Source organism: Bombus vancouverensis, unplaced genomic scaffold (genome assembly GCF_051014615.1).
Source record: "Bombus vancouverensis nearcticus unplaced genomic scaffold, iyBomVanc1_principal scaffold0024, whole genome shotgun sequence".
In the NCBI taxonomy this organism is placed as follows: domain Eukaryota; kingdom Metazoa; phylum Arthropoda; class Insecta; order Hymenoptera; family Apidae; genus Bombus; species Bombus vancouverensis.
This window is the reverse complement of record NW_027468915.1, coordinates 589,305-647,642: the sequence shown is the minus strand read 5'-3', so window position 1 is coordinate 647,642 and position 58,338 is coordinate 589,305. Positions and strand designations below refer to the sequence as shown.

Genomic DNA, 58,338 nt, shown 5'->3' with positions numbered 1-58,338 from the left:
ATCTGGTGTCCGTCTGGCCCGCGGTGTGTGACCTGGGCCAGGCAGAGAGTCGCCCGGCGTAACAATGAGGAATTTAGCCTTTTTACACCACGAGAGCCTCAACGTTTTCATTTTCACGCCTACGCTACGCTCGTTAAACACGTTCTAATGAGACCATGTGCTGACATTGCGAGTTTTATTATTTTCGCACAATAATTTATCATTTTAGATTTCAAATATTACATTCATACATTTTTCGTTGTAAATTTCTTTTTCTATTTAAACAATTTACCATTGTTGCTACAATAAATCAATTAATTAAATTAATTGATCAGTTTAAACTTAAAATATCATTTCACAAGTTTTCGTCACTTGAATCTAAAAACAACAGAAAACGGTATACCCGCATCATACATAGAAAGGAGATTAAAACGCTAGAGTGATCATATTCAACGATCATAAAACGATAATAGGACATTGTGTTTCTTCTGAAGGGCATGAAATTGTCAGGAGATTATGCCATAAATGAAATTGGAAGCTGGCTGGTCAAAGGGATTAAACTCGGTTAAACTCAATTGTGCTATATTGCACAAAGACTTGAGAACTGCTACCAAATATCTACTAGCTTAAAGGTGTGCTGATTACACCTTACAAATTGTAATTATATTTCAAATACAATCTCCTAAGTAATAAGTAAATTAAATTAATACTTTACCTAGAATCTGTGATACATTAATATAACAAAAATACATTTCTTAAATTATTCATTAATTTGCAATGTAATTAGAATATTATCTTTATTTTCTGGTGTCTTTATTATTCTTAAAAGATACGCTGCTTGTTTGCAAATTTAACACTACGTATGCTATTAATAAATCATTTTATATTTAATTTTGCAACCTTCATTCATTGTTAAAATTGATTGATAATACTGTTGGTTAATAGAAATTTGAAAATGCTCTCGTTTCCACTCGATTAAAAGGTAATTGCACAAACTGTCACAGTGTTGACTACAAATCACGTGTGTCGTTCTATTAAATTTATACACAATAGTATTTATTCTCGTTTTAATTTAAAATGAAATATGTTATTGTATGAATAGCAGAATGTTCAAATAATTGAAACAACTTTTTGTCCTCTAATTAATGATTCTCATTTAAAAAAATTTAAGAATTTTAATCAAGAAGATTTTGAAGTCTCGATCTAAAATGACCAAGGATTGAAACAGAGAATATTTTGATGCCAACAAATACATATTCTTCAGATATGAAACAAATGTGATAATAAAAATCGATGTACATGAATGAGTGTTGAAATATTGGAAAATTGTATAATTATATCCATTCTCTGTTGCGTTTAGATGTTTCAATTAATGTTTCATCAGAATTTTTATTGAATATTTTAGAGGTACTGGCTGTAAGGTTTTTTTTTAAATTAAAATTAAAATTAAATGTAAGAACAGATTCAAAGTATAACATTTAAAAATTTGTGGTTATAAAATTTACTTGTATGTCATAATTATGTAAGTGAATTAATCTCATAATTAATTAAATGAATTTATTCTATGTGAGTAAATTATATTTATCTATAATAAGTCTTAACTTATTATTAATAATCAGCTAACACTGCATAATACTAAGTAAAGTAACTGAAAATTCTCGACGTGAGAATTAATTATAATTTCAACAAGAAAATAAAAAAGAAAAGAAAAGAAAAGAAAAAAAAATTCTATGTAAGTGATTGTTCTATGTAAGTAATTCTATGTAAGTGATTTGGGGCTCGGCCAGTACCTTGCCCTTCTTTGGGATATTCCGAATTATCCGTCCTCTCCGAGCTGCAAATCTGATATCTCAGATGTTAGGGAAACCCCCTGGCCGGTAAGGCACGATAGACAGATGAGACTAAACGGCTGGTGGAGAGGGCAATTATCAACAGAGGGTCACACCGTGCGGATACAATACTGGGGTCTCAATAAAATCTTACAACCGTGGTGTTCAGAACATCAAACTCTGTTTGCATACACCCGGTGCACATAAAGTGTCAAATTACACTAACACTGGATTTATTGAACCTCTTTCACCTTGACCAGTGGCTCTTTAGTTTATGATTTGCAACAGAATCCCTGCATCAACGCAGATTCGCGAAACATACAACTTCATGCACCAAATATCGATTACAGTCAATCGACACTAACAATCAATAATTTGTCTGCGAGATGCTCCTCTGGAAGTTTTAACTATATATATTCCGGTTTTAACTATATATATTTAACTATATATATTAACTATATATTTTCCCTAGGAACAGTAAGATTTTAACGATACAACTTTATCAAGAGATCTTAATGTCATAAACGGTATCGAAACTTCGTAATTAATATTGTTAAGGAAGAAAATATTGGTAATCTCCTCGAACGACGAGCGCTTGATATTCACAATTAGAACTCGATATCTTAGCTTCTTATAATATCCTAATAAAATGTTATTTATCGATTACAATTGTCCTGTCGTATTTTATTGTGTTTGCTTTATAAATGTGAACTTTATTCAAAAAGAGTTCATCGATATAACGGTATTGAAGAGAACTACTCGAGAAACTATATCTAGCCCTTGGATGGAGGGATTGCTTGCTTCTTACAATCGAATAATTGGAGTGTAACTAGAAACACGAACGGTAGTTTAGCAATGGAGAAGAACTTTAGAACGACAGCAATTTTCTTCTTGTTTCTTTGAGAAAGGCACCGTTCATTTTATGTTTGACGAGAATGGGGTTGTTGGACGAATTTGATTAAAAAGGAAAGATCTTTAACAAATATTCTTCCCATTGATACATTCCTATATTTTTGATTTAATTATTTGAAAATGCAATTTTGCATATACCTATGTGCAATTATATACTATAATCGCAGGCGTTTCTTTAAAATGATGTACTATTGAAACAAGGCAAAGTATCGTCGAATTCTTCTAGATTCAGTTTCTCAAAAGAATGGCTCTATTGATTAACCAAACATAGTTCCCATAAGCATATACGTACTTCTCAGAAAAGATAGTTATATCTAGATCAATATTACTCCCCACAGTGACCTATATGTCAAAGAAAAAAAAGACACATCAAGTATTAAATCATACTACTATTACGTCCACTATCTCTACAAATCTTCCACTCTTGGAAAAGTCTATCTTATTCAAACGTAACGTAACTCAAATTAAATCTTTTCCATCATCATAAATACGAAACATTTATAAAATTATCATCTTCGATTATTTACTCAACATCTAGCTAACAAAATCTTCTCCATCGCCGTACCCCTTAATCCTGACTGCGTACAATTAACGTATGAATAGTTAATTTATTGAAATTTAAACGACCATTTTACGCTACTTGTACTCGAATGATTTTAGGATCTTGCTGTATCTCTTGCACAGTGTTATACTGACAGGCGAGAAACATAGAAACGTAACTTCCGATCCACTGATTTACCCTAAACAGACGATGATAGGTTATATGGTGGACGCAATACAGAAGCGTTTCCGATGCAATTCGAAGGTGAGTTGTTACAATGGAGTTCATCGATCCATAATGACTATTTCCCCGCCAACTACAGCCTGTAATAACGGAATAGCCAATAAAGTATATCCTGTCGATTTAATCGTTACCCCCACGGTGCACCGCGCGCACGGAGATCGGATCGGTGATTTTCACGTGATGTTTCGCAAATCGTGAGGCGCTCGCGTGATTCGCGCGTTTTAAGCGTTCCCGCTCTTCCCGTCCGATAGAAAGAGAAAGGGAACAGGGGTGGAAGGAAGAGGGAAGATACGTGATGCGGGTTCAACCTGCCGCGGGAACCTTTAAAGAAAGTCGGTGCAACGGGAGAGATGTAATTTTAATAAGTTGGAGAACAAGTCATTGTAAAAGATGGATATTCAGATGTTGGAGATGCAGCAGATTTACGACTCGCTGGAATTAAGTTAGTTAAGGTGTTGAAAACCTAACGTCTTTTCAAAGGCGTTTGCCGCGTTTCTTTTCAAATCAAAATACATACATACGATACGTACAATGTATGCGCCTAAAGTTTTAAAGTTAATTTCTATTCAAGGAATGGACTGTTTTATTATAGGTTTAGGAAATTGAAAAGAAGCAATTGCTTGTTTCTAAGAAAGAATCGCGAGAAGTACAGTTAGAAACTGTATTGTGAATCACTTTTCCTGGTTTCCGTAACGAGGAAGTGAAAAAGAAAAAAAAACGCAGACAAGTCAGCGTTTACCGTAGCTAAATGGAAGATACGCAGGTACGAGTCGTTACAGTTTTGTTGTTGCAACGATTCCCGCTGCGTAATTTGATAATGAACAGTTGAAAAATAGCAGCGTTGTGTCCGTACTCCTTAATATCCCATTATATGGAAGTTAACGACCGGAAAATACACCGCTCGACTACTTGAAGGAAGTAGCTCATGAGCAAGTCTTTTGTATCCTCGCAATGGTATAATTCCTGTAACGTCTCGTTCTCGGAGGATTTATTTCGTTGATTTGTACTTGTTTATTGCTTTTGTGTTTTCATGAATGGAGCATGTCGCATGCGAATCGTAATATGGTTTTAATGGCGTTTCGACTTCAATGATATCAGCGGCTGATTGCGCTTCCCGTAAGAAGCTTCCAATCTTTATGTATTTTAGAAACAACAAATAAGGAAATATCCTTAGATGGGTGGATGACGGGTGAAACGCGTGAAAAGAGTTCGTAAGGTTTAAGCTGGGTGAGAAAATACAGCTTTGAATTTCCTATAAATGAGAGTTTAACAACGACGTGTCAAACACGACGCATGGAGCATTTGTACTAAATTTCTTATTAAATCTTGTTAATTCACTAGCTAAAAAACCAACTATTACATCGAACATGATACGACCAATAAAAATAAAGAAATCGATACGAAGAATACGAAACGTAGATTCTTATGAATATGTGCGTTTCTTTAGGTGTATCGCTCCTCCAAACGACAATTCGCCGAAACACACATCAACTTTAACCAATGTATGAGAAATCGTCTCTAGCGCGTTTTTATGCCAAGATGAACGCTACTGTGACCCCGAAGGAACCGTGAAACTGAACGATTCGATCTGTCATTGAAAACGCCCATCGGTCGCGAAAGTCTTGTTCGTTTTTCATCGACGGCCCGGTTTAACGTTACACGCGTGTCTGGTTTCTGTTCACGGGCGGTTCTTCGTGCGTCAGAGCGTCCGATCATACGCGTGCACCCGTTCGTCTTTCCACCAGAAAGAGAGAAGAGGGCTCTCTATCGTGGCTGTTGGCATTCCACGCCTTCGAATCCGGCATTTCAAATTTTTTCACCGACACAGGGCACTACGGAACGGGAATAAATTTGGCGGGCCGTGACTGCGCCTTAATATTCCAACAAGCAGACAGAAAAATAGAGAAAGAAACGGGCACTCGCGTGTCTCAATGCTTGTAATTTATTTTTCGATTAATTCCCAATCACCAGCCGATAATTTTGATGTTTCCAGTTGACGATAAATCGAAAAAGTGAATAGAGGACTTCCAGTAGAATTTGCGTGATTCATTCTTGGCGTTGATTGGCGTGAATTGTTCGTCAAGACGTTATTTTTCCAAGGGTATAAAAATCTGTCAGTTAGGTGGAAACTATCAATTTGTATACGAAAGATACGATCGTATTTGAAGATTGTATCGTAGTCATCTGATTTATCGTGCAAATTTTGCACGTGACACTCTATATTAAGTTTGTTGTAGCATTAATTAATCACAGAATGTTACAAGAAAACAAATTTGGTTTGGCAAATATAATGGCCGATGTTATGTAGATATGTGTGGCGGATCGGTATCAATAGGACGCCGACAGGTCGAGCCGCGGGTACCAACCGCCAACACTAGAGGGCTACGACGACAACGAGTCTGTCTGTCTAACTCGCTAGTGGTCGAATATACGAGCGATTGATATAAATACCGCACCTAGCGAGACTCACTCTACGTCTAAGGCAGGGACTACCGAGCATAGCCTTACTGACGAGTCCACCGGTAGTCCCGGGACGAAACGCTCTCTCTCTCTCTTTTCATCCGCCTCATTGGTGACCACCGACGACGAACACGCACCTCTGGAGAAGGAGTCAGAAGGAGCCAGCCGCCTCGTCCCCCCCATGACGATCAGCCTTCCATCATCGACGACGGGCCATTCCCTCTATCTTGTATCGCGCTATATGGCTTCGAGGTCACGCTATAGCGCTAGGGGGAGGCTGTGTGGCGAATCGATATCAACAGGACGCTCACTGGACGAGGCATCAACGCGGCGCAACACCTCCCGGGCGATCCGCGGGTACCAACCGCCAACACCAGAGGGCTACGACGACAACGAGTCTATCTGTCTAACTCGCTAGCGGTCGAATATACGAGCGATTGATACAAATACCGCACCTAGCGAGACTCCCTCTACGTCTAAGGCAGGGACTACCGGGCATAGCCTTACTGACGAGTCCACCGGTAGTCCCGGGACGAAACGCTCTCTCTCTCTCTTTTCTTCCGTCACATATGTAATGTTCGAATTTGTAAACTATTAACTTTTTCGACAAGGAGGTATAAGGAACAAGTTAAAGTAGACGTCATGTTATGAATCATCTGCGAGATATAAAAGACTTCTTTTATGAGGGCTCAACACCTCGTGAAGTCAGATTTTATTTATAACATACTTTACGATTTTGATTTATTTGTTTGAGGTGGTATGTCGTGATAGGGTCGGAAGGAAAACTCAGATTTCTTGAACGATAAATGTTTATTCACTCTAATGTCAATGAGTACACTTGATACAGGATTCGCGATTGTATTCGGTTCGCGAATGCGCGGTTATAAGATAGAGCTTGGATAGCTACGATTCGAGATACGCTGCGAGTGCGGACAATGATTGCACGAGATGTCGAAAACTTAGATAATTATTCGGCTCGAACCGTGTAAGTATAACGATCGTGATATACTGCGGTAACTCGCGGTAATAGACTGACATTTTTGTCGCGATGCTGCTGCGGAGGAAGACTCGTTGGGATGTGTCTAAGGATGCGAAGGCATCGGATTCGTTGAGAAAAGCTTTGGTTCGGAAAGTGAGGGAAATGTACGTTAATGTTTATTGGCTAATTCGTGTTGGTCGTTGGAAAAGGATGCTAGCTGCCCTTGAGAGGGTGTTGCTAGCGGGCAGCGTCGTACGTGAGAGATAGCAGATTTCTCGTGTGTCCCCGTGGTAGGTGGTCGACTTCGAGACTGATAAACAAAGACTGTTTGTCTCTTTGGAGGACCTTAGCTAAAATAAATCCTAAGATTTATAGCGGTCCTTAGGCTAGCTGGAAATATTCGGTACGAATGTATCGACATCTGGCAATCATCTTGTCCGCAGGTATAGGGTCTTTGCGTCGTGCGTCACGCGACGTAAACTGTTGGGAAGTTTACTGTCAAGTGCCGCCACATGTTCAAGGAAAATGTATTTGCAGCCGGTTATAGCGGTAGTTACGTTACGGATGATCTATGGGAAGATTCACACGAACAAACCTTTATGGACTAACCAAATTTATTTTGTTATTAAAAACGATCTACAGAACCGATCGACGACTGGTGTTCAATTTAAAAATTGCTTCTCTATAAAAGCAAGAAATCTAATTTACATCGTGTTCTTCATCTGTCGCCTCCATATACATCCTGGTGGCAATAAAATTCTGAATTTACGAGAAATCCGTATTTCGACTTAAACTTATCGATGTTACCGACTGGACAAGGCCTTCGAGAGTTTAAATTAACCGATCGACCCTTCGTTGAAAGGACGAGCAAGTGCCAGGAAACTATCGCGGGAACGCTCGTAAAAGCGCGCAATGGTTCGGCGTGGTAACTAGGAAGAGGAACAGGTGCGACTGAATTGTAACGGTTGTCGTGACCCCTTTCAAACGATCCGTGGCCACCCTTCAGTTTCGGCGTCATTAACCCTTCCCTTCTTTCTTCCTGGTTCACTTAGAAACGAAGAAAATTCCGGAGGTAGTTTGCTCTTAGCAGCTGTCATTTTTTTTTCTTTGTTTAGTCGACACGAAGCATTTTGGAGAATTTCTGTGATTGCTTCGCGAAAGTACAGAGAATAAGAAAAAGCGCTCTTTGTTCGTTGACGACTTTCTGTCAATTAGAAATAAGAGTAAACGGCATAACAGTTTTCTTCTTTGCCACTGTATACGTAATTTTTGTTAGACTTTAACAACTCGTATTTTTCGTGAGCAAATACTGTCGAGTGGTTATACACTGTATATGTGAAGCTTCGTTTTCTTCGCGCGAAATATCCATGTTGTTCTTTCTATACTTGTGTTCATATATCATGACGTTCAGCCTACACGTGCCCGAGAATGCAATGTAACAAATAATTGGGTTCGAGCTGTAAATCTTTCATTTGCAGCATGACGCGAATCTAACAATACTTCTTTCCTTGTTCAGATCATGAATATTTTTGTCGCGTGCAGGTAGAATCATATGTCTAGAGTATCCACGGGTTTCGTGTTTACTTATTTCTTTAACTAACTTCGGTTTTAACCAACTTCCTATTAACCAGCAAATTAATCAAATACTTTCAGAATCAATGACAAGAATATGCCGAAAAGTGTCGAAAGAATTTTAAAGGTACAATCATTTTCCTAAAAGTTATCTTGAGACGTATTGTATCGTTAGTCTCATAGAGTTAACCACTTTTCTCTAGAATAATACTCGAACACAGCTGTAGCTTTCTATAAATTTCCTCGATATTCGATTGAATTTCCCGAGATCGTTTCCAATGACGAGATCGCAGCAGTTGTTACGAAGAATATCGGAAGAGCGAAGAACGCGTATGTGTGTCTGATCCATCATTCACGATAGTCTCTACGGTCCATGCGTATGATCCATCATCTGCGTAACCGTTTTACAATCCTCACCGTGGAAATGCCGATCCGCGATGCTATTCTCGCGCGCACTCGACCGCTTAAGAGTGTCGTGTAAAATTAAGGTAAAAAGTAAGGAACTTGTTAATTTCCGACAAGGAGATAAAGTTCTTTTTATTTTTTACTCAATTTATACAATTTTTTCGGTTCGCGATGATACACTTTCGATACTTGGATTAGTTAAGAATTTTTTTATTAGACTGACTGGATGATTTTGAAGGGAGCATTTATATTCTTCCATTCGTTGGAGTGGGAGAAGGTTTTGTTTATACTTAGTGTAAAATTCGGAGAACGGCTGGAGTGATCGAATGCCACTCAGGCGGCTGAGAACGGATGCTGACCGGACGGTCACACGCGATAAGGCGTTCGGAATTTCGGTTTGTTATATACAGCTGCTCGAATTTCGTCTGTGACAAGAGCATCGTCCAGAGACGTTTCCATCATACACAAATAACTTTGTTTTTCTTCTTGCAGTCGGAAGCGTGGAGAATTCGATGTTTCTGGCTGATCTGTTGTTTTATCATTTGCGCGGCATTTTTTCGCGGTTAGAAGAAAGATGAGATTAATATCTTTGTGGTATTTTGATACTTATCGATCTGCCGATAATGTCGGTGCTGGTAGCGTGGTTGAGAAGAAGCGCGCTTTTTCGATAAATTATGAATTATGGCTAACGGTAATTCACGCAATTTACATAATCTAGATGGAACAGATGCTTTTCAAGATCGCTTGTCGACTCATTTATGTTTATAATTTTCAGGAGAAGAAAATCTAAACCTTGAATATATTCAATTCGAATATATACTGTAGCTTAAATTCGGATCTTTTTTCGACTTTCAACGATATCGATTTTGTCTCGATTGACTTCCTGCCGGTTTACGTGCTTTTATTCTTCCTCCTCCTTCTTCTTCCGGTGTCCAATGATTCCTTTGAAAATCGACGCGGTTCGTACCGAAGCGTACGCTTCCGATGCGGAGAGTACGCGATCGAAGCGCGTGGCTTCTGACCGGAAGCGTAGCCTTGCAAACGCGATTAGATTGCATTAGCTACGAGACTGAAATTAAATCTCGAGTCGGAATTATATTTAATTTTCTTCGGGAAGTTCAATGCCGGAATCGAAAATTAGACGATTGAATAGGGATTCCTAGTTGATTTTAGACGTCCCTCTTCCTGTAACTCCCACCGAACTTGCATTGGGCGTTGTTCGTAGGCTTGTCGTGCGGCAAACCGTTTCGCAAGAGCTTATTTGCATTTCCTCTAACTGCGGTTCGCATAAGACGCGTCAAAGGAATATTGACTACTATCTATTAGGTCAGATTTTTTCACTATTTTCTGCTTCTCGTAGGATTGTAATGTTACAGTACCGGTAACACGAAGCTTGATCTACGGCAAATAATAAAATATCTTTGAGATTAAAAAATATAAAGATTTGAAAATTAGGACATTTGAAAGTTTGTACTTACTCGACTGAATTGCTATTAAGTGACGTTTAAAAATTTTAATCACAAGGTTGAAAGTAATGTAGTTAGTAATTCTAACGAACACCTATCCTCAGATAGATTGGTATACACATGCGAGTCGACCGTATTCTCCGGAAATGAAAACAACTACATCCCTGGAACCTGGAACACGTGATTTTCCGCATATCCATTAAAGCAACATCGGTCAGTGACTCGTCTACGGTGCAGTCGCTAGACTCAATTAATGACCACGTTCTGGTCGTAAATATAGAAAAGGCAGCGAGATATTTTAGTTTGTTGGCTAACTGGGCTGAGGTTGGGTCAATGTTTCTGTGGATTTCATTTACCTCTTCCGGCCTCCTTATATTTTCTGAATTCTTACAATTTCCGAGATACCAGTTCATAGCAAATTGATTCTTATTATGGCGTAGGATATAGTAAATCTTATTGTCTAAAAATACAGGAAAAGATTTCATTTTAGATGATTATTTCATTAAAAGATTATTATTTTTTTTAACATTTTATTCAAGCGTTTCTTAAGACATTTGTTCAAAGAGATGTCAGGTTATAAAAAATTGAATCAACCTTCCCAAAGCTCCTTAACCTCTTGTTATTTTTGATAAATCAATAGCATTACGCAATATATACCGTGTGATTTCCCTAGACGATCTAGTAGCACTCTTCTTTACAACCTTCTTTCAAAACGAGAAACAAGAAGAGGATTTACCAAATATCATTGTCATCGAAGCGCAGAGACGCTCCGGTGATTCTTATCTCCATTCATCTCTCCGAGTGAAACTATTTGACGTCGCCTTAAATAGACTCAGACAGTTTTGTCGGGGGTCCGTGTCGTCGCCTGTAGCCAGCTCGCACGATCGTGAATGGAAAGACTCGTATAAAATCAAAGGGCCGACAGACTCTTCCTGCTTAGACGAGATCAATGAGATCTCGTCCAATAGAGAAGTTACCTTCTCGACCGCCGGCGCCGTATTACCCTTCAAAGTCACCGGAAAGTCATATAAGCCAACCGATGCAGCCTAACCTTTATCCACAGATAAAATAGGTTTCTCTTATTCCATCTGAATTTCTAAAGAAACCAAGACTTGATTTCAGTCTGGTTAAAAGCTTCGCTCGATTAAAGCTGTTTTTCAAGCAATAACCTACTTTGTGAATTTCATGCACGCGAATCCAAGTATGTATGCGGCAGAAATGAAGCTTTCGTGCATGTCTAATTGTAAGTTGATGCGAAACAATGCGCATGCGCCGAAATCCCACCACTTTGCGGACCTACATTGTGCCTTTTATTAAGACGCCTTGTTTGTTTACTCTTCTCGAGCTAATTCTTCACTATTATTATCTACATTATTTTCACTGGCTAACAACTGGTTGGTCTGCAATTGACTAACCAATACAAGTTTTTCGTTACGTGCATATATTCGAAAGAATTCGAAATTAAATTATCATGTATTACGGGCAGTTACGATAGAGTGACACAAAGCAATCTGTGTTTGAATGCCTCCACTCGTGGACAATATCGATATAACCTAAATGCGATAAATCGCGAACGTTTGATTCGACTCATGGGAAATTTACGCGTTTTTGAATCGTTCCGAGTCGCACGCGAAATGCAGGTCAGAGAACCGTCTAATATTTATTGTTGAGATCGTGGGCTTGATCTTAATGGCGCGGCGGCACGCGATTCTTTACCAACTATGCTCCTTCACTCCAGCTCTCGACCTTCTTCCCTATTCAACTAGCTCGAGCAGTGAAATTGACTCTGCATGCCTGTGATTTTGACAGGGAATGGGAGTCGAGTTCGTAGTGAATGCACATTGTGTATACGTGTTTTAGGTGGTTTGTGTGAGTTTGTTGCGGAGATTCGAGACATTTATTTAACCTCTTTATCATATTCGAGCCTGTGCGATATAACCATATCTTAAATGTAATAAGTTTTATTTTTTATTGCAAAGTTCTTGAAATATATAATGCACACAATAAGTGTATAATATTTTATATATATAAATTATATTTAAGAAGTTTGGGATAGTTTAAAGATGAAATAAATTGCTTTTTAAGTTTAATCTCTTACTTTCGACGAAATCAAGTTTCTCTGGAATTTGGTGGAGTTTAAGATTTGATATCGGTGTCGTAGGAGTTATGTGACACTTTAAGGTGGAATAAATCTAGCGAGGAGTTTAAGGTGCGGCAAAGGAGCGTGAAATGTTGCAATAGAAATTTATTGCAGTGTTAGTGCATTGGTAGATTGATCAAATTTACGTGTAGCGTGGGTAACCAATGGTAAATATTTTACAATGTGTATAATTTCTCAGTAATCTGAGGCTTATAAAATCTATTGACAACTAATGGAAATTGTTGATTTAACAGATCAATTTTAAATTCCTCGTTAATCTAAATTTTTTTAATCCTATTTACAGCTAAACCTTACGACGAAAAATTAACGAAGTGGAATAAAAATGGCATTGTGATTCTTCTCGTCGTGTATCGGTGTCACATCAAATTTAAGAGACAGTTTTACTTGCGGATGCTGCGTGTTACGTTGGTGAAGTCGACGAAAGCGTAAAATAGGAGCTCGTCCGAAATACACTAACGCGGAAGGTTAAATTTAACGCAAAAGGCTGAGAAATTAGTTTAGAACTCGAAGTTTCATTGGTACGACGCTCTTGAAACGCATTCAAAGAGGTCGGCGACCTCGAAAGGGGATGAACGCAACTGTTTCGTGGGAATTTCTTATTGTGGCTTATTTGGATGAAGCTGCTTTAAAATCAGCGCTGGATTCGTCTGTATTTTGCCCGGAAATCATAAAATGTTTAGGCCAGGCGACTCCATGTACAGAAAATGTTATGTCCACTTTTTACGTCCGTAGAATTCAACTCTTTACTACTATGCACTTCTTCTCCAAAAAAATATCGCGTTTCAATATTAAAAAAGTTTCAATAATATACTATCCATTAGAAGAATGATAACATGATAACCTTACAAATTATTAGTATTAACAAATTCTTATTGTCGTATAGAAATGCCAACTATTGCTTCGGTAAAACAAACAAAGGAATTTTACAGGTAAATTTTACAAATTACAAGTCATCTTATAACGCAAAATACGACGTGTAAAATTGTCTCAATTTATTAATAGTATTAATAAATTATTATGATAAAAGATGCAGGAATCTTAGCCTCATGAGAAATTAGACATGAAAATGAGTGGGAAAAGATTAATCACTGGTCCTCCTAAAAAGATGCAGTCCCATGGATGGATGATTGTGCGAGTATTAAAGCAGCGCAAAACCGTTCCCCGAATTCTCATCCCGGACGTCGTACGACCAAAGACAAAAACAACTCACTCGAGGGCATTGCGGAGAGACATTCATCGAGGACACAATAGTATTATTCCAGGAAGTGCTAGTTCTTCCTAGATTCCGGTTACAATGTTCTTAACGCATGGAAATTAATCTTGACCAGGAAACATCTATAACGGCATGTATTTTCTGCCGTGATTGTAAATCTGTTTGGAACATGCGGTTTGTCCGTTAATCTATGCGCTGTTGTTCAATTGAGTCAATATTATTTGTTGGTAGATTAGTGTGTGCAAGAGCGCTCTATCCATTATTGTCCAATTCGAGCACGTATTGGTAAATTTCACACCGGCAATTACGGTGAAATCGTTCGTGGTCGCTGGAAATTAGCAGTATCGTTTGCGGTCGTGAGCTGATCGACACTGCGTGAGCGGGGAATTATGTGAAGCAGCTTTGCTTTGTCGTTTCATGCATTTAATAGGTTTACGGCGGTGGACAGAGTTTGTAAAAAATGAAGACAAGGTAGAAAAAGATTATTTTTCATTTTTTACTATTAGATTATTTTCAAAGTGATCTTTTCAGTGAAATATGATTGACAAAAAATAAGATCTATAATTGAATCATTATAGAAAATAGAATAATATTGATAATAAAGAAATAAAAATCAATTATAGAATAACATATAATAATAATAATAATAATAATAACAATAATGTGGATAGACTTTATGTTTACTTTTATATGTATAATGATACTGTTTGATCCTTGAATTAAAGTTAAGATTAACGTTGCGATTATGATTATCCTTTGTCTGACTAAATATATTTGAAGTATCAATTACAGTAGAATTTTTGAAAGATTCTTGGCTGTTAAACAAAAAACTGGTTCCTTTATATTTCGCTCAATTATCATAGAATCGTGAAACTGACATTCACTTCAAATTTTGTCTGTTTCAGGAGTAACAAGTACCTGCAAAAATCATCCATCAGCCGGATATGTGCTGTCGGAGGGTTTTTCATTAACATTCCCGTCTTTCTAACTGGTAAGAACCAATTCCTTCAATTCTGTCAACTTTAACCTTTTGAAAGATACTAGTAGATAAGTTATACGTTTAATTTTTCTTGAATTCAGGCATGAATCTAAAAGATACTGTGAACTATCTCTGAGTGTATGAAATCAGTTTAGAAATCCAATGGAAATAAAGTTAATTTTAACGCCGAATAGTCATTATTTTTCTTAGAAAAATAAAAAATGATCGTCTTTTAGGGAAGTTTTAACAGATTAATTTATAAAGAGCGGAAACAGAATATTCATGTCATGCATGAATACGGCTGGTGGATGGATCGAGATCTAATCTAAAGTTTACGTTGTGTCATGCTAGTTTACACAGCTATCATTCGCTCGATCGATCGTTAAGCTGTTGAACTCGATTCAAGACGGACATTTTGACTCTGTTCAGAAGAAAACTGCGTTTTAATAAATTTGACGGAATAGAAATTATGATAGACTACAATGTTTTTTTAATTATATCATAAAATTTATTTATTTTTTTTAATGTCATGTTAGAAACTTCAAATACTGTCCAAAACTTCGAACGTAATCGTTTTAGAAATTTGTAAATTACTTAACGACCAAAAATATTGAATTCTCTATTGTCTGAAGATAGATTCTCTATAATTTAAGTAATTTATTCGTCGAGAATTGATATATAAAGACTTAAATAATAAATTAATTGAAAAATAATTTGCGACTAGTATTGAAAATTTCAATGAAAAGCATATGTATATAGTTTACGCTTCGAGAATTATATGTATTGAGAATATGTATTTGCGCTGATTCTTTGTCCCGCTTGTTATGGCATACGTGTTATAATGATCCTCTAACAATGCTTTCAGGTATGATATTGTATACATTCATCCAGTTTCATTCGACGCCGGTGTCACGTAAAATGGATACTTGGGTTGCGAGAGAAAAGAAAGCTGAGTCGTAGCCCAACTATTAATTCTCTTTTATCGAACTTTATTATGACTTTGGCACTTACAGTAGAATAACGTTGAACAGAGAAAGGAGTGTTGTACAAGAACAGCAACTAGAACGAGAACTCCCCGGGCTGGGTGAAGTCTCGGCTTATATACACCCTGGCTTGGGGATGTTGGGGAGTTTGGTGTGGATTCCAAGGAGTCCGAAAGTCGGGGTTGGGGCCTTATCTCTGATGGGGACTAAGATGCGTCGCGGCGTTGGCGTCCGACAGACGGGAGTCGATGTCTTTTCTCTGAGAGGTAATTGGTGTCACACCGGCAATCGTTACGTCGGTTTTCATAGGCCTTGGCATCGTGTTTTGTGGATGCGCAATGGTCCATAACGTCTTCGTGTGGCAGAGGGTAAGAACATATCGCTATTAAAAAAGAAAACGAACACGTTCAAACACGTCTAAATCATCTTTTATGTGTATTTTACCCGGAAATCATTTTATCGTGAAATTTTGTTTTCAGAGTTACCATAATTTATCTGGTAGAGTTCATAAAAATTTTTCTGAAATCAATTGCAAGCTTTTAGGAAACCAGGATTTTTCACATTTTTAAGAAGCGTTATAATTATATTGCTGATCTTTATACGTTCGTGCGAAATTGAAAAGTACGCAAATGGCGCAAAATGCATAAAATGCGCTAAAATATACGTATATAAGAAAACAAATCTCGATTAAAATTTTATTTCTTTGATTATGTTTGTAAAACTACAAACTTGTATAAAAATACGCATTCTAGTTATAAGTGTTAAAACATTCGATCTAGTCCTTATCACATTCATGAAAACCTCCATTTAACCATTCGTTGTATCAACAAACATTCATATGCAAAACTTACCACCTACCACATCCTCCGCGTATTAATATAATCCCCTTTTATAAATTATACACTTTAGAGTGGACTGGTTGGGTCAGAGTGATATAAGCTTACAAGTTCTCGAGGAGTTCTACCGAAGTTACATTTACGTTTGCATAATTTCACCGAAAAAGATACTCTGTAGAATGACAGGTTCGTTTGTTTATGTGATCCGCGATCGCAACTATTTCAAGGGGATTTTATAAATAACCATACACACGATATTCAGTGTATTTTCGTATTCTCGTTTATTTTTGGGAGATTTGTAAAACTGTTGAACAAAATAATTGAGTAACGATTATATTTGCTGAGAAAAAGTCTTTTTCTCTGTACCCCTCCTTCTACTTCAAGCATGTAGTATTGACAATAAGATTGACAATGGCTGAAAGTAATCCAAAAGAGTTTTCACCATGGTTATCGGTAACGAAAAAGATTTGAATCATCTTTAATACTTATTCGTAACTAGAATCATTTCAACTAAAATGTAAATTCTTATATTATAACTTTTTTAATTTGTTATGGCCCCTGACTACAACCTAACCTATCATTCTTATTTCGTAGGAGAAGACGAATGCCGTGAAGGCGTTAGCGCGCGAACAGTGCGAAGCGGCGGTACAGCTGCAGCGTCAGCAGCAGCTGCAACAGCACCAGAACCAGCCCCAGCTACAACAGCAACAACAACTACGTGACCCGTTAACCATCCACCATGCTGGCTGCCCAACGAAAGTCGGGCCCGTGACGAACCAACTAAATACCAGCCACGCAACGCACGGCCGAGCTGCACAGTACCAACACTATCATCACCATCATCATCATCGACACGTGTCAATGTCTCCACCGCCCTTGTTGCTCTCATCGCCAGCTCCGATCGCGGCGACGCACAATCATCTGAACGTGAGCGGACACAGAAACGTGGTTACGCCACCGGATATACCAGCAGATAGATCGCCACCGACTCCTGGAAATAAGCTAAATAGATCGCAGCATTTGCCACGGGAAGCAACCGGCAGCGTCAGTCCTGGTCTTCCGGCTGCCACATTGGATCTAAGTAGCGCAGCAACCACCAATAGTCCGCATGAATTGTCCACGTTAGTTTAGAAATTTGGTCCGAACATTATATCTTCACATAGGATTGGAGATTAATAGTTGATAGTTAATTTACACATCGATCTTTTTATTTGTAAATTGGGTCGTGGTTTAGAGTTGGTTTGTAAAAATTCGGTCCTAATTGTTAAATGATGAATATTGATTAAGAATAATAGGCATTGATGTACCAATCTTTTTTTAACTTATATACTTGAGCACACGCATTGGAGATTTCACTTTTATTCAGTGAAACAGCAACTTCATTACTCGCTTATTCAATACGGCAATTGCATATATTTCATGGACATTTTAAGAATGTTTTGAATAATTTCTAACGGTACAATTGTGATGAAGTGAAAAAAATCGTGATAAGAAACAGAGAGAAAAGTTGCTCGTTAATGAATATTGACCAGAAATAAAGTAATTTCTAAAGAATATCCCGAAGACGTCGTAGATATTACGAAAGGAATGATTAATTTATACCCGCGTATATCTTGCCATTACCATACTATTACTATTATTATTAATATTGTTAGTAGTACTCGATTACATTATTATTAATATTAATATTATTGCCTTATTATTATTAATGTTATGGAACCTCTAGTCCTAGGTTACTTTCGCTGCCACGAAAGGATAAGATTTTCGAATTTTTGACTATTACGTGTAATTCAAGTTTTCCTGTTGCGCATGCGCAGTAGAAAGAAAGTTAGCGGAACTCAAATCTCGAACTATAGAGAGTTGAAAAGTAGTAAAAGTAAAAAAGCACGAATAACATTTGTATTTGTGCTGGATTAAGTTTGATAATTGAAAATTGAGTTTGATGATAACATTTTTTTCGTATTCGCTTTGGTAAATATTAGTTTTATTTAAAATTGAACAAAGCATTTTATGTTTTTCAAATACGGTACATAATCGTAATATCGAATTTTGTAAACTGATAGTAAGAAACTCTATAATTCGAGACTGGAACTTTGATCAAGTTCACATTGAACGTAAACTGACTTAATTTTGTTATTTAAGCGTGTATACTATACGTGTTTGTTCCTTCTTCTCTTGTGCGCAGGCTATAGCTTAATTACTTCCAATAAACGCAGTTATATCGAATCAATGACCGATATAAATTTAGATATTAGGATTATTTAAACAAGAGATTAAAAACTAAAAAGTATTGTTTTTATACTGCATATGTACATATGCAATATGAACGACAGTTTGTGTAATAATATGTACCCCTCTTCTTAGTTTACTTTTGTATATTTTGCGACATTTGATATTAATTTTATGAGGAACGTACTTACACTTTATCTTTGTAATTAAATGTGAAATGAAAGAAAAGAAATGACATGAGAAAAGGAAATTCGATGTATGAGTATATACGAATTGACGGAATTAAAATTTAACGCTATATTTAAATAGAAAACGTGAAATATCTTGTCATCTTAAAATAACTTGATCATTCCTATTCTTTTACATAAAAACACTTTTCGACTGTAACTTAAGAAAAATGTCTGCTAACGTGAAACGTGCCAGAAAAAATTAACAACTTCCATTAAATTGGCAAATTTCTCATTAATATCGTAAAACTCGCGTTTACAAAGATCAGATCAGTGTACATAATATACAAAACAAATGCAGAATATATAAATATAGCACATACGTTCTGAATTATATTCGAATTGGGCAGGGTAACCAAGTGAAAATATGTAAATTTCACGATGTGTAATGTACACTTTATCGAATTTGTAAGTAGTGTAGAAATAGAATATTTTACACGTAACAAAATATACAAACGACAATACACAAGTTAAATTATTTGTTAGATCCATGTATAACAAGCATAGTACAAAAGTGTTTTAGCTTTATGTACTGGTAATTATGAGAAATACCAACTTAATAGATGTATTTGGTATGTACCTAGTTAAGAAAACAATAAATTATTTTGAACAGATAAAGCGTTTAGTAGCTTGTGAAGTATGAATTTTCGAAAACGTAAGTATTTTATATCTAAGTAGTTAAGAAACGCGAGCAAGGGAAATCAAACAAAGGAACAAAGTTTTTTTGTTTAAAAATATTTAATTTGTTGTTCTATTATCCGAGGTTTGAAGCGATAATGTACAAAATCTGAATAAATAAGATTCTTCAATATTATTGAATTTTAATTCTAGGGTAAAGTAATATATCCGCATATTTTATTTATATACAATATGTATAAATAATGATGTGATTTGACTAATTTTGTTGAAAGAATATTTGTACTTTTTACGTAAAACTTCAGTCTTTTACAAACTTTCTTGTAATTAATAAACCAGTAAACACAATATTAATAAAATCTATTAAAATTATAAACAAACTCATAAGTTTTAATTTTAGTCCTTAAAGGTTGAAATATTTTGCTCCAATGTCGAGACATTTGTTTTAATCCAAAACATTACTATACTGAATCGATAATGTTGCATGTGCCACGAAAATGATGATAGTGTCAGATAACTTGTTGTGAAACGAAAAAGCATTGCATGTACATTTCTGTTGTTTTGTTGACCATGAGTTTGATGATCTTTTAAACTTGCCCATAGCTAAGAAATCAAACAGTATATCTAAACGAAATTAATTTCAAATTATTTTTTAGGTTCTAAGCTTTTATCTAATCTTTCAGAAGTTGCAAAATTTATTCCACAAGAGTCTTTTTTATCATAACCAAGTACACATCTTAAAACCATTTAAGTCTTCCTTAGTAATTTCTTCTTATCTTTAATAGTAACGAAAATAATTTAGATAAACGTTTTAAAATTGACACCCTGTATATTAAAAATAAAAGATATATTTTCTTCATAATTGGATAGGCTTTTTACAATGGCAATGTACAAATATCAAAATTGCAATTATACTATAACATATGTATATATATAAGCTTCACATTTAAACACAAGATTCTTTATTATATTTTTTTAATACCAATATTTTAATAATTATAACAAGGGTTTTTTAACAAGAGATGTATAACATTGTATACAAATTTTCAAAAACCTATAGATAATTTCAGTTATGCTCTTGCATCATTAATTGTTGATGGAACTCTTACCTCAATTCCATCTAGTTCCTTAGACATTACTATTTGACAGCCTAGCCGTGACCTGAAATTAAATATTATATAACTGAATATGTCAATAAATATATTTATTGCTATACAAATTAATACTAATACACAATAAGATTTCTATTTATCCATTTGAAAATCAACATTGTAAATATGCTAATTCCAACATATTTGTAATGATTATAGGGTCATAAATAAAAAACTATGAAAATTTATTATAATTTCAGTTTCGTAGTATTCAGAGATAGCGATTTGAAATTCTACATTGAGATGCAGATTTCGAAATACCCAATACTAACCTGTTTTTACATAAATTTAAATAGAAAAATTCACTTTATAAAATATTAAAAGGTAATAGAATTAATAATGTGAATGATTTGATACTGATTATTATGAACTAACGTATCTGTTAATTCATATGCTAAATCCAACATGTCTAATTCTTCATTTGTTGGTTTGTCAGGAAGTGCATCATAAACTTCTTTCGAAAATATTAAATGGCACTACAAGTTAATGTTCCTTCACAAGCACCTATATCAATTATATTTTAAGATTACAACATACTTATATAATAAAGTATCAAAAGTTAAAAATAATAAGAATATTAAACTTGATAAAAATGAAAATTTTCAAATATTTTCTACCTCAAAATTATTTATTTTAAATTAAGTAAATTATGCTTCTTTAAAACATACCATATCCATCTAAATCAATTTCATTATTTACTACTATGTCTAATATAGTATCTCCAACTTTCCCTTTTGCTTTGATTCTCTCTCCACTTGCTTTAACAAACGTTACATTTACTCTGAAAATAATATTTATGAAAGATAAAAATTATCTCAATATAATTATTTTCTTTATTTTTTGTGTTTCTTCAATTAATCTTCTCTTAATTATACCTTAATTATATGTATCACTTATGATAATAGAAATAATTTAAAAATAAGATATACTTGTCTTAATAATACATAAATAAAATTCGTATATCATATATTTATAACAGTGTTATATTTTTAGTTGTTCACTGTCAATGTTGTTCTTATTAATACTATTCCATTAATACTATGTTATTTTTCTAGATGTTATACTCCTACAAAGAGAAAAATTTCTTAGACATTATTATTAGCATTATTATTTTGACACCAATTTTATATTGGAAGGTAAGTACTGAAATTCTATTAAAAAAAGAAGGAAAGCACAAGAAAATTTGTATCACTTACTCTTGTTTTTCTGAAAGTGGTTGCGTGGTCGATATTCCTCTTGTTGCCTGCAAAAAGGGCAACGTTGTGTTGCTTGTATATTTTGAATAATTTGATGCAATACCGAGAATTGATCTCGAAAATTTTTGTAATTGATTTACTAACGCCATTCCACTGTCATAAATATCATGAGTATGGGACACCCTGACCGAACACCAGATAAGTATTGCGGAAAATATCAATTGTAGATCAATTGTACTTTGTACAAAAACTTTCACGGCATTCTTCGGCTGCTATACTGGGACGTTCCTTTACTGTGATAGGTTATAAAACGATTCCTAACACAAGTGACGTATCTCTACCGGACACGTGCTCTTCGGGCCACACGTTTTATGATACAAGACCAGCAAAATGATCAATGTGTAATTTTACATATCTTACATTTTTTCCAAATGAAATATTGTTTTTATTAAACGTTTAAAACCTCAGGCAACATTTATTTCATCTGATTTCAGTTTTACAAATATATATCTATAATACATATCTGTATAAATTACGGTCTGGTTATATCAAACAGGGACCGACACTCGCTAGGGAAAACTGCCCAAAAATTGAATCGTAAAAACCAATATGAAAGACAACAAATTTCTCGTTCTGCGGAACAAATAGAAATGAGCAGAGTATCTTTATCTTTATCTGAGACATTCAAAGCGTATCACGCATACGCTAAACCTGAAGAAAACTTTCTTGTCTTCCATGTTCATTTTTCCCTTTCCATTTCCGAACGGTTTCTTCTATATTTATTTATATGTTCGTGATTGATGCTATTGACAACATACAACTAAGGGGAAATACGAATAGTAATAGATAGATGTATAATTCATTATGCAATTTTATAGAATTAAATCTTATTTATCTTCAGATATAAATACTATATTTACCAGCTGAAACACTAACGCATATGCAGTATAATATAATCTACTTAACAATCTCGTTTTAGTTATAATATGTGATTAATTCTTTTGCTATTTCGCTATAAACAGTTTCTTGTGCATACAATATTTTTTTATAGTATTCTAATATATTGTTAGATATTGTAAAGAAAGTAAAATACAGTTATTGAAGTTTGGGAACATTCAATGTTAACCTTGCTTCAAAAAATAATCTTTCGAATGAATGGGGAATAGATTTTTAGTATTATAGTTGGTATAATGTCATCATTGTTTACAATGTATTAGAGTTAAAGAAATGAGACAAATTAATATTTCAGAAGCAAATTCAATATTTAAATGATGTTATTTTAAAATGGCAGATGATATGAATGTTCTTTTTATACGAGGAAATGGAAACGTAATGGTTTTAACATTATTTTAGTACAAGATCTTAGCATAATAGTAATTAACAGTATCCACTACCTTTTAATCAATTTTTGAAAAATGACATATATGATAATTTGCAATAGTTTGATAATAAAATACTTGTATCAATATTAATAACGTATAATTTGCTATCTCGAAAGGATACAGACACAGCCAATGATAATGTTTGGGATGATAGTGCATTAATAGAAGCATATGATAAAGCAATAAATTTAGCAAAAGAAGAAGTTATCAAGCGAATGGGAATGGATGTTGGAAATTCTCAACCGAAAGAAAACCTACAAAATCTTAAGCAGCCTAAACACGCAAGTAAATTACACAAGGTTGTGATTTTGATAGAATATTACAAATTTGATACAGAATATTATTAAATATATTGATTAAGAAGCAAATTATTTTATTTTGCTATTTACTTATATTTATTTGTATACACATCTTTTCTCTATAGAAATGGATCATAGGAGCACCTTATCGTGCAATATACTCAGAGGATGGAGAAATTTATGAAGCTATAATATCAAAAATTTACGAAAACAATGGCACGTGTTGAAGTGGTTACCACTTCTAAGAAAACTCTACATCTGGTCTTTTTTAGTTTTCTCAAGCACTGAAGCCATCGACAGCGTGTAGACAAAAGACTGCGACGAAGTCAGGCCATAAACAGTAGACAGGCGACGTTGGCTTCGGGGTTTTTCAGTTATTAGGTAACACAGCTAGCGTGCGGATCTGGACCAGCTCAAATTGTATTTTTACTTATTACACTTCTATTTAAATATATTTTCTACCTTACAATTTATCCACGTGTTTTCTCTGTTTACACACCGAATAACTTCAACAGCACGTGTGTTGTAAAATTTGTAGGTAATACCTTTAGCATGATGGTTATGTCAATTAAGAAATGTACTAAAAATACATATATATATGAAGTAAAGGCTTTCGCATAGTCTATCACAGTGTCATTCAGCAGGTCCTTAACTGGGCAGGAGTACCTGTCAATGTCTATGGGGAGACCCGTGGGATATAGGGTCATGAACCATAAACGTGCATGTTACTTATTGTTCATTATTAGCTGCTTGGAATATAATTCTCCTCATTAGACGAGTGATTATTACTACATATATCAAGGCAAACGTTTATACATATACATTTATGCACGGGAAATTCTAATACATTGCCTGTAAGGACAGTAACTGAATGGCACTCAGTCATTCTATTAAATGACAAAAATTTCTTTTACTCTGTGTTTAGGCTATGGTAATACAGAGAAAGTCGAGTTGAGTTCTCTTTTAGAATCAGAAGGTTTGCAAAGTCAAATAGCACAACAAAAGAAAGCTTTGGAAGAGAAATTCAATGAAGAGAACGATGAGACTTGTGAGACTAATTTTTCTACAAATGTAAATTCGAAAAAATATAATGTAGAAAAAATGGATTGTGACTCTGAAGAAGCAAATGCGTATAAACATCACTTCATACCGGGACCATCTTTCAATTCGATGACTGATATAATGCCACCTGCACCTCCTTTACCACCACAATTAATGGCCAAGTAAGTACAATTTAAAAATTCTAATGGAATGCTGAATACTTCTAATATTAATAAGTAATTTGGAATAAGTTTAAGCGGAAGCGAATTTTGAATAATTTTTGAATAATATCCAGTTAATAATTTGTGAAACAAATTAATTTCATTTTATTGTTGGAAACAAATTAGTTGGATTTTTCTTTCTTTAGCAGTTTTTGCCAGAGTTGACCTGACGTGCTACTTCAGTTTCCATCTTCGCTTCTCGAAACTTCCAACGTCCTTGGTGTTGGAGTCTCTTTGCCCAGGTGAGTACATAGCTTCTAGATACTCGTCGCTGTTCATCCTTACGAGCCTCTCGAGCTTTAGTTGTCAATTGTTATCGTTAAAGGAAGAGAAGTTCGCGACAGATGTTATCGAACAAATCGTTTATTCTCGAAAAGTTCGAACTTGTTCGTTGCGTTTGAATATATATGGACGGACGCCATTTTTCATGACATCATCATGATTTGTCATGTCGTGAGTATAGCTTTTGACTACCATATGTTTGTGATTTATGTGAAATTTGACCACTATACCGTGATAGAATAATATTTCCAATGAATTATAAATATTTTACATTGTGAATTATAAATATTTGTTACAAATTATATCGTACTTGAGATGAAAATGAACCATATATCTGCTTATGGAATATGAGGTAGTAAATCATTCGAAACATAATAACGATTAATTAAGCACATATACAATAACGTTTACGAATGAATATTGCGAATTATTGTATGGCTTTAATGCGGTATTTAATGTTTTGATTGCAGTCTTTGAAATGGTATCATAGGTGCTGATATAATATCGCGCGAAAAAGGAAAGACCAGTGGTTAATATTGCAGGTGCACCAGTGCATTGCGCTCGTCGAGGGTGGTTTTGACGCTGGTGCCGAGGAAAGGCGCAGAACGTGTTCGATCGACCCGCGAACGTAGCCTGTGCTCATACTGCGACAGAGTTCGTTTCAGTTAGGCTCAGTCGCTGTTTGTCCGTCGACAGCGTATAGTCGCGTCGGCCTACGATTCCTTTTTTCTTCTTGTTTCTTGCGAACTCTCTCGCAACAGCCGTTCTATACGTACGCCGCCAGTATATCGCGTGATCATCGTTCCCGTTGCTTCCCTTACCCTCTCATGTCCTTCGAAGAAGACCTCCCCTTGGTTTTTCCTTGTTTGGAGGGAATTCATCGCTCGGACACATGGACTGCGAAACACGAGGGTTGATCGAGGCATCAGCGTGATGTACTTTTCAGGTTTCATATTTTCTCTATGAGACTTTCTAAGGAGAATTTGGAAGATATACATTTTTAGGAAATAAAGGTTTTTATGGAGTCATCGATAGGTTAGAATTTAATTAACTCTCTTATAACAGGTATTCCAATTTTTTAATATATAAATTTAGTTTCCTCTATGGTGTTAGAGAACATAATGCGGGCATTTTATGATATAACGAATATATTCGTATATATTTTAGTTTATTCATTCGTCAAATTTCCCTAGTAGGCCGGCCTGCAGCTCACATGCAGCACTTAGTAAAAATTTGTTTTGTTAGAGGTTGGCCATTCCTCTTGCTATAAAAATATCGTAGAGTCATATCATATGATAAAGCACCTTCTGAAAGCTAGATGCTCGATAACGAGCCTAATGATTCTCGGTAGTTTGTAATGTCAAGCTTTGAATTGGCGAGATCGCTCTGCTGTCAAACCGCCGTCCAGCGGCGACCACATTCTTTAACCACGTTCAAGGGGTATATCACGCTACAGAAACCATCAAAGGGTTTGCAAGTTAGTTGCCTTTTAGAAGTGGGGCAGTTGGTTGTTACATGTCATCCGTAGTTGCTGGCTGTTCTCCTTAGTCGCCATACATCATAGAGACGACAGTTACAGTCGCCAGTTGTCCTTGCTAATGGTTGCTTGTTGTCGCTAGTTAGTTCTTGTTATCGTTATGTATTCCACCAATCACGTGAAATTTAACGTATGGGATTTTATTCTTCTTTATTCTTTCTGTAGGGAGATTTTTTAAGACGAGGAAAATATAGAATATTTCAAGACGACGGTAAGGTTTGAATTTAAGCAACTATTTTATGATACAACAAAGTGGAAAAACGATTTAATTTTATAAAGTTTAAGGTAATTTTTTAAAAAACTTCGAATTTAAAAGATTCAAATAGATATCTTAAACGTAATTAAACCCTCCATATCGTAAGAAATTAAATGAAATTGCGCAAGAAAGTTAATACATTTAATGTATTATTTTAAACATTTATTTAAAAACATTTATTTAAAATTTAAGTGTAGTCGTTGACGCGCGCGCGCCATTCGAAGCATTTGTCAGTTCGTTACATCTGCGGTAAAAGTTGTAACTACGAAGAAGCTTAACATATGGTGCGTCTCAAGACGACAGTAAAAAGTATTAAGAGATTTTTCGAGATTTTTTCTTTTAAGTTTCCAAGTACTTTTTCTATTTAACTTCTTTTTTTTGCATTTTCTCACAATATTCGATAAATAGAGACGAAATATGACAGTTCTTAGTTCGGGGATTTATTGGTTCGAAAGTTACTTCAAAAGTGTTTCTGGAATTCGTGCGGTTAATACTTTTAAACTACTGAGTACGACTTATTCCGTATGGCTGGACAAATCTTTGTTGATACTGTAAGCGTAACTGGTCCGGATATTGTCTTGTGGAGATAGAAAAATACACGAAGTATTGATTGAACTACATATTTTTTTAATTCTTTTTTAATTCTTTTAGTTCTTCATATATTGATAATAAAACGATATTCCGCTACTTTGAGCACAATATAGTAATGTTTAAATAAATAATAAAATTTACGCATTTCGTCTTCATGCGTCGATAAGAAAATGCAAAAAAAGTTAAAGAAAGATGATGCGCAGACGCGAAGTTTAGTCAGCAATAATATTTAAAACCTCTAAAATATATTGTACACATTTATTTGCAAATAAGCTCAATGAAATTGAACTGTAACTGTGTTTCCAATAATGTCTTCGATGTATTGCTCGCCATTATGTCGGATTAACAGCTCTAAGTGATCGACCTTAATCACTAAATGCCGGCCGTGATTCAGTGGTATAGCTTTACATATGACGGACATCGCAGGCGCTTGTAAGACGTCCATTGTGAAACGTTTCCAATAGCACCGTTTATGTGATGGTGAAATCTGAATATATATATCGCTGAAATATATATCGCTTATCACTTGAGTCTGACACGATCGTTTTTAAATAGAATCACAATTTTTTATTCTTTACAAAATCAGTCTATAAAGATTATGTGCAAATAAAATAGATAAATAGATAAATGGTAGTACAAACTTATAAAACAGATATTACAAGTATATCTAAATAAATGATATATTTATAAATTGTAATATTTGATCTAAAGTTTAAATAAATAAAAGAGATACTCGTGACTTACAATAAAAGTATTTTTTTTCAATTTTTAAACAAAGCAAAAGTGGATAACAATTTTTCAAAATGTAAAAATCAACACAATGGTTGGTTTCTTTAATTAATCAATAACGTTTAAAGTTAATTAATGTCCACAGTGGTTTGTACATTTTGTATTTCGCCGTATTTCAACGTTCGATGTGTAAATAAAACTTGATGCCTGAAATATCGAAAAAATAATTAAATCCGATCGTTCCGTCGAATTTGCAAATTGTATACTCGTGTAAAATCGAGTGCGCTTGTGTATGCTGGTACGAAAAGTGGTAGTATATTTTTCTTTTTTCGATTATCGTTAGCACTTTTTGTGTGGAAAAATTAATTCCGTGAAATGGAAGTGCAATCAATACGGCTTATCACGAAATAATAGCACAACGACGGTACATATTGGTATTGACGTCAGCTTCACAAAATTTCTCGAGTATCGCGGTCGACTATTTGGGTTAAGAATTCATTTTCAAGGTCCTACAAGCACGAGTATCTTATGGATAATGGAAATTTTCAGTGTACATTTTAATAACCATATTTCATATTGCATGCTGCGGTCCAAGAAAAATTCGCAGTTAATATTCTGCTAATCCCTGCTGCTTTTAAAGACCATAAGTAAGGTCCGTAAGGTCGTCCGTAAGGTTTAAAAGATTTCGAGTAGATTTGTATTACGTATTTTATCTTCTAATTTTTAAAGAGAGGGTCGTGTTTAATTAATTGAAAATGACGAAACTGTAATGGGACATTATTATCAAATATTAAACGTGGTTCCATTGGGTACTTTTATGGTCTTTGCGAGATATATATGCATTATACGTTGCTATTAGCAACGCGTAGCGATGAACGATGGAGAGCAGTACCTTCGTTATCTCGTCTCGGTTGTGTACATATCAGTAATGCACAGTACTCGGACTAAATATCTTACAAATTCCATACAGATTTTCAGATTAGTTTCGAATAATACCAACACGACCATGATAGTCACAGTACAGTATTAAATAGTGCCACTATGCATAATACACTCTTAAAATGTTTCTACAAATATATTTGTCCGAATATTTTTGTCAGCTACTATATCCTAACCACGATTTATTAAACAATATATAGATTTAAAAAAGAATATATAACGACATTACTTGTTTAGGCTAGATTGGTTTAACTTGTATAGTTTTAATAACTGTGTAAGATCAAACAAGAACTTATCGTTAGTTTGGCGAGATTTGATTACACGAAGCAACATAATTGCTTTGAAACTCAGGGCAGAAAACAATGTCAACCGGTAGACGCGTTTGTCTGGTGAACGTGTAACGCGTGAATAATAGATAGCGACAATCACGCGAACGCTAGTTACAGTTGACTTGGCTTACATTGTAGCATTCAAACTAGAGTATACGAGCCGTAAGCACTATTGAAAGTTCAAAGGTCGACTAGTGAGCTTCATCCTATCTCATTTTTTAATCAGGCGATGGATCGATTTGAAATCGTATTGATTTCGAGGATTATTATAGTTCTGTGGAAATTTTAAAGCGTGGTTTGTCTAATCTTGTCTCGTTAGCTACAGACTCTTTGGCGAGCAGCCTGAAACTTGATCCAGTTTCGAGAAAATGAAAAATTCGTTTCTTCTCTTTGCTTCCCTGTTCCTTCTTTCCTCCTTTTTCCCTTTTTACATCGCGTTAAGACCCGTTAAATAATATTGACTGCCGTGGACGCTGGCTGAGAAGTGCACTTTATAACTAGCTTTAAAATCACTGACGTCGATGAGGACAAAGGTAAGTTAGAGGGTCATTTATCTGAGCTGGTGTTATTCGACCTGAACTCTGCAGCTTTTCAGAGCTTCTTTCGTTTTTCTTTTAAGAGCAGAGATGTTAACTGGTCTTTTGTTACGTGTAAGAAGTATGTACTAAAGCTTATTTAGCACCAATTGGTTGCTCAAAGTCGAGATATACATACCTATATTATATTAATACGTTACAGAAGATTAGGCGTTAGTTAGCTTATGAGAATTTATAGTGTGTCACAGATCACAAAAGCAGAATGACTACTTTTTCATAAACGATATATGTATATGAATTGAAAGTTTAACTATTACGCCACATACTTCTCTCGATAAACGTCGTCGAATGCATATTGTTAAGGAATATTAGCCATTTGAATTCAATAGTTTCGAAGATACTAATGCTTCTGTGAAGTTTTTGCGGGCTGTTAATTTTTTATTGAGATACTACAAATTTTGAATAACTTCGATTAGAAATAAAAATCACATTACATTAACGCGTAGAATGTAACGTAACGTAGATAATGTAAATATAAATTATATTACAAGGAAATAATACGGGTAAGTAATGTGAAACATTCTGGTTAAAATTGCATCCTTTGAAGGCTAGGACACACAGTACTTACGAAGTAGATTAAGTACCAAATGGGGTACTTAAGAAAATTCATGTTGTCATTGTTTAATAAACATCTTTAGCTAATAGCTTTCTGCAAAAGCTGGTTTAAGTTATGCTAGCTTATTTCTTATTAATTGCAATTATATTGTTCGTATCTCCTAGAGGATTAACAATCCATTTTTATAATGGATAATAAAAGTAAATTCCTATTAGGTTGTCCCAAGTTTCTTTCGTTTTATAAAGAAATGACAGATGCACAACATATTTTGTTTTATGTTATTCTATATTATTTTACATTAAATTGGAAAAAGGTGGATCACACGTAATTCAATAAAATAATATAAAACGAAAAATGTTGTACATCTATTACTTTCTTATAAAACGAAAGAAACTTTTGGAACAACCTAATATTTCTCTACTACGACGCTTTTACAGTGCTAAAATATTTGATAAAAATGTTAAGAAATTCTAATATTGATTTAAGCGTATCGATTTATCTGCTCTTCATATTTAATCAAACAGAAATTGATAATTATGATTTCCACTTAAAAGCGGATTGCATATTATGAGGATAAATTATCAAATTCATCTCTAATATAGACATTAGAGAATCATTCATAGCCGCAATCCTGTTTACCGCTAACATTCCTGGTACTCAATAATTCATTAGGTGACTGCTTTAGCCGCACAGAATACACCTACAAATAATTAATCGCGATTAATATTCCATTGACTTTTGAAAATCCCTCGTGTGATCTATTTCATGCGATGAGAATACGTATAAATTGAGATTGCGATCGACCATCCTCAGTCGGATAAATCGAGTGATTCAAATTATAACACAAAAAAAAGTTAAAACTAGTTACATTATCTTTTTCAATTTTTATGTATTATTTGGCGGAAGAAACTTTGGTAATTGGTAAGTAAAGTTCACCTCCTTAATGTTAATGATTTTAATATGTTATTAAGCTCAAAGTTCTAAGGAATTTTCTATATATATATATACATATACATAACTGTGTGCGTATATGTATAATATACGTATAACAACCAAAGTTCAGCTCTCAAGTGTACGCAAAACTTTTATGTTCATTTTACGCTATACCAGTATGTTTCATGAATTTGTTTGCTAACAGTATCGAAACAAATAACAAGCAGAGGACGAGCTATTCATGAATTGTTTTGCCAGCGTGTACGCTCCCAATATTTTCTATTTGAGAAAACATACTTGTTGCTATTGCAACTACAAATATTTTTACAGTCGACGCTTTTGCCGTGAATCATTGGCTAACATGTAAAATCGAGAAAAAACATGGTTTATTGTGATGGAAATGTGGAAAACCGCAAAACCGATATAGAAGGGAAAATAAAGGAAAGGAAGGTAGATAAGTAGAAGCTTGGGGCCAAGTTTAATTCACTGAAACCGAGCTGCTTGTATTATCACAAAACAAAATTGCCAGTACGTCATTTCCGTACTCTCGTCCTCGCGAAAATGGTTTCGCTTGTTAAGGAAAAACGAAGAGACAGGGAAGAGAGGAAAAAGCAGACGGAGAGCGCTTTTAAAAAGCTGGCGAACCGTGTGTTACCACAACGAGACACGCGATGCTATTTGTCGCTTTAAATTGTGCCGCAACTCGTTTTTGAGATCTTTGCCAGGGGCGCGTTAAAACATGCTGAAAATATATTTCTGGCTTTTCTGGCGTTTAACTGAAATATGACAAATAACGTTATAAAACATATGTACTTATGACTTACAGAGTAATTGAGTGTACAAAATATATAGTATACAAAATAGTCAGCGATTTAGGGCTTTAAAAGATCAAAAGGAAAGAAAAGAAAAGAAAAGAAGAAAGATAATATGTTGTGGCAGTCTAAGTCGATCTAAGAAAATAGATAAAGGGAGGGAGGAGCAAAGCTAGTTAATCTGGAAAGAATCCAAGCGTCAATTTCAAGCATTTACAGAGAATCAAGCGGGCTGGTTAAAGTCGTGAGTTGAGCAATTATCCCGCGTTAGTCCCACGCGAAATTGATCCAACCATGCGAAAACGAGTGTATTCTGATTTCTGTCGCAGATACTTCTGGCTAGTGCAGTACCTACACGGTGGTTGTTGAAATAGCCGCTTCTCATCTATTTTCCGCAGCGCGGACATAATCCTTTGATCCCTTACGACTAACGAAGTTTTCGAAGATGTACGGCAGTTTGAGATTCTACTTGAAAATGATCATGATTGCGGTCTGTGTGCCGTCTGCTCTTCTTTTTGTCCTTCCGTTAAAGACTGGTAAATTGATACTGATAATTGATTAATTATGCGATCGAAACCATATATAATGGCTACAAAAATGCCGCTAATATAATATTCCTTCTTTCTTGTATCTGTCTGCCTCTCAGGTCGTTTTACTAATTACAATAAGTAATTTCGACTTCTTTGCGCTCTCTTTTAACGCATTGAAACTTGATCCAGTTTCGAGAAAATGAAAAATTCGTTTCTTCTTTTTGCTTCCCTGTTCCTTCTTTCCTCCTTTTTCCCTTTTTACATCGCTTTGTTCTACATCGCAATTTACATTTATTTGTAAAGTTTGAATCTCCTCGATATTGAAGATGTTGAAGCTGCAAGTATGTATTTCATTTTAATCCATTCGAGACCGAGATTTAATTGTAAGACGATACCTAGGTGTCGGTACGATCTGAATGTTTAGTTAGAATGATTCTGTGTTTTACTCTCTCCGGGGTATCCTTTTCATACTTTGATTTTAAATCGATGACAATCTTAAATAGTATGACTCATATTTTTAAAATATAAGATTATATACTATGTTATTCTATAATGTATTATGTACAGTTATATATATATATATATATATATATATATATATATGTCGGAGATGAAATGAAAACCGGAGCCTTCCCTATGCAATTTTGAGGAAGCCTTTTAATGCTTTAGCCCAGATCTTATCATAACTGTAATTAAGTAATTGTCATCTGTAATTGTTTGACATTTGTGAAAAGCGAAAGTGGGTTCGAGGTGACAACTGGTCGCTGAACGTAGCCACGGTCACGGGATAAACGTTTTGCCTGACGAAGGTGTGGATCGGTTGTATTGTTCTCCCTAGAAATCACATAGAATTGTACTTTAGAGATGTTGATATAATGGGACACACGTTGTATGAGGAATCAATCTCCAGACAGAAACTGCCTAGCAACGGCGTTTGGATCTTTCTCGATGTTTCCAAGGAGTATATAACAAACTTCTGACAGATATTGCCTAGCAACAACGATTGGAACCTTCTCGATGTTTCCAGCGAGAATATAACAAACAAATGCAGTCGGATTACGAAAAAGATTTGAATCGGAGAGGCATTCGTGTGATCGCCTTGGAAAGTGATACATCGAGTAATTTTTCCGAGTGATTCGGCAAACGTATTTTTTGTGTTATAAAATTGTTTAAAGTTTTCCCGTTGACCGTGGATTCGTTTGAACCCCGGATCATTGTTTATAGCGTAAATTAAATTCAATATTTGTAAATTTATCAATCGTTAATTTTCATTATTCGTTAAATTAGTAAATCGTAAGATATATTATTCGTTTCTTTTATTGTTCGATAAAACTTATTATTCTTTAATCTAATTAATAATTTAATTTATCATTTGTTAATCAATCATATCATTTATAAAAATTCATTATTCATAATATTTGTAAAACCTTGTTTATTCGTGTAAATATATTCTCTGTTTTGTAAAACAATGGCTAATTCAAACGAAGAATCGTTACGCGCCTTAAATCCTAATGTTAACCCGACATCAGAAGTGGGATCAAGCCCAAGTGTCACTTTGGAACAACTCATGAAAATCATGAACCAGATGACTCAGCCTAGGGAGCAAAAGTCGAGTATGGAACCTAAGGATGTAACGTTGTCACGTTTTGATCCTGAAGGCACGGGCGCTGATCCATTCGCGTGGTGCTCATACACAGATGTGATTTTGAAAGACTATCCGATGCAAGATAGTGTGTTACTTTCTGCTTTAAATCGTGCCCTAAAGGGATCTGCTGCACATTGGCTTTCACAAATAGTGCGCGGTGGAAAACTTTCCTGGCCAACGTTTAAGGAACAATTCCTTTCGCGTTTTGGTGGCAGAGAGACAGCCGCCACGGCATTAATAAGGATGTCCAGAGAACGACCGACGGAGACCGAAACTCTAGGAGCTTACGGTAGTCGCCTCCGTTCCATGCTGCAGATCAAGATGCAAGATCTAACGATGCCCGAAGTACTCAATGCCTTAACTCTTTATATGCTAAACTCACAAGATCAACGCTTTCATCGATTAACGCTCGCAAATAATATCAAGACGGAGGAACAATTTTATGATGAAATGAGAGCTTATCCTTACAACGATCTGCCGGCAACCTTGTTAGGAAATACATCGGAGGAACCTGAAGTTAAACGACGCAAGTTATCGCATTACCGGGTGAAGTGTCATTATTGTGGTACTCTTGGACACAAAATAACGGAGTGTCGCAAGAGGATGCGTAGTGAACAGCGGGAGGATACAAAGGATACAAAGGATACACAACACCACTAAAGAAACCGTCCAGCTTCATCGTCCAAGGTGGTTTGCTTCAAGTGTCGTGCGGAGGGTCATATCGCACCTGATTGTCCACAACTGCAGAACAGAAAATCCGGCTTCAAGAATGAACGTCGAGTCGACTCCTGTGTGGTAGAGCCTCCAGCTGGTAAATTAAGTCATCTGGGTGAGTCGTACCCATTTTATTTCGATTCCGGAGCCGAATGCTCATTAATCAAAGAATCCGTAGCTTCGAAATTTTCTGGCAAACGAACGACTGATGTAGTAATAATGCGAGGCATAGGGAATACTTGTGTTAACAGTACATCTCAGATTTTATCCACTGTATGTATTAACGGTTCTACATTGGAGATAACTTTTCATGCCCTTTCTGATAATTACTTAAAATACGATATCATGATTGGTCGTGAAATTTTGAGCCAAGGTTTTGACGTGAATGTTACACGAAACAGTGTCGATATTTGTAAGACAAAAATAGTTAACGCTTGTAGCAGAGTCGCGGAAGATGTGATCAACATTAATGAGGTCGACACTGATGTAGTTGGTAACGATAAAGATCGATTGATTTCTGTTCTCGAGAAATACAAAGAGTCATTTATTACGGGTTTTCCGCGGAATCGTGTAAATACGGGTCAATTAGAAATTCGTTTAATTGATCCCAACGTTACCGTGCAACGAAGTCCTTATAGACTCAGTGAGGAGGAGCGGGGAATAGTTCGAGAGAGGATAGGTGAACTGATCCGAGCAAAAATCATAAGACCGAGTAATTCACCATTCGCAAGCCCTTTATTACTTGTTAAAAAAAAGAACGGTTCAGATAGATTATGTGTAGATTACCGAGCATTAAATAAAAACACCGTCGCGGATCGGTACCCTCTTCCTCTCATAGCTGATCAGATCGCGAGACTGAGAGGGGCGAAATACTTTATAAGCCTGGATATGGCCAGCGGGTTTCATCAAATTCCTATTCACCCGAATTCGACTGAATATACCGCGTTCGTTACTCCTGATGGTCAATATGAATACATGACGATGCCGTTTGGATTGAAGAATGCACCGTCTGTTTTTCAGAGGGCCATTTTCAATGCCTTAGGTGATCTTGCTTATTCATATGTTGTCGTTTATTTGGATGATGTTTTAATTATTGCCGATACGATAGATCAGGCGTTAGAAAGATTAAACACCGTCCTAGATACCCTCGTAAACGCCGGATTCTCTTTCAACTTTTCTAAATGTTCTTTCTTGAAGACGTCAGTACTTTATCTGGGTTATGTGATTCATAACGGAGAAGTCCGACCAAACCCAGGTAAAGTACAAGCCTTGAGCTCTTTGCCCGCACCAACGACTGTTACACAGCTCCGGCAATTCATTGGTTTAGCTTCTTACTTTCGAAAATTTGTTCCTAAATTCTCACAGGTAATGAAATCTTTGTATGCTCTCACTTCCGGTAGCAAGAACATAAATTGGACGGATAAACATGAAAAAATTAGGCAAAAAGTAATTTCTATTCTGACCAATGAGCCGGTGCTAATGATTTTTGACTCCAAATATCCAATAGAACTACATACGGATGCTAGTTCCGAAGGATTTGGGGCTATCCTAATGCATAGGGTCGAAGGTAAAAATAGAGTAGTTGAGTATTATAGCAAGCGGACTAGCCCTGCGGAATCTAGATATCATTCTTATGAGTTAGAAACGCTGGCAGTGGTAAACGCCATCAAGCATTTTCGTCACTATCTGCACGGTCGGGAATTTCTTGTTGTCACTGATTGTAATTCTCTGAAGGCATCCAGTGACAAGGTACATTTAAATGACAGGGTTTACAGATGGTGGGCTTACCTGCAAACTTTTACCTTTGACATTATGTATCGGGAAGGCAAACGAATGGCCCATGTAGATTTCTTTTCGAGAAATCCCGTAGATCTGGATCATCGTACGATCAACAAAATTGTAGAGAAAGAAATCAATCTATCTGAAATCTCCGATGATTGGTTGTTAGCAGAACAACGTCGCGACCCACAAATCTCTGAGATCGTCCGTAAGTTGCAAAATGAAGAGCTCGCGGAAGATATTGCGAATACGTATGAATTACGGTCTGGTACACTCCATCGGAAAATACAGAGAAAAGGTAGAACTCTTTGCTTGCCCATTGTCCCAAGGGGTTTCAGGTGGTCCGTCATTAATCATGTGCATCAGTCCATTATGCACTTAGGTTGGGATAAAACGCTTGAGAAACTATACGAGTATTACTGGTTTGAAGGAATGGCGAAATATGTTCGCAAATTCGTTGAGAACTGTCATGCTTGTCGAGTTTCGAAGGCTAGTTCAGGTAAAGTACAAGCTGAACTACATCCCATACCTAAGACCAGCATACCCTGGCATACGGTACATATGGATATAACGGGTAAATTAAGTGGTAAGAGTGACTCGAAAGAGTATATCATTGTTTTAGTTGATGCTTTCACGAAATTTGTATACCTGTATCATACTCGTAAATTAGATTCCTTTAATACCATTATAGCACTTAAGTCCGCTATATTTTTATTCGGCAATCCCTGCCGGGTAATAGCAGACCAAGGAAGGTGTTTTACGGGTAAAGATTTCCAAAATTTCTGCCAGAATAGACATATTAGACTTCACTTAATAGCAACTGGTGCGAGTAGGGCCAATGGACAGGTAGAGCGTGTTATGAGTACGCTGAAAAATATGTTAACGACGGTGGAAACGACCGGGCGATCTTGGCAAGACGCGATTGGGGAGATACAACTGGCCTTGAATTGCACTACCAATCGTGTATCCAAATCAAGTCCTCTGGAATTATTAATTGGGAAGGCAGCTAGGCCCTACGGTTTATTGTTGCCTGATAATATTGAGGAAAAGGAAGTAGACATCTTCAATGTAAGGCAACAAGCGATACGGAACATAGAGACTTGCGCCAGTTATGATAAAGACCGGTTTGACAAAACGAAAGCGAAGATAGTTAGGTTTAATCTCGGTGACTTTGTGTTACGTAAGAACGAGGAGAGAAACCAAACGAAGCTAGATCCGAAATTCAAGGGTCCATTCGTGATAACGGAAGTTTTAGAGGGGGATAGATATATTTTAAAAACTCTAGATGGCAAACGGTCATATAAGGATAGACACGACAAGTTGAGAAAGATGCCAGATGGTTGTATTCCTGCTGAGTTGGATGTCTGCGGTGATGACAGCGACGGTGATAATAACGATGCGAGCACATTGATCTCTGGGAATCATTAACGCCGCATTGTGGTCATAGTAATATACTGTGTAGTGTATGTGCCTTTTATAATACTCCCAGTGTAGTGTATGCGCCTTTTATAATTCTCCCAGTGTAGTGTGTGCGCCTTTTATAATTCTCCCAGTGTAGTGTATGCGCCTTTTATAACACTCCCAGTGTAGTGCTTGTATTTTTATAATATCCTCACTGGTGCCCTGCGCTTCTATAATATCCTCACTGGTGCCCTGCGCTTTCTATAATATCCTCACTGGTGCCCTGCGCTTATTATAATATCCTCACTGGTGCCCTGTGCTTTCTATAATATCCTCACTGGTGTCTTGTGCTTATTGTTATGCATCCAACGTGGTTATGTGATTCAACAAACTGAGATCTTTGTGTGGAGTCGAAAATGATCTGTCGTGTCATTGCGGTCTGACTGGTGATTTACGGAGTGCAACTGGTACTTTGAATACAAACTATAACACTAATTTGAGTTCTTTTTCATTTCCTTGCTTGTCAAATTTTTGAACAGAGCTTTGTTGCTGAATTGGACCCTTGACTTATTTGGAACATCTAATCGAATGGTAAATAATATCAGTTACACCGAGTCTAATGTTAAAACTCTGTATTTTAGCTGCACACGAGGACGTGTGATAGTCAGTATGGCCGTGTCGGAGATGAAATGAAAACCGGAGCCTTCCCTATGCAATTTTGAGGAAGCCTTTTAATGCTTTAGCCCAGATCTTATCATAACTGTAATTAAGTAATTGTCATCTGTAATTGTTTGACATTTGTGAAAAGCGAAAGTGGGTTCGAGGTGACAACTGGTCGCTGAACGTAGCCACGGTCACGGGATAAACGTTTTGCCTGACGAAGGTGTGGATCGGTTGTATTGTTCTCCCTAGAAATCACATAGAATTGTACTTTAGAGATGTCGATATAATGGGACACACGTTGTATGAGGAATCAATCTCCAGACAGAAACTGCCTAGCAACGGCGTTTGGATCTTTCTCGATGTTTCCAAGGAGTATATAACAAACTTCTGACAGATATTGCCTAGCAACAACGATTGGAACCTTCTCGATGTTTCCAGCGAGAATATAACAAACAAATGCAGTCGGATTACGAAAAAGATTTGAATCGGAGAGGCATTCGTGTGATCGCCTTGGAAAGTGATACATCGAGTAATTTTTCCGAGTGATTCGGCAAACGTATTTTTTGTGTTATAAAATTGTTTAAAGTTTTCCCGTTGACCGTGGATTCGTTTGAACCCCGGATCATTGTTTATAGCGTAAATTAAATTCAATATTTGTAAATTTATCAATCGTTAATTTTCATTATTCGTTAAATTAGTAAATCGTAAGATATATTATTCGTTTCTTTTATTGTTCGATAAAACTTATTATTCTTTAATCTAATTAATAATTTAATTTATCATTTGTTAATCAATCATATCATTTATAAAAATTCATTATTCATAATATTTGTAAAACCTTGTTTATTCGTGTAAATATATTCTCTGTTTTGTAAAACAATGGCTAATTCAAACGAAGAATCGTTACGCGCCTTAAATCCTAATGTTAACCCGACATATATATATATATATATATATATATATATATATATATATATATATATATTCTATATTGAAAAAAATATGAAATTAACAAGATATATACATTACTACATAAGTTATATATAAAATATGTATATTATACCCTTGCCTACTGACTGATATGAATTTCTTTCGGTCTCGAATGCGTTAAAAGAGAGCGCAAAGAAGTCGAAATTACTTATTGTAATTAGTAAAACGACCTGAGAGGCAGACAGATACAAGAAAGAAGGAATATTATATTAGCGGCATTATCATGTTTTTGCTCTCTTTAAGTCTTTCAACGAGACAGACAATCTACAGGTATTAATCGACCAATTTCTCCAAGCTGATAACTTCGAATTGATGTTTATATATAAGAAGTGTTATGTGTTAATCTGTCTAAATGTTTAAAAGGTGTTATAAATTAAATGTTGTTAAACGATACGTAATTGCCTTTTGATCGTAAATTTTACTATCAAGGGGTCTTTTATGTATGCGTAATCATTGTGAATTATAACAATTTATGTGATCGATATTAAAGGTGTTTAAAAGCATGTATTTTTTTCTATATTATTATTCTCCTATATTATTATCCTATATTATTATAGCATTCCTATATTATTATAATATCCAATTACATGTTGATACACAAGATATACAGATTATTATTTATAACGTTTTGGTTTTCTTAATTGAGTCATTCATTTAGTACAAATGATAAGAAATTAGTAATAATTCACAAAAAAAGGATATCGTAGTAGAAATATTATAAAAAAACATTTTCTGTTTTAGTGTAGAGTTACTCCTTCTTACAGACAGTGTCGTACAAATCTGTACGTCTCTGAGAAAATGTAGGTATCTGAGCCCTTACTTCCTCAACAACTTTTAGATCTGATAGAAAAAAGAAACATACGAAGTAATAAGTAATGCTTACTAATAAATTCAACAAATACAGAGGAAGATGGCTAAATCGATAAATTAAGGAGACTAAAAATTAATTACATCATGGATCTCTCGCTTTTAATTTTAAGCTGTAAATTACCGATATCGGTGACTGCCATATTCTCTTGAGTTTCCAAATCGTAAAGAATCTTTCCCCAGGGATTGGTCAACTGTGTATGTCCCCATGCGACGTAACTTGCTTAAGGAACACGAGCCGGTGATATGCAGGCAACGTATAATTGATTATCATTCGCTCTGAAACGCTGAAGTAATGACCAGTGCAGTGGTCCAGTGGTCATATTGAAGCAGGTCATATAGAAGCAGGAAATATGAAGCCACCGAATACCAATTAACTTCGTAGTTGCACGGTTCGCATTCCATCATTTCTGAATATGCGAGGACAGTCCTCTTATTGTGCTTTTAATTCTTTTATTTGTTTCATTTTCAGCAAACATACTGGATTTTTAAATTAAGCTTCTTTTTATACAGAGTTACAGATTATATTAATTTTATATAGAATATATTTAAGAAAGATATTTAATTTTTTGCTAGTTAAGTATTGATCGATTAAGTTACTGTACCTTTGTTCCGATAAATGCGTGCCATTTCCTCGAATCTAATATCATAGCAAATGCCAATACCTATTTTGCAGCCCTTCACATCGAACGTCGTTAGGGAGTTACCAGGACTGAGTGAATCACTCTCTCGAAAAGTAATCTTATTAGGAATGTCGATGTCGAATAGATGTACCTAATAACATAAAAATGTAGTCGCTAATTCTATTGCTGCAACTTTTGTAATTTAATATCAAAGTTACCAACTCCTAAACTTTAATTATTTTTTATTTAATAACTGACAGCGTTTTTATCACTTTCTTTTATTAAAAAATCTTATCATTTAATAATGTTTAAAAAGGAGAAGAAATAAATATAATAATATTTTAAGTATGTGAAAAATTTATATTACACATTACAACAAAAATGGGCGTTTCCCGTATCATAACGTATTTTATAAACCGTAAATTATAGAATTGGTTATAGTATACGTATGTACATATGTATATTCCTAAATTATTCCTAGATAGAGTCACTTTCTTCACCCTAATATTTTCAAATTCAAAGCCATAAAGGAATATATTACTTACATTTCGGTGTTTTGCTATCAAAGTTCCATCGGGACCCCAAATAGTACAGGTATTGTACAATTTATCGCCCTCTATTTCAGGCATCGTACCACCAACTACATAGATGTTGTTTTCTTTAGCTGCGTTCGATGAAGCAACGCTCGTTTCACCATCAGGAATACTCTCGGCGTATTTTGGAAAGTACTCTGCATTGCAATATTTCAATTAATGAAAAATAACTGTCTTTTGTTCCAACCATAAATTAAATTGAAATGTTTGTCAGTTTTTTATTTTCTAAATTATCAAAATAACTAAGTTTTATATTTCGACTTAATTAAATATGCAATTACTTAGCTAATAGTATATATAATAAATTGTTTCTACAGGTTCAAAATGAAAAATGAATATTTAGAAATATTTAATTACGACAATGTTATTTGTGTTAGCATCAGTGGCTTGTTACTCAACGACTTTGCTAGTACTTTTTGAAACATAAAGTTAGTTTTCAATTAACACTTATACTAGAGGCGGAATTATAAATGCAAAATAATTGATAATACTAATTTATAAGTACCTAATTATTAGTATCTTAAAAAATATATTTATACAAAAATCACGATAATCATGAAAATGGGGAAATCCTATATTCTCGAATCAATTCACAATTTATTTTGTATATTAATTAGATTCCGCGCTCATCAGTACATACTCACTGGCGACATCGAGAAAATGTATCGGCAATTCCTCGTACGACCAGAGGATCGGAAATATCAAAGGATATTATGGCGCAGCGCGAGTGGAGAAACAGAAACATATGAGCTTAACACCGTAATACTCTTATCATAGAAATAGAAGCAGTCCTCAATTCCCGCCCGCTAACTTCTATCTCCACCGATCCAAATGATCTCCTAGCCCTCACTCCCGGACATTTCCTCATTGGCGATTCATTAATGTGCTTACGTGATCGAGATTTCAGAGACATTCCATCGAACCGACTCTCCGAATGGCAGCATATCCAACAGCTTGAACAACATTTTTGGTACCGCTGGCATAAGGAGTATTTGAACGAGCTAACCAACCGCAATAAATGGAGCAAGGGTGGACACAGCATCCAAAAGGGCACAATCGTCATCCTCAGAGAGGACAACGTTCCCTCCATGCATTGGCCTCTGGGCCGAGTTATCAAGCTTCATCCAGGCGCCGATGGTGTCATCCGGACAGCTACAGTTCAGACGGCAAAGAGCATTTTGGATCGGGGCGTCAAAAGGCTTGTCCCACTGCCAATTCAACCCGATCTCGAGAAACCCGACCAACTAGCCACCGAGACGAAATAAGATGGGAATTTCAGCCACACCTCGCTAGTTTGATCGGTACCCTCTCAACGGGGGGAGAATGTTACGCCATGCGGCTTACCATAGGTCATATTCTTAACTATCGATCGCGGCACTATAATGTCGCAGACGGATCGTCGCGTCTGCCCGGCAAACAAACATTGTAGTGGCAAGCGCATGGTTCATTAAGCAGGGCGACTTCCAGAAACGTCGACTCGTGGCCCGTATTTTACCTCGCGTAAAAGAATGTGGCGTGATCCGAACGTAGTGGGGGTCGCCTTCCAGAAAAAACGAAGAAAATCGAAAGGCGTTCAGAACTTTTCGAGAAGTCGAACCGTCAACACATGTGGTATGTCGCGCATTACTTATCAACCAAAACGCAGTTACATTTTTTTTTGTTCCATTTATATCTTTCTAGTTAATAAGTTGTTGAAATAAACATTAATTTATTTGTGTTAATTCTGTGGAATTTCATTGAACTACCCTTATTATCATAATCGAAATAAGGGGATCGATCAGTTCGTGGCGTCGATTATTTAATCGTAACGGGAACTTACAACTCTCGTTGACGTGCTATCTCGCGATCGCGTCTCTCCGCGAACGGTCGAAACAAAATGATTCACTAAAAACTGTCCTGAATTCCTAAGAATTTATTTACCGCAAAACTGACAAAGTGTTTATTTAAAAAATGAGGTTGAAGGTAGTCCTTTTCTTTCATTTCATTCATTTTCATTTTCTTTCTTAAGTATGGCTAACACAATATCTAATCAATTAAAATTTTATATTTTCACGTGAAAAGTTTCTTTAGATAATTATTATCAACATGATGAATAACTCTTACGGATTAATACGTGTCTGTAGGGCAATCCGGTGGACTTGATCGGCTTTTTACTTCGAAAGTTGAGTAATCGGTGTCGCTTTCTTACGCATCTTTGAACTGTATAAATGTCTTAAAATTGTTTGATTCAGAATGTACCACACCGGACAATCAAGAAGGCAGGTGCCTTGACTACAGAAAATGTAAACCTCTGCAAGAAATATGGCAGATACAGTACCGTACAGCCACCGATTTTTATAGACGATCAGTGTGCAGATACCAGGGCAATGTTACGATCGTTTGCTGTCCGGGCGATCCAAACAAAGAGAAGAGAGAAATTTTAATAAAAACTGTGTATAAGTATAAGGCTTGGCGACCACCATACTGTGGTTTTAGCAACGTCTCTCATACCAGGGTGGTCGATGGTAAACCAGCTGAACTTGGTACGTTTTATGTCTTTCTTTCCGATTAATAATAAGCCATTTACTGCAAAGAATGAACTTTAAAGGCATTAAACAGCACATCAATGTACATTTCAATTAGACTAAATAATAATGCTATGATTTTATCGGTAGTAGCTTTACTTATTAACTTGAATTATTTCTTTCTTTTACTTCATGTTAGGAAGAGTATCTTTTTGCTTGAAATAAAAAATTGATATAGGAGTAATAATATGGATAGAGATCAAAAACTGTTAGGGCAGAAATTACACGTTTGAACTTTATAGTTCAGTATAGTTCAAATAGAAATTATATAGAATTATTTAATAATTTGTATTCCACTGGAATAAAAATTTAATTTCTGTCTTTATCAAATCTCTATTTCAGAGTATTTGTACGTATGTACTTATCGTCTGCTGTATGATCGAATATCGAATAGGTAATAATCGTTGTTACTCGTTATGTGAGAAAAAATTATGTATATTCACAACTATGACTATTGCATTTTAGGCGCTTGGCCATGGATCGCTGCATTAGGTTTTCATAATCCCCGAAACCCAGACAAACCACTATGGAAGTGCGGAGGTTCCCTGATATCGGCTAGGCATGTTTTGACCGCAGCACATTGTGCACATATGGATGGAATAGATAACATACACAATCATAATATTGCCATTCTTAGATTGGTGGAGGAGGTGCCATTTTCGAGTAAGTCCTCTAATATATATATATATATATATATATGTCGGAGATGAAAGGAAAGCCGAAGCCCTTCCTTGGAAATTTTGGGAACATCCTCTAGTACCTTAGCCTAGATTTTATTATAGTTGTAATTGTTTAAGATTTGTAATAAGCGAGATTGGGTTCGAGGTGACAATCGGTCGCTGAACGTAGCCACGGTCACGGGATGGATGTTTTATCTAACGGAGGTCTGGAGTGGTTGTATGTGTTTTCCGAGAAGTGTGGTTGTGGCGGCATGCGGCCTCGAGAGCGGGCCGAGCCACGTGTGATGTTGCCTCGGAGGTGCCGATGCAATGGGACATACATTGTATTTAGTAACCAAAACTCCAGGCAGAAACTGCCTAGCAACGGCGTTTGGAACTTTCTCGATGCTTCCAACGAGTGTGCCTAGCAACGGCGTTTGGAACCTTCTCGATGCTTCCAAACGGGTATAGAAAACAAAATGCAATCGTACAGGGAGAAAAATCTCCACGAGGCTGGCATTCTTGCGATTGCCTTGGAGAGTGATACATCGAGCGTTTTCGACGATCGCATTTGCGTCTAAGTTAGTTTCGCTTAGTAAGGAGTTATCCCGGTGACCGTGGATTCGTTTGAACTCAAACATTGCTAATAGTATTATTTAATTTAATTATTCGTAGATCGTATTATTCATTAGGCTTAGTGTTTGTTAGACTTATTATTAGTTGTACTTATTATTTGTTAAGCTTAGTGATAGACCTGTATATACGTGTAAATAAAATCTCGGCTTTGTGAAACGATGACTAGTCCACATGAAGAGTCGTCGCGCGCCCAAAATTCGAATCGTGATCCGACATCAGAAGTGGGATCAGAACCGTTTAAAGTGCTACAAGAGCAAATGGACCTTATGCGCGAGTTAATTCAGACGCTAGCGCACAAACCGGGGGAGCAACGACCGAGTACGGAATCTAAGGATGCAACGTTACCACGTTTTGACCCCGAAGGCGCGGGCGCCGATCCATCCGCGTGGTGCTCTCATGCTGATCTGATTTTGAAAGACCACCCGATGCAAGAGAGTGCGTTACTTTCCGCTCTAAATCGCGCCCTAAGGGGTTCTGCTGCGCATTGGCTTTCACAAATGGTGCGCGGTGGAAAGCTTACCTGGCCAACGTTTAAGGAACAATTTCTTTCGCGTTTTGGTGGCAGAGAGACAGCCGCTTCGGCGTTAATAAGGATATCCAGAGAACGACCGCCGGAGACTGAATCTCCGGGAGCGTACGGTAGTCGCCTCCGCTCCATGCTGCAGATGAAGTTGCAAGATCTAACGATGCCCGAAGTGATCAATGCCCTCGCCCTTTATATGATGAGTTCACAAGATCGACGCTTTCGGCGACTAACGCTCGCGAATAATATCAGGACGGAGGACCAATTTCATGATGAAATGAGGATTCTCCCTTACAACGATCAGCCGACATTTTCGCCAAGAAATTCACTAACGGAACCTGAAGCTAAACGCAGCAGGCTATCAGTTCCTCGGATTAAGTGCTACCGCTGTGGTGCTCACGGACATAGGAGAACGGAGTGTCGCCTGCAAACACAAACGGGGAAGGAGCAGGATATACGAAACCCGAAGGAAAAACGACCAGCCGCATCGTCGAAGGTGACCTGCTTCAAATGCCACGAGGAGGGACATATCGCGCCTAATTGCCCATCATCGCGGAAAAGAAACTACGATTCCATTGACGAACGCCGGATCGACTCCTGTGTAGTAGAAGCTCCGGCTGGTAGATTAAGCCATCTGGGTGAGTCGTATCCATTTTACTTTGATTCTGGGGCCGAGTGTTCGTTAATCAAAGAGTCCCTAGCCTCGAAATTTTCGGGTAAAAGAATAACCGATGTGGTAGTGATGCGGGGGATCGGGAATACTTGTATTAAGAGTACACTTCAGATTTTGTCCACTGTTTGTATTAACGGTCTTACATTGGAGATAGTTTTTCATGTCCTTGCTGACGATTACCTAAAATACGACGTCATGATTGGTCGCGAGATTTTGAGCCAGGGATTCGACGTAAATATCACGCAAAATAGCCTCGTTATTTGTAAAACAAAGGTCGTTAACGCTTGTGGTAAAGTCGCGGAAGATGCGGTCAACATTAACGAGGTTGACACTGATGTGATCGGTAACTATAAAGATCGATTAATCTCTGTTCTCGAAAAATTTAAAGAATCATTCATTACGGGTTTCCCGCGTACTCGCGTCAGTACGGGCCAGTTGGAAATACGGCTAATCGATCCCAACGTCACCGTGCAGAGAAGCCCTTACAGGCTTAGCGTGGAAGAGCGAAGAATAGTACGCGAGAGGATAGACGAATTAATTAAAGCACAAATTGTAAAACCTAGTAATTCGCCGTTCGCGAGCCCTATAATACTCGTGAAGAAGAAGGACGGCTCAGACAGATTGTGTGTAGACTTTCGAGCGCTGAATAAAAATACGGTCGCGGATCGGTATCCCTTACCCCTTATTGCTGACCAAATCGCGAGATTGCAGAGTGCGAGATACTTCATTAGCCTGGACATGGCTAGCGGATTTCACCAGATTCCCATTCACCCTAACTCGACGGAATATACTGCGTTCGTTACCCCCGACGGTCAATACGAATACGTGACGATGCCGTTTGGGTTGAAAAATGCACCAGCCGTTTTCCAGAGAGCCATTTTCAAGGCCTTAGGCGACCTCGCTTATTCGTATGTCGTTGTTTATTTGGACGACGTTCTAATAATCGCCGACTCAATAGATCAAGCTCTAGAAAGGTTGCACACTGTACTAAACACTCTCGTAAACGCCGGATTTTCTTTCAATTTCGCTAAATGTTCTTTTCTGAAGACGTCGGTACTTTATTTGGGATATGTAATTCGTAACGGAGAAGTTCGTCCAAACCCGGGAAAAATACAAGCTTTGAATTCTTTACCTGCACCGTCGACCGTCACACAGCTTAGGCAGTTTATAGGTTTGGCCTCTTACTTCCGGAAATTTATTCCTAAATTTTCGCAAGTGATGAAACCCTTGTACGCACTCACTTCTAGTAACAAGCACATAACTTGGACGGACAGGCACGAAAAGATAAGACAACAGATAATTTCCGTTCTGACCGACGCGCCGGTGTTAATGATATTTGATCCCAATCGTCCCATAGAGCTACATACCGACGCTAGTTCGGAGGGGTATGGAGCTATTTTAATGCATAGAGTCGAAAAGGAAAACAGAGTCATCGAATATTATAGTAAAAGGACCAGTCCCGCGGAATCTAGGTATCATTCGTACGAGCTGGAGACACTAGCAGTAGTAAGCGCCGTTAAGCATTTCCGACACTACTTACATGGACGGAAATTCATAGTAGTTACGGACTGTAATTCTTTGAAAGCCTCCAGCAACAAAGTAAACTTAAACGACCGGGTTTATAGGTGGTGGGCTTATTTGCAAATATTCGATTTTGACATCATGTATCGAGAGGGTAAACGAATGGCCCACGTAGATTTCTTTTCGCGAAACCCCGTAGACTTGAATCGCCGTATGATAGACAAGGTCGCAGAGAAAGAGATTAATCTGGCCGAGATCTCCGAAGACTGGCTATTAGCGGAACAACGTCGCGATCCGCAAATCTCCGAAATCGTTAATAAATTACAGAACGAAGAGCTCGCGGAAGATATCGCGAATACCTACGAACTGCGATCCGGTACACTTTACCGTAAAATACAACGAAAGGGCAGAACCCTTTGCTTACCCATTGTTCCGAGAGGTTTTAGATGGTCCGTCATCAACCATGTGCATCAGTCAATTATGCACTTAGGATGGGATAAAACGCTCGAGAAGCTCTATGAGTATTATTGGTTCGAGGGAATGGCGAAGTATGTTCGCAAATTTGTCGAGAACTGCCATGCTTGTAGAGTTTCGAAGGCTAGTTCAGGTAAAATACAGGCTGAACTGCATCCTATACCTAAGACCGGCATACCGTGGCATACGGTGCATATGGACATAACGGGCAAGCTGAGTGGCAAGAATGACTCGAAAGAGTATGTCGTCGTCTTGATCGATGCCTTTACGAAATTCGTGCACTTACATCACACACGCAAATTGGATTCGCTTAGCGTTATCAAGGCACTTAAGTCCGCCGTGTTTTTGTTCGGTAGTCCCTGTCGGATAATAGCAGATCAGGGTAGATGTTTCACGGGCCGGGAATTTCAAGAATTCTGTGCAAGCAAACAAATCAAAGTTCATTTGATCGCGACCGGTGCAAGTAGGGCCAATGGGCAAGTAGAACGTGTTATGAGCACGTTAAAAAATATGTTCACAACGGTGGAAACGACCGGGCGCTCATGGCAAGACGCGATCGGGGAGATGCAATTGGCTTTGAATTGCACCATCAACCGCGTAACCAAATCGAGTCCTTTAGAGTTATTGATTGGTAGAGCAGCAAGACCGTATGACTTATTACTACCTGATAACATCGAGGAAAAAGAAATAGATATCTCCAGTGTAAGACAGCAGGCAATAAAAGAGATGGAAACTAGTGCTAGGTATGACAAAGAGAGATTCGATAAAACCAAAGCTAAAGTAGTTAGGTTTAATCCCGGTGATTTGGTACTACGCCAAAATGAAGAAAGGAACCAGACAAAATTGGATCCAAAATTCAGGGGCCCGTTTGTGATATCGGAGGTCCTGGAAGGAGACCGATATACCTTGAAAACACTGGATGGGAAAAGGTCATACAAGTACAGTCATGACAGGTTAAGGAAAATGCCGGATAGTTGCATTCCTGCGGAGTTGGATGTCTGTTGTGATGACGAGAACAGTGACCATGGCGATGTGAGTACCCCGATCCCAGAGGATCGTAGAATTATATGAGCCCAGGTGCGGCCATGGGATGGAGTTCAGTGCGGTCAGGCACTGGAAGTGACGATGTCACGAAGCTGGGAGCCGGTTTAGTACCGACAGCGACGATGTCACGAAGCTGGGAGCCGGTTTAGTACCGACAGCGACGATGTCACGAAGCTGGGAGCCGGTTTAGTACCGACAGCGACAATGCCACGAGGTTGGAGCTGGTTTAGTACCGATAGCGACAATGTCACGAGGTTGGAGCTGGTCTAGTACCGACAGCGACAATGTCACGGATTTGGAGCTGGTCTAGTACCGACAGCGACGATGTCACGAAGCTGGAGCTGGTCTAGTACCGACAGTGACAATGTCACGAGGCTGGAGGCGGTCTAGTGTTGACAGCGATCGTGTTACGAAGCTGGTTATGTAACGAACTTTGAGAGTATGTGCGATTCGAAGGATGAGACCCATTTGGGTGTGAAATCGAGAATGGTCCGTCATGTCATTACGACCCGACTGAAAGCACGCAGAATGCAACTGGCACTTTGAATGCTAATCACAATGACACTAATCTTGTTTCCTTTTGTTTTGTTAACGAAGGTACACCCGAGGACGTGTGATAGTCAGGATGGCCGTGTCGGAGATGAAAGGAAAGCCGAAGCCCTTCCTTGGAAATTTTGGGAACATCCTCTAGTACCTTAGCCTAGATTTTATTATAGTTGTAATTGTTTAAGATTTGTAATAAGCGAGATTGGGTTCGAGGTGACAATCGGTCGCTGAACGTAGCCACGGTCACGGGATGGATGTTTTATCTAACGGAGGTCTGGAGTGGTTGTATGTGTTTTCCGAGAAGTGTGGTTGTGGCGGCATGCGGCCTCGAGAGCGGGCCGAGCCACGTGTGATGTTGCCTCGGAGGTGCCGATGCAATGGGACATACATTGTATTTAGTAACCAAAACTCCAGGCAGAAACTGCCTAGCAACGGCGTTTGGAACTTTCTCGATGCTTCCAACGAGTGTGCCTAGCAACGGCGTTTGGAACCTTCTCGATGCTTCCAAACGGGTATAGAAAACAAAATGCAATCGTACAGGGAGAAAAATCTCCACGAGGCTGGCATTCTTGCGATTGCCTTGGAGAGTGATACATCGAGCGTTTTCGACGATCGCATTTGCGTCTAAGTTAGTTTCGCTTAGTAAGGAGTTATCCCGGTGACCGTGGATTCGTTTGAACTCAAACATTGCTAATAGTATTATTTAATTTAATTATTCGTAGATCGTATTATTCATTAGGCTTAGTGTTTGTTAGACTTATTATTAGTTGTACTTATTATTTGTTAAGCTTAGTGATAGACCTGTATATACGTGTAAATAAAATCTCGGCTTTGTGAAACGATGACTAGTCCACATGAAGAGTCGTCGCGCGCCCAAAATTCGAATCGTGATCCGACATATATATATATATATATATGCTATTGAGTATTACTGAAGTATCATATCCTGAAATTTCTTACTGTACACATATATTGTGTCATAAAGCGTGTACAATTCTTTCTCATACTTTTGGTCATTCGTTTCCTGCATTTTCATTTATTTTTTTATTTTTCAGGGTACGTATATCCCATTTGTACGAAAGAGCCCCTACGAAAGAGCAACTTCGTCGGCTATAACCCCCTTGTTGCTGGATGGGGAGCATTAAGATATAGTAAGTGATATCATTTTTATAATAAAATTAAACAGTTCCAGTCTTAAATATCTTTCTTATTTTCTTCGTAGGACGACCACGACGTAATGCATTAATGGAAGTACAAATGCCAGTGATTAAGAACGCCCAATGCAAAATAGCTTATTCCAAATTTCCTAATGCACCTGATATCACTGATGGTATAATATGCGCCGAACATGCTCAAGGTGGAGAGGATTCTTGTACGGTAATTAAGTTACAGAGTTACTACAAACTATACGGTATCTGAAGGCACGTCAATTCGAATTAACATCAAATCGACGTCTTAAACATTAGAAATAATAGATAAACACAATTCAATAGTTTTGCCCACTTCTCACACCTCATTATGGTATTTAATCTAATTTCCTTCTAATCTTAGTTTTGCTCAAAATACATACAACATGTACATTATAAATTGGAGTATTTCAATACACAAATCAATAGAAGATTATTACTGTATATAAGTATAATTTCAATACAATTCGATTGATATATTTCAGTATCTTTGATTAAAAATTTAACGATCCGTTCAGGCTGACCGCGGCGGACCACTGCTGATACAACATGAATTAACCTCGTATTAAATAGGTATTGTGTCTTATGCTTATAAGTGCGGCGCAGCTGGGTATCCCAGCGTTTACACTAGGGTCACATCGTACCTTGACTTCATTCTCCAAGCGATGCAATAATATGATATTACTGTTCCATAAATATCATTGTGCAAAAAACGTGAAGTTGGATTTTCTTATTGTGGAGATAAGAAACAGCTCAAATTTACATTGTTTTGTACGTTACAAATTATAGGCTTAAAATGTACGAAATGTAACTTTGAAACGACACTAATTTTTTACGCACGATAAACCTCCACGACTTAGGTATGTAAAGATGATAAACGTATATTAATTCTATTAATTTGGTAATAATAAACCAACTTTCTGAGAAGTTCTGTAAATTTCGTTTCTGTTGTATCAAGAGAATAATGGAATATTCCACTTAGATCGTATACTTCTTGTATGTACATACAAAATTTTCCGGCTAATCTAAAACACGTCATAAGATAGAGAGTTTCTGGAAATTCGGACACAGAGAGTGCATAAAATACAAGATAAGTCTCGTGTCTTTCAAAATTATTTTTTATTCGCTAAAAATGTCCTGTGTACTCATGCAATCACATGCAACCTCGAAACTTCACTTATTTTTTATCACTTTCCAATTCAATACACTGTTTCTGCATTTTTGACTATATGTAAGAGAAATTTCCATTCAGCCAAAGGTGTACTTACAGATTATAGATTCCTATACGACTCTCGGTAAAAATTTATCCGCACTCCAGATAGTTAAAACTTCTGTCGACCGTATTGATCCATCTGCACTCTTCGTATGACGTCAATATCTGTTCAGTGCTGCTGCGTAGGTTTCATTGTGTTACGTCAATTCGTTTGCGACCGTTGCGCGAGTAATGGCGCTTTGCAATGGTGATTTGCAGGAAAACAGTGCAGAATGCTGTGATTCGTTTCTTGTGGTCGGAGGCAAAACATTTTTTAATGAGAAAATACGAAGGTCCTTCAGCAAATGGACAAAGTGTATACAGAAATTGAGTGATTATGTCAAAAAATGATGTATGTCTTTTTTGATAATTGCTTAAAATAAATTCTACACCGACAGAGCGGGTAACTTTTTACTCACCCTCGTAAGACACTTAAATTTCCAATCTATTATGATGAATAAAAGAGCTTATACTATTAAATCTAATTGTATTTTGTTGCCTGAGAGTACACGTGTATGTGATGTACATTACCTTTATATCCCCTTGAACGCTTCAATATTGCGCATATATACTATATTTTGTACAGCTTCTATAAAATTTTGTATGTTTGTTTAGGCTGTTAATCTAGAGGCTGGAGGACAAAGAAGTGGCACGATGATGTGGGCTGATGACATTTATAATTATCAAGGAATCACCCCTACATTCGCTCAGGTATATATCGTTGACTATAATGTATTTAACATATATGATTGTTAGAATATTAATAATTAATCTTTAATTCTATCAGAATTTTAATGAAACTGTCCCTTGGGAAGGAAGAACTGATACCTTGATACCACGGTTTGTACATCCTATATGTACGACAAATTTTAGAACATTATGTAACGAAGAACCAGATCGTCGTGGCCATGTGATGTGAATAAAAGGACTTGAATTTGATGATATTTTTATAATGTTAGATAACATAACTAAGTACCTTCACAGTAAGACAGGATGACATGGTTTACATGATCTTAATGTTGTTCATTTGAGTGATGATATTATAAGGAAAAGTGTAATATCACAGGTAGGATGATTCATAATTTAGAACTACTAACTCATGTATGTATTAAAAATTAAAGAAATATATTAAATTTTATAGGATATTTATGTTTAGTAACCAGTAATTCAGAGATTGGTATTCATGGTTACTATAACGAGGCTGTAGAAACGCACCCTTTCTTCTTTGCAAATGGTCCTGTATTTATGTCTAAGCCGAAACTGGAACCTCTGAATAATTTAGATTTATTCTTGTCATTTTCTAAAATACTTATCTACAGTATACCATAAGGAATGATACCGTATCGCACCTAATCAAGTGCCTTAAGAAACATCAACAGGATATCACAGTAATCCCTTATCGACTGATATGTAAGTAAAAGTTATGTGTCATTGTTATACACAGTTATGTGTTAGTGTTATACACAGTTATTTATCATTTTCTATTAATTCAGTTGTAGCCACTACAATATCTATGACACTGGTAGTAATTATAAGAACAATAATGATGTTCTATAAGAGGAAATGATGATTAGGAGCAAAAAGTTACAAGTAAGTCAAAGTATATGTTATTTGCCATTTGAAAAGAAAGTTACTAACTTAGAATTTTTTGATAAATAATAATTGTGCAAAATATATTGGATTTCAAATTTGTCAAAAATTGAAATTTAAGAAGCATTGTAATAATATAACATTAATATTTTGATTTTTCAGGAGATATCATGCGGTGGATGGATAATATGTAAAAAATATTAAGCAGTATATGAATTTTCATATTGCGTAGAGATAACAAAATGAATTTTAAAAAATGTCGACATGGTAATAAGAAATAGCATCATGACAAAGAATATATAACCATAGTTTCATTTTTTATAAATAAAAATTTGTTGTTCCAGATTTTGAAATATAGTGAAACGTTTAATTAGTATCTTAATATCTTTAAATAATTATTATTTTAGAATCAATTGTAATTGTATCATACGTACTTTTGAATTCGTGCAAGAACATATGTAATTTTGAAGTAGTTATTATTAGGAAATTGTTAGACGCGAACAGTATGCGAAAAGTTAGTATGCAGTGTAATAATTATCAATCAAAACACAAGAATTAAATTCTTGAGGAAAAAATTTCTGGAATTTCTTATTTACATGATTATAAAGAAATCCATAATAAAAAGGAGCTGCTTTCTAATACTTCTCTTCCTTGTAATGCCTATGTTAATAATAACGAGGTTCGACTTTTTGTTTTTAGAGGGATACTGGAAAATTTGAAAGTACAGTACCATTGGGAAGAAAATCACGATATTGAAAACGATATTTGCAAGTAAATTTCCAAAAAATCTGTTTTCAAATTTTCGCTTTCTATTTCACATTAAAAGAAAGGGCTGCCTTCTTTCTCTGCAAGACAAAACAAACATTCTGAATCTCGTATCAATGAATGATGTCAATAAGTTATTTTTCTTTTCAGATTGAACAATATTCCAGATTTATTCATAATTTCATACTACGCGAAGAATAGACTTTCATAGGTATATAAAGGAAATATTAAGTATAGGAAAACTCTTTTTCGTTGTAGGTGACATATGCTTCACGGTTGAACACATGTATTTTTGAACACATATAAATGAAAAAGTACTCTTATGGAGAAAAAGAATTGATACCTTCGATTGACATTAGATAATGTATATAAACTTATGAACAATCACTATCGGTTTGTATTTTAGGTGCACACGCAGATTTGTTGGAGTTCTTATAAAATGTACATCCTGTACGAACGTTTTATTCTTCCAAATTTTACGATACTATGTCTCATATAATAACTATATGGATTAAACGTAATATAAATGATCCGAAAATAGACTCGAACGACATTAATTGTCTTTCTATTTATACCAATATCGAAAATACAAGTAAAGCTGGAGCAATAGTATGCAAGAATGGACTATTTATTATTTTAAACCAAATCATAGCATATTCACAATGCACAGTATTATTATGAAACGACGAGTTTTATGTTAATTCCGACTGATTACAATACCTTTCTTTCGTTTACAAGGAACGACGAGACTGGCAGTTGCGTGATTTCCAATGCAAAAGCCGCGATATCTGCACGATAACCTAACCTCAACCGATTTTGTTGTACTATTCTTATGTGGACTTCGTTTGTACCACTTTCGTAACAAAAATAGAATACGTAGAACACAGCATTCCGTTATGCGATATTGTCGATTCCTAACATCCGAAAAATGAGAGATAATTATTTCCCTACAGTTGTACATTTGTGTGAAAAATTACGAACGTAAAGTTGTTTGGTGCATGCACAGTCCTCCCCTCCCCTGCATTTACGTGGACATGCTAGAAGGATTCACTTTTCCACGGTGAAACTGTATGTATTATAATTTCATTTTTACAAAGGTCGAACATCCTACTATGCATAAATTTAATATTAATATAAGTAGGTTTCGTGTTAAGTATTACATCTGACGTATAAGCACACGTGTGTACGAGCCTTGGTTTTAAATGTCTTATAGTAGACACCGAAAAGATTATTCAGTTGGATATCTGACTCAACATCAATATTTTACTAGGAGATAACATGTTAAGAACACGTTGGTGGATGGCATGGGAGATGATGAATGAAGACATACTTCTGTGAGATACATAAAATAGTAGTCAGAACGTATTTTGGCGCTTGGGGACAGCAACAGCTGGTGATACTGTCATACACCTCCATTTATAAACTTTCGAAAATCGATGTGACCTTCAAACTTTAGTGTATTCTGTTTCACAGCACAAAATGTTTCCGAAACGTACGTTTATTGTTACAATGAACTTGACTAATGGCTCTGAAATACTATCCTTGAAAAAACAATGGGGGAATTGGAGCAAAAAAAAGAAGGAAATAAACAAAGACCTTGTAGGTTCGTAAAAATAAAATATGCTACAGGAAAAACTTTTTCCAACTGATTGAGATGCGACCAGCTTTAAAAGCTATGACGCGAATCGAGCGTTTGTCTACAAGAGCGCATTTTCGGTGGATATATATGTCGGAATGACATTGGGGATAGGGTTGTCGGTGTTTGAGGAGTCTTCATTGAAGGTAGCTATCGTTGCGGTGTAACGAAGATACGATTTATTGACACAGGTATGAATAACACAGGTTTGACAATCTACCACGGCGGTGAGACGTCCGCGACACTAGTGACAGTGGTCTCCGGTTCAATAACGAATCCGCGGCCAACGGGATGACAGATGGGCGTTCTCGCTGAATCTAAGTCTGACTCGTAAAAATAATTGCTGAGCGTAAAGACGTTACTCTTTGGTCGACGGGAGCGCGTAAAAGAATGCCCGTCCCGTCCCGATGATGCCACAGAGGAAAACTATAATGGGGTGTGTCTAAGGACACGAGATCATCGGATTCGTCGAGGAAAGTCTTCGTTTAGGAAGTAAGGGAAATTGACGTTGCTGCTAATAGGTCAATCTCCATATCGGTGGTTAGAAAAAGATGCTAGCCGCCCTCGAGGGAAAGTTGCTAGTGGGAGACGCCGCTCGTTGAAAAATAGGTCTCCCCTATTTTCCCGTAGTTGGGACAAAGGCTGTTTGTCTGTTTGAAGGACTTTAGTTGACTAAATCTTAAGATTTATAACGGGCCCTCGAGCTAGCCGATCATGTACTGCGGAGACGCATCGACATCTGGCAATCATCTTACTCGAAGAATAGGGTCTGCGTGTGGCGAGCCACGGGACAGAAACCGTTGGAATGTTTACTGTCGCATGTCGCCACGAATATTTCCTTTAAGGAGAGCTATAGAATTACTTCATACCTTTACTAGGCAAAGCGTTCATCCCGTGACCGCGGCTACGTTCGGCGACTGACTGTCGCCTCGAGCCCAAGCTCATTATCACAACTCTCGAACA

The 58,338-nt window shown here is 36.5% G+C and overlaps 3 protein-coding genes, 1 long non-coding RNA gene and 2 pseudogenes across 16 annotated transcripts; 4 read left to right on the top strand and 2 right to left on the bottom strand.

Annotated features, from left to right (window-relative positions):
* The first annotated feature begins 11,838 nt into the window (after positions 1-11,838).
* Positions 11,839-19,100, top strand: LOC143304153 (uncharacterized). Of its 4 annotated transcripts, XM_076626523.1 has the most exons (6): positions 12,388-12,693; positions 12,831-13,476; positions 13,575-14,231; positions 14,666-14,751; positions 15,605-17,011; positions 17,153-19,100. In XM_076626523.1, exons 5-6 carry the CDS (start codon positions 16,970-16,972, stop codon positions 17,687-17,689), a joined length of 579 nt encoding a protein of 192 aa, XP_076482638.1. In that variant the 5' UTR covers positions 12,388-12,693; positions 12,831-13,476; positions 13,575-14,231; positions 14,666-14,751; positions 15,605-16,969; the 3' UTR covers positions 17,690-19,100. The 4 variants fall into 4 exon arrangements, 3 of the variants coding, with proteins under 3 accessions (XP_076482638.1, XP_076482637.1, XP_076482639.1); XR_013060849.1 differs by having other exon boundaries at positions 11,839-12,693; positions 12,831-14,231; positions 15,605-17,075; positions 17,153-17,277; XM_076626522.1 differs by having other exon boundaries at positions 12,831-14,231.
* Positions 19,101-20,480: 1,380 nt separating this feature from the next.
* LOC117162285 (adrenodoxin-like protein 2, mitochondrial) lies at positions 20,481-22,146 on the bottom strand (annotated as a pseudogene). The gene is made up of 4 exons (XR_013060861.1): positions 21,998-22,146; positions 21,470-21,582; positions 21,177-21,305; positions 20,481-20,811 (listed from the first exon to the last, which is right to left on the bottom strand). The product of XR_013060861.1 is annotated as an adrenodoxin-like protein 2, mitochondrial (transcript).
* A 128-nt stretch (positions 22,147-22,274) lies between these two features.
* LOC117162288 (survival of motor neuron protein-like) lies at positions 22,275-24,945 on the top strand. 2 transcript variants are annotated; one of them, XM_076626521.1, is made up of 4 exons: positions 22,275-22,398; positions 23,496-23,678; positions 23,804-23,894; positions 24,604-24,945. In XM_076626521.1, the coding sequence occupies exons 1-4, from the start codon at positions 22,369-22,371 to the stop codon at positions 24,903-24,905; spliced, it is 606 nt and encodes a 201-aa protein (XP_076482636.1). In that variant the 5' UTR covers positions 22,275-22,368; the 3' UTR covers positions 24,906-24,945. The 2 variants fall into 2 exon arrangements, with proteins under 2 accessions (XP_076482636.1, XP_076482635.1); XM_076626520.1 differs by lacking the exon at positions 22,275-22,398 and adding an exon at positions 23,193-23,326.
* Positions 22,453-53,553, bottom strand: LOC117162287 (omega-amidase NIT2-A-like). Of its 4 annotated transcripts, XR_013060850.1 has the most exons (5): positions 53,401-53,553; positions 42,258-42,442; positions 41,695-41,863; positions 41,214-41,499; positions 40,707-41,062 (listed from the first exon to the last, which is right to left on the bottom strand). XR_013060850.1 is itself a non-coding variant. In XM_076626528.1 (4 exons), the coding sequence occupies exons 2-4, from the start codon at positions 42,339-42,341 to the stop codon at positions 31,424-31,426; spliced, it is 285 nt and encodes a 94-aa protein (XP_076482643.1). In that variant the 5' UTR covers positions 42,342-42,442; positions 53,401-53,553; the 3' UTR covers positions 22,453-31,423. The 4 variants fall into 4 exon arrangements, 3 of the variants coding, with proteins under 3 accessions (XP_076482643.1, XP_076482642.1, XP_076482641.1); XM_076626528.1 differs by lacking the exons at positions 40,707-41,062; positions 41,214-41,499 and adding an exon at positions 22,453-31,455; XM_076626527.1 differs by having other exon boundaries at positions 40,707-41,569.
* Positions 43,748-45,579, top strand: LOC143304144 (venom serine protease Bi-VSP pseudogene; annotated as a pseudogene).
* Positions 53,401-56,559, top strand: LOC143304156 (uncharacterized). 5 transcript variants are annotated; one of them, XR_013060859.1, is made up of 8 exons: positions 53,564-53,736; positions 54,000-54,095; positions 54,172-54,450; positions 54,526-54,794; positions 54,878-54,974; positions 55,137-55,745; positions 55,890-55,950; positions 56,146-56,552. It is a non-coding gene; the product is annotated as an uncharacterized LOC143304156 (long non-coding RNA). The 5 variants fall into 5 exon arrangements; XR_013060858.1 differs by adding an exon at positions 53,401-53,527 and having other exon boundaries at positions 53,604-53,736; positions 55,137-56,559; XR_013060860.1 differs by having other exon boundaries at positions 55,137-55,241; positions 55,319-56,559.
* Positions 56,560-58,338: the final 1,779 nt, after the last annotated feature.

Coding starts and splice junctions, on each gene's coding strand:
- LOC117162287 (XM_076626526.1), bottom strand. CDS start 42,341: ATGCCTGAAATAGAGGGCGATAAATTGTACAATACCTGTACTATTTGG. Junction 41,864..42,257: donor TGATAGCAAAACACCGAAAT/GTAAGTAATATA, acceptor TTATGTTATTAG/GTACATCTATTCGACATCGA. Junction 41,500..41,694: donor ACGCATTTATCGGAACAAAG/GTACAGTAACTT, acceptor TCGCATATTCAG/AAATGATGGAATGCGAACCG.
- LOC117162288 (XM_076626520.1), top strand. CDS start 23,282: ATGGCAGATGATATGAATGTTCTTTTTATACGAGGAAATGGAAAC. Junction 23,679..23,803: donor ACGCAAGTAAATTACACAAG/GTTGTGATTTTG, acceptor TTTTCTCTATAG/AAATGGATCATAGGAGCACC. Junction 23,895..24,603: donor AAAAATTTACGAAAACAATG/GCACGTGTTGAA, acceptor CTCTGTGTTTAG/GCTATGGTAATACAGAGAAA.
- LOC143304153 (XM_076626523.1), top strand. CDS start 16,970: ATGGCTGAAAGTAATCCAAAAGAGTTTTCACCATGGTTATCG. Junction 17,012..17,152: donor AGTTTTCACCATGGTTATCG/GTAACGAAAAAG, acceptor CTTATTTCGTAG/GAGAAGACGAATGCCGTGAA.